The sequence below is a fragment of the Trifolium pratense genome, linkage group LG6 (assembly GCF_020283565.1).
Source record: "Trifolium pratense cultivar HEN17-A07 linkage group LG6, ARS_RC_1.1, whole genome shotgun sequence".
NCBI classification, from domain to species: domain Eukaryota; kingdom Viridiplantae; phylum Streptophyta; class Magnoliopsida; order Fabales; family Fabaceae; genus Trifolium; species Trifolium pratense.
Window position 1 is genome coordinate 45,840,650 of NC_060064.1, and position 61,353 is coordinate 45,902,002.

At 32.2% G+C, this 61,353-nt stretch overlaps 7 protein-coding genes, 2 non-coding genes and 2 pseudogenes across 18 annotated transcripts; 3 read left to right on the forward strand and 8 right to left on the reverse strand.

Annotated features, from left to right (window-relative positions):
- Positions 1-1,166: 1,166 nt before the first annotated feature.
- LOC123892395 lies at positions 1,167-2,648 on the reverse strand. Its single transcript, XM_045942179.1, has 3 exons — positions 1,880-2,648; positions 1,266-1,686; positions 1,167-1,171 (listed from the first exon to the last, which is right to left on the reverse strand). Exons 1-3 carry the CDS (start codon positions 2,519-2,521, stop codon positions 1,167-1,169), a joined length of 1,068 nt encoding a protein of 355 aa, XP_045798135.1. The 5' UTR covers positions 2,522-2,648.
- An 8,428-nt stretch (positions 2,649-11,076) lies between these two features.
- On the reverse strand, positions 11,077-13,079 carry LOC123888735. Its single transcript, XM_045937892.1, has 3 exons — positions 12,375-13,079; positions 11,471-12,199; positions 11,077-11,357 (listed from the first exon to the last, which is right to left on the reverse strand). The coding sequence occupies exons 1-3, from the start codon at positions 12,993-12,995 to the stop codon at positions 11,268-11,270; spliced, it is 1,440 nt and encodes a 479-aa protein (XP_045793848.1). The 5' UTR covers positions 12,996-13,079; the 3' UTR covers positions 11,077-11,267.
- A 3,036-nt stretch (positions 13,080-16,115) lies between these two features.
- On the reverse strand, positions 16,116-17,790 carry LOC123892396. Its single transcript, XM_045942180.1, has 3 exons — positions 17,170-17,790; positions 16,328-17,050; positions 16,116-16,220 (listed from the first exon to the last, which is right to left on the reverse strand). Exons 1-3 carry the CDS (start codon positions 17,788-17,790, stop codon positions 16,116-16,118), a joined length of 1,449 nt encoding a protein of 482 aa, XP_045798136.1.
- Positions 17,791-22,286: 4,496 nt separating this feature from the next.
- On the reverse strand, positions 22,287-23,054 carry LOC123892397. The gene is made up of 2 exons (XM_045942182.1): positions 22,410-23,054; positions 22,287-22,340 (listed from the first exon to the last, which is right to left on the reverse strand). The coding sequence occupies exons 1-2, from the start codon at positions 23,052-23,054 to the stop codon at positions 22,287-22,289; spliced, it is 699 nt and encodes a 232-aa protein (XP_045798138.1).
- A 7,375-nt stretch (positions 23,055-30,429) lies between these two features.
- On the forward strand, positions 30,430-32,646 carry LOC123888739 (annotated as a pseudogene).
- A 2,385-nt stretch (positions 32,647-35,031) lies between these two features.
- LOC123893406 lies at positions 35,032-35,184 on the reverse strand. Its single transcript, XR_006803501.1, has one exon. It is a non-coding gene; the product is annotated as a U4 spliceosomal RNA (small nuclear RNA).
- Positions 35,185-35,996: 812 nt separating this feature from the next.
- LOC123893366 lies at positions 35,997-36,157 on the reverse strand. Its single transcript, XR_006803468.1, has one exon. It is a non-coding gene; the product is annotated as a U1 spliceosomal RNA (small nuclear RNA).
- A 489-nt stretch (positions 36,158-36,646) lies between these two features.
- Positions 36,647-37,357, reverse strand: LOC123888741 (annotated as a pseudogene).
- A 2,872-nt stretch (positions 37,358-40,229) lies between these two features.
- LOC123888738 lies at positions 40,230-42,233 on the forward strand. Its single transcript, XM_045937894.1, has 2 exons — positions 40,230-41,229; positions 41,340-42,233. The coding sequence occupies exons 1-2, from the start codon at positions 40,552-40,554 to the stop codon at positions 41,652-41,654; spliced, it is 993 nt and encodes a 330-aa protein (XP_045793850.1). The 5' UTR covers positions 40,230-40,551; the 3' UTR covers positions 41,655-42,233.
- Positions 42,234-42,399: 166 nt separating this feature from the next.
- Positions 42,400-49,461, reverse strand: LOC123888740 (putative 12-oxophytodienoate reductase 4). Of its 10 annotated transcripts, none has more exons than XR_006802276.1 (7): positions 49,121-49,461; positions 48,478-48,567; positions 47,837-47,900; positions 47,661-47,708; positions 46,984-47,128; positions 43,260-43,409; positions 42,400-42,613 (listed from the first exon to the last, which is right to left on the reverse strand). XR_006802276.1 is itself a non-coding variant. In XM_045937896.1 (6 exons), the coding sequence occupies exons 2-6, from the start codon at positions 48,525-48,527 to the stop codon at positions 42,563-42,565; spliced, it is 408 nt and encodes a 135-aa protein (XP_045793852.1). In that variant the 5' UTR covers positions 48,528-48,567; positions 49,121-49,461; the 3' UTR covers positions 42,400-42,562. The 10 variants fall into 10 exon arrangements, 2 of the variants coding, with proteins under 2 accessions (XP_045793852.1, XP_045793853.1); XR_006802272.1 differs by having other exon boundaries at positions 43,260-43,400; positions 47,611-47,708; XR_006802270.1 differs by having other exon boundaries at positions 47,611-47,708.
- A 9,963-nt stretch (positions 49,462-59,424) lies between these two features.
- LOC123888742 lies at positions 59,425-60,477 on the forward strand. The gene is made up of 2 exons (XM_045937898.1): positions 59,425-60,052; positions 60,154-60,477. Exons 1-2 carry the CDS (start codon positions 59,642-59,644, stop codon positions 60,244-60,246), a joined length of 504 nt encoding a protein of 167 aa, XP_045793854.1. The 5' UTR covers positions 59,425-59,641; the 3' UTR covers positions 60,247-60,477.
- Positions 60,478-61,353: the final 876 nt, after the last annotated feature.

Sequence of the window (61,353 nt, forward strand, 5' to 3'; positions counted from 1 at the left end):
CTTATAATTTGGGACGGAGATAGTATGGGCGATTGTTAAACATATAAGTTGCTTGGAGTTTACTTGCTCAACAAGCTAATGGTGTATGGTAGCTATAGTAAGGACACTGTAGGTTAGTAGTGACACTTGCTTAGCTGGCAAGTTTGTTACAAGTTTGTTAGAGTTAGTTTTATGTATATAAGCAAACTTCATGTATCATTAACATTTATTCAATTCAATAATCAAGAAGCTTTTCCTTCTTTTCTCTCTATTCAGTTTCCATCATGAGTTTGTTACTCATCTTCTTCAAGAACTTCACGAGCGATCATTTAATTAATTGAACACTTAACTTAAACTTCGACTTACCTTAACATCAAAAACAACAACCAACTGTTAAAATCTGGTATCAGGCAGGGTAGATATGAATTATGATGTGTGACAGGTTTTGTGAATCTGGAATTAGTTTTGTTGTATTCTGATCATCCACTTTGGTTTGGCATAGCTTGTGCAAAACTTAATACTATTGTATAATGATGAAATTGAAAATTGTTGTTAACCAATTAATATAAACACAAGCAACAATTAAGAATATGAAAAACTAAAAATATTGGAAAAATAAATTACTAACTTGGAAAGGAAATGAAAGGAAGCCATTTAAAACTAAATAAAACTTAAAAGATCACAAAGCAATAATGCTAGAAGTGAAATAACAACATCCAAAATAGTAAAATCTAGTTTTGTTGTCCATTACATAATTTTCTCTAGGAACCTTAAAACACCACAAAATGTAAGTTCTTCTCACTTCTCCTCCTTAACTTCTGTTAAAAGGTGAGCTAGACCATTTGTAAGTGCAGATGTTGAACTTAAACCAGCTTTCAATATGTTGAGAACCTGTAAAACATCAAAGTAAATATAAGTGGTTTCGAATTAATCTCTATATAAACAATTCTACAAGCTTTAAAAAGGAATATTAAGAAATATATACTAGATACTTTTTCTCTTTCTTACCTCCTTGATGCCGATTGTGACAACCTTTTCCTTCAAATCAATAAGAGGAGTTTTCAATCTGTTAAGTAAACCCAATGCAGAAATTGGAGACAAGGGTGTTATGACCAAATCATCTGTAGCAACATACAAAGCTGGATTCTTGAGATAAGTTTCATGAATTGACTCATATTTAGATAACTTCATTCTACAATTTCCCACAGAACTCTTATCTTCACCAGATTTGAAACATTGAACATGATAAACATTACCACAATAATAATAACTGTAATCAAGAACACCTGGCTCAAGAATTGGTAATATCTGATTGCTTAATTTTATCTGTGGGGCAATGCAAGGATCAACAAGCCTGTTCTTAGCTTCTTTTGATATCAAATATTTGTTTACATTTAATTTAGCAATGCTCTTGTACAATCCACCAATGCTTCCCAAAGCAAAATTCTCATCAAATATACGATTAATTCCTCCCAAAGGAAAAGTAAGAAAACTCAACAGTAAATCTGCAAAATCTTGTTCTCCTTGAGCACACAAAACCTTACCATCTGATTTTCTTATAACAAGTTTCAGAATGATTTGGATATTGCTACTAAAATTAACATCAAACGTGAAAAACCTTGAAACATCGATGGATGGTTTCTTTCCTAAGAAGAAATCAGTCAAGGGAGACTTGGAGAACAAAGAAAGTTTTAGCAAATCAAGTACCTACGAAATTGTAATAATAAATTAGTAAAAATAATTTTTAAAAAATAAATTATTAAAATCTTAAGAGAGGTGATTATAGAGAGTTAATAAAGGAGTGATAGAAAGGTTCTATGTACCCAAAAAAAACAGGTTAAGGTTCTATATTCAAGAAAACAAATCTAAGCAATGATTTAGGAAATTGAAATAAAAAAACCTTTTCTTTCGAGATATTCAGAACTATTTCCTTCACAGAACTTGTGTTTTTTATTCCGAATTCTTGGAGAAGCCCAAAGCTAGCATAGTCAACGCTATTTGGCATGACCTTTAGATCATCAGTTATGATAAAAGTTGCAATGCAGTTAACAAATCCTTGGTGGAAACATTTAGGCAAAACGGGGAAGGAAAAGGAACCACCACAGTGGCATTTATATTTATCTTTATTGGTTGATATGACAAAATCATGACTGCGGTGGGAGCTAAAATTACCACATGCAAAGTACTTGGTGGGATGACCGTCATCAATGTTGAGTTTAAGAGTGTTACAATAATCTTCCGCAAAGTTAATCGGTTGCAGCAGCATTTGTTTGATTGTATCAGCACAGAAACAACTTTGATCAAGATCTGCAACACTTTTATAGAGGGAGTTAAGACAACCAACAGAAACTGGACCAATGCTAGTTTCCTTCTCCACAAGTCTTGCAATAGTTCCTAAAGGCATTGTTAAGAAGCTACACAAAATGTCTACAAAGTCTTTCCCTGCTTCAGCAAACAAGACTTTGTTACTCTCTTCATTCAACAGAAGTTTCAAGGACACAGAAGTTTCTGTTTGAGTAGTGTTAGTAGCAGCAGCGGCCATGTTAATTGGTAGAAACTGAAAAGTTTGGGGGTTTGGTTAAAGGGTGACTTTGCACGGCGTATTAAGCATCCATTTGATTCATATATAAGGATTGCAATTCTGCTTTTTTATAACAGAAACTCTTCATTTTCTTAAGTATTTTTTTTTTTTTAATAAAATTTTCAAAATTTATTTTCATTTAAATGTAAGTCTTGAAATTCGAACTATTTGAATTCTTGTAAACTTAAGATAGGAGTAACTTAATGAATGTACGGTGGTATTAACGAGTACTCGTATTTTCAAACCAACAATATGTCAAAAAGGATATGCGAAGTGTTCTATGCATTTAGGAATAATTAACAACAGTGATAGTGGCAATATTTTTTATAATAGTGATAGTGGCAATATTTTTTATTTTTTTTTAATTAATCAAACTTTAATGCATTTCATTCACTCAAGAATTTGATAAGCTATGCAAAGGATATGTGAAGGGTTCACTTCTATGCAAAGGATATGAGAATTTGATAAGCTACCTCGTAAAAGTTTACTCAAGAATTACAATAGTGATAGTGGCAATATTTTTTATTTTATTTTAATTAATCAAACTTTAATGCATTTCATTCACTAGAAACTAGGGGAATAATCTCATATTGATAGAAATTATTTCAAGAATTTGTCTTCCGAGCAAAAGTATAAGCAACCGTATTCTCATGTCTTCAAACAAACTTTACTTTAGAGTTCACGCACAACATAATATAATTTGGGTAATGTCAATGTCACACTACAAAAAAATGTTCATTTACAAAAATAATTTAAAATCATTTATTGACAAAAAAATTCTGCCACAGAGTTATCGGCAAAAAATTCCACCAAAAAATAATGCAATTCCGCCAATAAATATATCAGGAAAAATTTAAAAAAATAAAAATTGTTATGAATATTTAGTGGATGTCCATATAGGTTCTAGGCCCATGTTATTGGCCCATTACGTTTACTTATAAATAGAACTCATGTATCATGTAAAGGACACACTTAAGTATAATACACACTCTATTATTCTCCTCTCTTCTCCCTTTCTCTTTATTCTTCCCTATTATTCCTATTATTTATACATAGTTTTATAACACGTTATCAGCACGAAACTCTACCGATATATTTACTATTCTTTGCGGCTTCAACAACGTCCGCAAGGATTTATTTATCCAGCAATCGTGGTATACTTTCATATTTATCCAGCAATCGTGATTTATGTGTATAGTGTCGGCACGAAGAGGTATGTGTGTACATGAAGCTTCTTTTTCATTTTATCTTGTTGTGTTAGCCACTGTTCCTCCTTTTATAATTGTTAATTCAAAATTGTATGTAAAAGATATGATTAGCTTATTGTTTCTTTCAAAACTAGAAATACAAACTAATAGTATCAACTATCAAACCATCCAATTTAGTAATAGAGGATGATTTTTTTTATTTCCTTTAAAAGGAATGTTGTGGAAAAACATGTAGTTTTAATCATGTTTTTGTTTTCGTAATTTATTTATTCTATATATATTCTTGAAGAAATATATTCATGCATCCTTGAAGGATTGCAAAAGAAAAAGATATTGTTATTATAATATAACAGGTTCCCGAAGAACTTATAAATTTAATCCTCGAAGAATTCAATAATTAGTTCTTGAAGAACTTAAAATTCAATCTATGAATTCTCGAAGAATTCAATACTCTTGGTTCCTGGAGAACTTAGAAAACTAAGAAAACTAAACTTTTATCCATTCTGAATTCTAGAAGAATTCAATGATCTAGTTCCTGAAGAACTTGGAAAATATCAATTTTTATGAATTTCAGCCAGGTCTTTTATAAATTATGTAAGAATTCACTAAACTAAAGTTCCTGAAGAACTTAGAATAACTCAATATTTATACTTTATGAATTCCTGAAGAATTCAATAGTGATACATCCTTGAAGGATCTACAAATAATTTATATATATATATATATATATATATATATATATATATATATATATATATATATATATATATATATATATATATATATATATCCTAAAGATTTTCTTATCAATTTTATTTCTCAATCAATTTTTTATTATCAAATATTGTTTCTATAACCTATATGTCATCGATATACCAATTTTTTTATTGACCGTAAATACATTATAAAATTCAATGGTAGTTATTATAAAATGAGGATCATACGATATGTAATTATTATAAAATTTTGACAATTAAGGCAATTGAATGGAATTTGTATTAAGAAAGAAAAATACAAGGGACATGATACTCGTATCAGTTATTTCTTTTAATGGTAGTTCATTCTTTCTTTTATTTTATCTATTCATTTCTTATATCAGTTAAGAATATGTATATATTATGACCAATTAATTCCATTAATTTTGTCACCTTTGATTTCTTATGACAACTAATTCCTTGATGAACGTTATTATCATTATTTTCTAAAAGTTAATAAAGGAATTTACTATTATTATTTTTTTTTATCCTCTATTTCATGCTAATATTCTTTATCACAGTTTTTTCATTTAGATGTGTTAATAATATTTAATCCTGATAAATTTTAGAAGAATTCAATGTTAAAGCACTCTTGAAGGATTGCTCAAATATTGATCTTTGGTTTTGTTTATGAAGATCAACTATGGTATAGTTCCCGAAGGACTATAGAAAAAAAAACCTTAATATTGAAGCAAATGACTTCTCAAATAATGAATATTATATAATTGTGTTGGACATTTGGACATAGTTCTTGGATAACTAGAAAGTTAATATTGCGCATCCTTGAAGGATCGCACAAAGAATGAATTCTTCTTCAACACTATGAAAGTGTGAGTTGTTTGTTTATCATTAATTATTAAGATAATTTGTAATATAGTTCATAAGAAAAAAATTAAAGCATTCTTAAAAGATTGCTCAAAGAAAGAAATTTTCAATTATTATTTAAAAGATTTGGACATAGTTCTTGAGGAACTAGAAACTTAATATCACGCATCCCTGAAGGATTGCGCAAAGAATGAATTGCTCTTGAATACTATGAAGATCATTTGTGATATAAAATTTAATAGAGCATTCATGAAGGATTGTGCAAAGAGTGAATTGTTTTTGATCATTACGAAAGTCTTGTAAGATAGTTTTGAAGAACTAAAAGTTCATAGCATCCTTGAAGGATTGCTCAAATGATCATTGCTTATAAAGTTCATTTGTATATAAAATGTTATGTCTCTTGAATATGTTCTTGAAGTAGCAAAATTGAGAAAATAACCAAACGGAACAATTCCTTTCTTATATTTTAATACACTTGGTGTTGATAAATAAATTTATATCGAGCATTAATCCCACGGCAATTTGTTCGGTACGTGTTGTTCACTATCCTTTTATTTACTGTTGGATTCTATGTTTTTCAAACTCATGTTAGATTATTAATTTTTTCTTCTAATGATCTGATTTTGAATCACCTATTTTTCTATGTATATAATTTTTATTTTTTGTACTCAATGTAATCATAAATCTCAGAGCTATGATTTATACATATCAGTTATATTTATGACTTTACTCCACGTTACTGCTTATAAGTTGCCATGATTTTATTTCTCAACAATTAACTTAATTATTTGTTATGGTTAAGCAACATATAATTATTTTATTGCCAATTTATCAGTTAGCATGTTTAGTTTCTTTGACTTGGTATTTAATCAATGATTTGCATCAGTTACGTATGGTTTAATTATTTTGTGGCCTAATTTTGAATATTAGTTTTAATTGAAATCAATATATCAAGAAATAGGTGTACTGAAGTTGGATATATTTTTTTTATTATGAGACATATTTTGGATAAAATAAGTGTAATGGAAAAGTTTTAAACCAGAAGTTTATACTACACTTATAAATATATAAATATATTAGTGCAATTGAATAACAAATTATTGTAAACCAGAAGTTTACAAATTATATTAAATTTATTGTTGGCAGACCGGTTGGGTTATCCCGGATTTATTATGATGCGAAAAAAAATTCTATAAATATGTATCGAAGGGCCCGAAGTTCCTTCATTCTAATAATTTTTACATGTTACTAGTTCCCAAAGGAAGTTGAAAAATTAAGCAAATGAGTATCTTTTATTTTTGAAATATACGAAAGGTGATATTTGTAAATCAATACACCGATCATGATCATATGGACCAATTAAGTATTTATAATTTTAATTGATGCATCAACTAAATGGTCACATATATATCTGTTGTCAACTCACAACCAGAACTTTGTGAGATTATTTTACTAATTTGATCAAGAGCTCATTTTATAGAAAGCATTTGATAAGTATCGTATGTCAGTTGAAATTGATATCGAATATAATATGATCATACCAGAAAAAATGGACTTGAAGATCCATTCTTTAGACGTCTAAAGTTAATTACATGACTGATACTTATGAGATCATGACTTCTAAATTTATATTTTGGGAACATTCAAACATATATATTGAGATATTGATTCGCATCAAGCCAAAAAGTTATTATATGCAAGTTCTCCCCTTAATTTGCAATCAAGTTTAGGTTTATAACCTCGTATTTTTTATATAAGCATTTTTGGATGTGTTGTTTATATTCCAATACACTAAGATGAATTCTTAAAGAATATTGAGAAAATGTATTTAATATGAATCTCCATCTATTATAAAGTATTTTGAGTTAAAAACTGGAGACTTATCTACAACCCGGTAGGCTGGTTATCAAGTGATGAATTAATTTTCTCAATATTAGGGGGAGAGAATAAGCAGCTGAAAAATACGAACCAGAAGTTCAAATGAATCACTTGAAATAAATTAATGTTATTATCTGACATTGATCCTCATATAAAATAGTTTGAATCAGATGTTCAAAAGATAAATCATTTGCAAAGTTTATGAAATCAACTATTAGCTGCTAATGCTCCAATCAAAATGGATGTCCTTGTTGGACAATCTTATATTGCAAATGAATTTTAACCACCCTGAAGCGTGGTAGGTTAATCGGTTCCAAAGATAAAAATCCTCAAATAAGAAAAGGAGCTAAAAAGAAAGATGACCCAAGTGAGGATATGAAAATCTCAAAAGAGAATTTGACATAATTGATTTTTCAGTTCCAGAAGAACTTATTAGGTACCTAAAATTTATGAAAATAAAGAGATCTCAATAAATTATGTCATGAATGGAATACGATGAAACCGAGATGAAGTTAACGTTGACAATATTTTTGCACATAATAAAGCGCTATATATGTGATAAATGACAATGAAGATCATAGATTAAAGTCTATTAAAGATTATAGACAATGAAATTATTGACTAGATAGGTAGACGCGATTGATACTATTAAACTAGCTTTGCAAAGCAAAAGGTTGTTGGACCAACAGTCCATACACTTGAAGATGAAAATAATTAGTACAAATTAGTTTTTCGCGCGAAAAGAAAAACGTCTACCATTAATTTTCAAGAGGTGCATTCACCTGAAGTGAGTTCATAACTTCTTTATAATTGATTAAGTTTAGTAGCACATATGTGTTACAATGTGTTTGAATGACTCACTTGATAATGATGATTAAATGAAAATCCCAGAAGGATTTAATTTTTTTGTGAGACACATATATTAAACTATTGGAGAGATGACTTAATAAACATGAATAAGTCTCCTTATATACTCCAGCAATATATATGCATTTTTGTATAATATTCTTGTTGAATATTTCAAAGTGGGAAATATGAAAATGACAATTTGTTTATTTTAAGAAAATTTTGGCAATGAAATTTTTATATTTATGTTGATGATAACAATATCATCAAGAAACTCCCGAAGAGCTTGAGATATTGTCATTTTTTACAAAATAAGTATTTGAATAATATTTTAGAGCTCGAGTAAATGATGAAGAACTAATTGGTCCCGAAGTACCACATTTTAGTTCAATTGGGGCCAAATACATTATGGACCTATTACTTGTTGCCAATATATCATAAAGTATACATTTCGTTATTTTAGATATTTGCAGGTTATTTCTCTTATCCTCGTAATGGTATATATCACAAACAAACTATATGTTTACATGAAGAAATAAAATCACTCATAGAGATCTGTGAAACAAATCACAACAACAACCTCATGAAATGATAAAGAAACTTTAGCGCTACGAGAGATGGGTCAAGAATGTGTTTTGATTGAAGTTCGTGATTGAAGACTCCTAATTCGCGGTAACATAAAAGGAAGATAAAGCAAATTTTCTACAAGTCATCGCCAAGTAAACTTTTGAGCAACTACTACAGAAGATTATTTGATTTTCTTCATCTCATATATAATTGTCTTTATGAGGGGGAGACATAAATATGTTCTGCACTTTTTTCACTTCACCGTTGTTTTGTCCCATTGAGTTTTCTTAGTAAGGTTTTTAACAAGGCAGTTCAGTTCAAACATAAAGGATGTTGTACTCTTTTTCCTTCACTAGAATTTTTTCCCACTGGGTTTTGTCTAGTAAGGTTTTAATGAGGCATATCCTCGATGGACATCCAAGGGGGAGTGTTATGAATATTTAGTGGATGTCCATATAGGTTCTAGGCCCATGTTATTGGCCCATTACGTTTACTTATAAATAGAACTCATGTATCATGTAAAGGACACACTTAAGTATAATACACACTCTATTATTCTCCTCTCTTCTCCCTTTCTCTTTATTCTTCCCTATTATTCCTATTATTTATACATAGTTTTATAACAAAAATAACAATATATATATTGGAGGAATATTCCGCTAGAATGTGTTAAATAAAAAATGCCAAAATGTTTGGGCCGAAATTTCCAGCAATAACTAGTTATGGAAATTCCCAACATTTGATGGCTTCATTTTTTAAGGAATAATCCGCCTGTAAGTCAGTTCTAACACAGAATGGTTGTGGTAGAAATTTTCGCCAATAAGTTTGGTGAGTCATCCAACAGTCAAAAATATTTTGATGGTATTATTCCTTCCCACTATTAGAGGTGGGAATAGGCTAGGTCAAGCAAAGCTTTGTCAAGCTTGAGTCTGGCCTGTAAAAAAATCGAAGGCCTGAGTCTATTATGTGGCTTATCATAGACTTATTTTTTAGGCCTGAGTCTGACCTTTTGAAAGTCTAATGTGGCCTGTTAGCCTATTTAACATAATACTATTTCACATTAACATATTTAAATAGATAATAATTATATTTATTTATAAATAAACTTATGAACTAATAAACCAACGTCCTTTTGATATTTTTTTTTGGTACATACGTCCTTTTGATATTTAACATGATACTTTAGAAAATTTGACTATAAATGTCATCATATTTAATTCTGGTTTATAATAATACATTTATATATGTAAACAACTAATGTAGATTAATAAAATTAAACTACTGAAAAAGTTGATGATGAATTTATAATTTAATCAAAGTACCAATTTAATATATAAATAATAATAGTAGTAAAAATATTATTCATATTAACATAAATAGGCTGACCTAGTTGGCTAAAAGGTTTTTTTAATGGCCTGCAACCTATCATATTTATCTAAATAGAAGAAAATAATTCCCACCCCAACAATTATACCTCTACCACAACAAATCAATTTTATTCTTCCAATTTTACCCTTTACTTTGTTTGTTAAAATAATTTTACTCTTTATTATTTGAGTTTAAAATAAATTTGATTTATAGTGACTGAAAATTTGTCACTAAAAGTAAAAATTCTGTAAATAGATCTCTTTTTCACCTCTACCAGAACACTTTTTCAAAGTAATCCGGTTCTTTATTTCATACGAGAAAACGGTACGGTGCAAATTGGTGTTAAATGGGTATACAAACTCAAATTGAAATCTAATGGGACAGTGGCAAAACCAAGGTTTTAAATTGCGATCCGCATCCGCAATTGCGGCCGCAGTATTGCTGATGCAGTAGCTACCGCAACCGCATCGCACCGCAATTGCGGTGTGATCTTAATTCACGTGTACGGCCGCATCAGAAGCCTCATCACAACCGCATCGGAAGCCGCATCAGTTGTTTTCGGCGATGTTCCTTCAAATTTTCTCACCAAAAAGTAAAATTTATGAACTTCAAATCTTAATTTGTGTCAAATTAATGAAAAATCTCACTTTTAACAATCTCTCAACTGTGTATTTTAAATACATTTAAATTATTGTTTATTGAATAAACTAAGACTATGCAATGGTGGATAAATAGTGTAGTTACATATTAATTTGATTTTATATAGCTTGTGAAATTTCAAAATGATTTCACGCCGCAACAACCGTATTGCGCGTGCAGGAACCGCAATGACCGCATTCGCAACAACCAGCAACCGCAACCGCATCCGCAACCGCAATTTAAAACCTTGGGCAAAACACAAAGTAACATTTGTTGCTAACAAATTTCTACAAAGAACCCAGAGTTGACTATTTTGAGAAGTGAAAAGATCAAATCGGTTGTTGTAATTTCAAGTGGAACATTCTCAAATGGTGTACTGTCCTACTGTACTGATATGCAAAAGTATGTTATAAAGATAGCTATAAAGATATTATCACCTGAACTGAACACACACATAGATCTCAAAACGATAATGCAACAAATAACCAACACAAAATAGTAAATTTAGTTATGCCCGTTCAAAAAATTAAATCTAGTGATGTTCTATTACAAGTTTTGCAGCATATACCTTAATCCTTAAAACATACTGTAAGTTACATAACAAAACCTTAACAATTGTTACTACTCCTCCTTAACTTCGGTTAACAAGTGACTGAGACCATTTGTTAGAGCAGATGTTGAGGTCAAAGCAGATTTCAATATTCTCACACACTACATCAAGAAAAAGAAAAGCATGTTCAACTAGTCTAGTCTAGTTGCATAATACTTCAAAAACCAAAATACTAGCGTAGATAATAAATAAAAAGATTTATTTTATTACTTACCTCCTTCATACCAATGTTGACAACCTTTTTCTCCAGGTCTTCAAGAGGAATTTGCAAACGTTGGATTAATAAGAGAACTGAAATCGGAGATGAAGGTCCAATAACCAACTCATCTGTAGCTAGGTAAGTTGTCGGTCCCTTGATATATCCTTCATTACTTCCAGCATTTTCATTGTCCTTAGCTAGATGCATTGATTCATATTTTCCTTTATCTTTCCGGTATTCAGTACTTATGAAATATTTATGCTGAAAAATACTTTGCCGGGGACTTTCACCTTGATAATAACAATAAAACTTCGCAGGTGACTGGTTTATCGGTAATATGTGTTTGCTAGATTTGTACTCATGAGCCAAATGAGGATCAACAAGTCTATTCTTTGTTTCTTTTGACAGCAAAATTTTGGTTTCGTCGAATTCAACAATACTTTTGTATAATCCATCTATGCTGCCAATAGAACTATATCCTCCTAACTTACGAACAACACCTCCTAGAGGAAATGCCAGAAAGCTTAATAATAAATCTGCAAAATCTTGCTCCCCATGAGCAAACAGTATTTTTCCATGTGATTTTCTTATAACTAGCTCCACATTGATTTGAAAATTAGTATCCAAATTATTTTCAGTATCGCAGGAAAAAATCCAAATCCTCTCTATCGAAAGTTTATTTCTTAGGAATACATCGGTCAAAGGTGACTTAGAAACCAAAGCACACTTTAAAAGATCCAGTACCTAAATAGTCATATATAGCCATAAGAATCAACCAAAAAAGATTTGGTCAGTTATTCAATAAATCTGAAAAGTAAGTATTTAGTCATAATAGTCTAAGGGAGTATGTGTATAGCATATAACAAACTACAAGCAATTAATCATATGAAGAATCAAACAGGAAAAGTTTTACTTTTACCTTTTCCTTAGTAACATTTAAAGTCATTTCCTTTGTAGAAGTTGTGACTATTCCTGAATTCTTGAGCAGAGAAATGCTTGTATAAACCAAGGAGTTTGACATGATAATCAAATCATCAGTAATAAGAAAAGTAGCATCACTATTAACAAATCCTTCGCGAAAATGTTTCAGAACAACAGAACGCATAGCACTCCCAGTCCCACACTTACAACGCTGATCCAAATAAAGAGAGGAGTTGAACTTGCAATTGCTGCTTTTCAAACACCTGATGAAGTAATTTGTGGGTTGAGTGTCATCGATATTAACTTTAATACTGCTGCAATAATCTTCCGACGAATTTTTTGGCTGCAACAGCAATTCTTTGATTGAATCTGTCCAGTAACACTGTTCTTTGAGATTTGCCACACTTTGATAGAGTGAGTTAAGACAACCAACTGTGACAGGTCCCATGTTCGAATCTTTCTGAGAAAGTCTAGCAATGGTACCTAATGGTAATGTTAAAAAGCTACAGAGAATATCCACAAAGTCCTTCCCTGCTTCAGCAAACACAACTTTATTACTCTCTTCGTTAATTAGAAGTTTCAGCTGCACATTCTCTTCTGTTTCAGTAGTATCAGCCATGGCAGAAGAACAAGAAGTTTGAAATCTATGCTGAAAGGTTAAATGAAAGGATTGCAAATTGCAAAGGATTACAAACCCACACTTTACTATAACCTTTAGTGTTCTTTTTAAATTGAACCTTTGGTATTCTTTATTGACAAATGCTAACGAGTGCGCTGGGGCACTCTTTAATACCTTTAATAGTAAGTATTTTTTATAGAATTTTATGAGAATGCGTAAAGTCAACATATTGGAAATTGTATCGTTTAATTTGTTAATAAAGAAATGGAATGCTTAAAAGGTGCCCCGGAGACACTCGTTAGCAAGACCCTTCTTTATTTTTTATTGGCTGTAACATCTTAATTATTGAAATTGAAATTAGTAGTAGTATTTGAATTCTTGGGAGAAAAAACGTTGGTGGCGGATTTTTCATGGGAATGCATAAAAAAAATTAAATAAGACCTTAATACGACCTTTGTACTTGCCCGTAATATGGCTGATTAATAAATAAGGATCACTTGTTTCACTGGTCATAAAGTGTTTACTTGCTGAAGAAATTATAGGAGGAAGTTTAAGGAATGAAAGTTTATAGGGAACATTTTCTAGTTGACAAAATTAGTAGCGGATGGAAGTTAGACTTGGTAGGGATGACCACAGTTTGATCTCTCGCAACTTCGATGAGGAGCGGATGGAACCACACTTGATGCCAGAACGACCGTCGAACAAGATTAAGCGGTCTAATGAGCTAGATACTGTTGTTGAAAAAAAATCTATGAATAAAATTATAGCAAAATTTAATTTTTAGGCTCAAAAATGCAATTTTATCCCCTATTTTTATTGAATCTAAATTTTACATCCAATTTTACAATTCTATGGATTTTATCCTCCTATAATATTTGACTCATATAAACGGCTACAATAAACACGTAGTCAATACTTGGTCTCATTCAAGAAGTTTAAGGCATATATACCATACAAGTATTCGGAAGTTATACATCATAAATACATTGATTACTTAATCTCAACATAAATTTTGATGATTTTATCAAATAGAAGCATTAATTTCACTTGTTAAGTAGACTGAAAATTAAAAAGTATACTATATGATTATGCCACTTGCAAACTTTACTTGTAACACTATGTTAAACGTGTATTTGTAACCAGAGTCCCACATCATTGGTTACATATAATAAAATATGAGTTAAGTATTGTTGGGGGCGGCCGGGGGATCAAAAGAATTATAAATTATGAGGGTTAAATTCCGAATTTTAAAATAGAGAGCGTAAAATTTCGATAGGGGTAAAACTGCATTTAGCTTAATTTTTATTATTCATAATAGTGAATATTATATATTTTGATGGAACGGTTTTCTCTAAATGCAATATTCGATAAATAATTTTTATATTACGAGGTCTTTTAAATTTTAAATTTTTATTTTGACAGTAAATATTCTATTTTTAACAGATATATAAACCTTTTAAATTTTTTAGGTTACAAATGAATATTTTATGATTTTATCTTATTCCTTTGTTACTTTTCCAACTAACCTCGGTTAAAAATGCTAACGTGGCTGTTAATTTAGTGAGGTATCACTGACCAATAAGTGTTCACCATGATGCTAAGTGTTCGTTTGGCCTAGCTTTTTTTAGGTGTAGAAGTTCTTTTAATCATAAAGGTAGAAATAATAGTTTTTCGACTAAAGTTAAAATTATTTGGTAAATCTTTTTTTTTTTATAAAAAAAAGGTTAAAAGTTGTTTTTTGTTATAATAGGGTTAAAACATATATTTGATAATATATTATAGTTTTTCCTAAAATATAGAAACTGTTTTTTTTTTACTATAGCTTTTAGAAATTGTTGTTTGACCTAGCTTCTTACTTGCTACCACGATTTCAGGTTCTGGAAAGTGAAGATGCAAGCATCTTTGGTTCAAGAAAAGTTTAGTGATATGCAATCACATGGTTGTATTTTATAGGAAGATTTAAAACTAATACTACTACTCCGTGACAATATATAAGCAAAAATTAATTTTTTAGGTACATTGCATATTTAATGTATCTGTCTTATAATATGGACCAAATATATTAAATATACAATGAACCTAGAAAGATGACTTTTGCTTATATATTGTCATGAAGGGTGCACGGAGATTAGTTTTATTTTTAATTTCTTAATTATTTTTAGGGTTTAAAATAAAGCAAAAAATTTAAACATGGACCATAGTTACCCGGGGGAACGGGTGTCCCATAAGTTATTTTCAATTTTTAATTTTTTTTAAGTCGAATAGAACCCCTTCGACGTATAATTGAGTGGATGCCTATTAATATTGACTCATTTCAATAATGAACCCCTTCTACCAGAAAATTGGCGTGCGAGAAACTCGTAGATAGCGAACGAGTAAAAATAGTTCAATTTGTGGAAAAATTATTTATCCTATATATGTGTGTGTAGTATAAATGTATGTTTTTTTGCCGAGATGTTGAATATCTCTATTCGAAAAATTATTTATTTTTAATTTCTTAATTATTTAGGGTTTAAAACAAAAAACAAAAAAATTAAACATGGACCATAGTTCCCCGGGGGAACCGGTGTCCGATAAGTTATTTTCAATTTTCAATTTTCAATTTTTTTAAGGTGCATAGAAATTAATAGTAAACAAGATGTTCTTGATTACAAATAGATACTCCCTCCGTCCCAAAACTTTAATTTTTTTGGAGTTTTGCAATGAGATTAAGAAATGATAAGTAAAGTCATTTTTACGCTTACTTTATTAACAAAGATAAAATATATTTAATTAATGCTTTAACTTTATTAAGAATATAAATGATAAAGTATCACTAAATATACATTGATTTCTTAAAAGGACTAAAGTCTCGGGACAAAATTAAAAAAGTAAAAACAGTGAAGATTTGGTACAGAGAGAGTAATATTGAATAAGATATCAAAAGTTGCTAATGCTAGAACTGAAATAAGCTTAAAACAGTCATTATAGAAATGCTGTTCATATTGATTCAAAAAAAAAAATGCTGTTCATAACAAACTTTGCTTAATATAATTCTTCAATACATAAGAAAATGAAAGCCGGTTTCGATAATCTCCTTGTTAACTTGGGTTTTTTTAATTCTCTTCCTCAACCTTGCTTTCAATTTGTTTCGACAATCTCTTCTTTAACTTCAGTTAACAAGTGACAAAGACCATTTGTTAGAGCAGATGTTGAAATCAGCGACGCCTTGAATATGGTCAAGCACTGCAAAGAAAATTAATTAATAAAATTACTTACATATATATCACTTCAAACAACTTAGCACAAAATATTTCGATGTTGAAAAATATATATAGATGTCTTGTTCTTACCTCTTTGATGCCAATAGTGACAAATTTATCCTTAATATCATGAAGAGGAATTTTCAAATTGTGGATTAAATGTAAAGCTGAAAATGGAGACCATGGTGTCAAAACCAAGTCATCTGTAGCCATATATGCTCTTGGTCCCATTACATAACCTTCATAACTTCCTCTTGGTGATTCAACTTCCAACATTTCATACTTACCACCAAATTCACTTCTATATTCATCAGTTATGAAATAATCACCAGTACTATACTTAATACTTTGTTCATAATTATGACGTTGATAAAAGCAATAATAACGCATGACTGGATTCTCAATGGGTAATATCTGTTTGCTATTTTTAAAAAGTGAAGCCAAGTGAGGATCAAGAAGCCTATTCTTTGCTTCTTCTGACACAAAATAATTGGATTCAACGAAATCAACTATACTCTTATACAAAAAATCAATATTTTCAATAGAAGAAATACCTCCTAATGCACGAACCACCCCTCCCAAAGGGTACGAAAGAAAACTCAAAAGTAAGTCAGCAAAATCTTGTTCCCCTTGAGCATACAATACCTTCCCATCTGATTTTCTCATAAATATTCTCACCATGATTTGGATATTATATTTGTTTTCCAGATCAAACGGGACAAACTTGTAACTTTCCAAAAATGGTTGCTTTCTTAAGAACAAATCTGTTAAAGTAGTCTTGGAAAGCAAAGAACACTTTAGCATATCTAGGACCTGCAGCATAGCATAAACTATTTAAATTAAACATGAAATGAAGATGAATTTTTTTGTAAAGTAAAATCAAAGACCAATATACCAAATCTCATTCATGAAACAGACAGCAAATGCATTACCGTGTCCTTAGTAACATTCACAATCAATTCCTTTACTGAAGTTGCACCGTTTACTCCTAAATTCTGGAGCAAACCAAGGCTATTAAGTCGAACGGAGTTTGAGATGACTAATAAATTATCCATAATAAGATAACTAGTACCATCTTTAACAAATCCTTTGCAGCAATGTTTCAGAGAAACTGAGCGAGTATATACACTCTCACACCCACACTTCTTATTTCGGGAAATGTTCATCAAACGAGAGTAGGAGCACCCATTAAACTTGGTACACAAGAAGTACTTTGCAGGCTCGGTATCATCAATATTCAGTTTAAGAGAGCTGCAATAATTTTGTGATGAGTTTGTGGGTTGCAATAGCATTCCTTTGTTTTCATCTGATCTCAGACACTCTTTGTCGAGATCTCTCACACTTTGATAGAGTTTGTTTAAACATCCAACTGTAACTGGCTCCATGTTAGACTTCTTTTCTACAAGTCTTGCAATGGTTCCTAATGGAAATGTTAAGAAGCTAAAAAGAACATCAACAAAGTCTTTTCCTGCTTCAGCAAATATGACTTTGTTTCTCTTTTCATCCACCAGAAGTTTCAATGATACATAGTCCTCTGTTTGAGTAGCAGCCATGGCAGCAAGTGCAACTAAAACAAGAAGTTGTAAATTTGTTAAAAACTTGAAACAGAGTGTTTCTAATTTTATACTCCTATTCACATTTCATTTCCGTTTTTATGCAGGTAAAATCACTTATTGGGTATTAAATGAGTAATTCTCGAGATTAGTAGTAGTAATTTGGATTCTTGGAAAAAGATAGGAGTAAAATAGTTTTACATGATGCATGTACAGCTTTAATTAATTAGCTCTTTTTCCACAGAAAATGCATAAAAAGGAAGTAACATGAACGGGAATTTATGAACTTAATTAGCATTAATTAGTAATTACGATTTAGGGAATCAAAGAGATGTTGTGCTTTGGGATTTGTTACCGATCCTCTGTACTGGTGTAATTTGGGATTTGGATCCCTCCAAATTTTTTCTCTCTAATCTAATGGTTGGTAAATCATTAAGAGAAAAAAAAATATTAAGAAAAGAAGAGAAGAAAAGTGAATAAATGGTCAAGATTACAATAAATTAGGACATGAGAGAAATAATTGGAGCAGATCTTAATGCTTATACGCAGATTAGTACCTTTCCTGCATACTCCCTCCGGCCTTAATTAATAAGTCAATGTCACTTTTTAAATACATTCAATAACTAATGTATCTCTCAATAATAGCCGATCTGACATGGAAGAAGATTTGGCAGCTTAATGTACCGGAAAGAATTAGGTACTTTGCATCAAGGTTTTAAATTGCGGTCCGCATCCGCAATTGCGGCCGCAGTATTGCTGATGCAGTAGCCTCGGCATCCGCATCGCACCGCAATTACGGTGTGATCTTAATTCACGTCTACGGTCGCATCGTAACCGCATTACAACCGCATCAGAAGCCGCATCAGCCTTTTTTGCGATGTTCGTTCAAATTTTCTCACCAAGAAATAAAATTTATGAACTTCAAATCCTAATTTGTGTCAAATCTAATGAAAAATCGTACTTTTAACAATATCTTGTGTATTTTATTAACATTCAAATTAGTGTTTATGGAATAAACTAAGACTATGCAATGGTAGATAAATAGTGTAGTTACATAGTAGTTTCATTTTATATAGCTTGTGAAATTTCAAAATGATTTCACGCCGCAATGACCGCATTGCGCGTTGCAGCAACCGCAATGACCGCATTCGCAACAACTGCAACTGTTACCGAATCGGTAACCGCAACTGCAATTTAAACCTTGCTTTGCATGGCAGGTTGCTCATGGTAGGCTTCCAACTAACAAGATGATTAGTAGCTGGGCGAATAACGTGCCGTATTGTTCACACTGTACAAATGTAGAAGAATCAATCTTGCATGTATTGAGAGATTATCCACTAGCTACTTTTGTGTGGAATCATTTACTGCCTCTAGATAAAAACATTTATTTTATGTAGGAGAATTCAAAGAATGGGTGCTCTTTAACATTAACTCAACAGGATGGAAAAATGAAGATATAGAATGGAAGAATATGTGGGCCACTACATGCTATTATCTTTGGCAATGGAGGAATAAGGCTACACATATACTAATTTTCATAGACCTTTTCATCCAGCACGTGAGATACTGCAATACGTGCATGATGATCATGATTGTGTGAATTGTGGTGTTCATAGAGAAGTTGACTCGTGTGTTGAAATGCAGATATGTTGGCCGTTTCCCACACAAGATTACTTTTGTTTGAACACCTGATGGAGCAGTGAGGATTGGTTATCAACAAACTAGATGCAGAGGAGTCATTAGGGACGAGCGAGAACAATGGGTTTGCGGATTTGCTAAAGCTCTGGGACCTTCAAATACTTTTGTTGCAGAATTATGGGGAGTTCTCAATGGTGGTTATACAATGTCTAACGATCTGGAAGGAATGCAATATAAGAGGTAGAAGGTTAGTTCAAAGAATTAGAGGTTTAATTGTGGAACAACGTTGCGGATTATCTAGTAAATTTTGGATGTAATTTAGTTAGGGGAGCTTCTATGATGCAGTCCTGTTTTGGACTATTTTATTGCATTCTTTTTAATTGATCAATAAAATTCCAACTTATTCCACATCAGCACAAGTTCATCGTGAATTCTATGAAACATTTATTTATTGCACATCTCCTTCATTAATTTTTTTTTTGTTACATGTCCCTCATTAAGATAATATTAAGTATGTATTATATTATTATAATTAAGGAGAATGTTAACATGTGCATATATGGCACATGTTAAGGTAGTAAAAATAGAAATTATGTTTTAGAATTTATGCATTTTAACTTTTCAAACATTAAATGTCTTGTATCATTAAAAGTTAAATTTCTATATTAAGATACCTTATCATGTGCCCTATATGCACATGTTAGCATGACCCTATAATTATAACCTAATAAATCAAAACCAAAACAACGCTATGTTATCTCATATTTTAGTCGAGCTAAAATATGCATTAAATCTTTTGTTTAAAGTAATGTTGACTCCATTCAAAGATGCATTTACTTTGACTTTCATAAGATGAGAAGTAAATATCTTCAAGAACAAGAAAACTTTCATTTAAATTTTCTTAATTATGAAGGTTAAGGGTAAAGGGTTTAAGAATAAGAGAGTTCAATGGAAAATATTTATAAGTATAGAGCTTATAGTATATTCTGAGTTAAAAGCCAAAATTGCCTTTCGATCGTCGTTTCTTTCGATTATGGCAATCAAAAGATCGAAACAATATTTGTTGTGGACTTAGAATATTTTCTTTATTGCAGTTTCAAATTCAGTTCGATTTCGACGGATGCAACGTTCCAAGTGAAGGTGTATTTCAAATGCAAAAAGATACGTGGCAGAAAACTAGTATAAGAACCTTAGGTAGCAGTTATCATCTTTGTAACTACAAATACTAGTTTCTTCTCTCTCCTGTTTTTTATTTTATTTTATTAAAATGTTAATATATATTTTATTTGTAAATTATTATTAACTAAATGACGGAATAATGTGGAATAAATTAAAATTCCATAAGACTCATCATGGACTTGCGCTGATGTGGAATTAGTTGATATTATATTGGTCAATTAAAGGGACTGCACTAAAAAAGTCCAAAACAATATGAGTCTAACCACTAGGCTACTTGGTAAAAAATAAAATAAAATGCACAAAAAGTGATTTAATAAGCTGTAAAATTGGGAGAAATTTGTTTCTGTAAAATTGCCATTCTAGACTCAGAAAAGAATAAATCATATACTAGATCTTAAAGGTAACGCCAGAATTGAAATAACCACACCAAAATAGTAGAATCAGTAATGATATATGGTTACAAGTTTTCTTGTAAATTGTAATTAAGACATATCTTAAAATGCATATGTAAAGAAAAACATAACCTAAAACGAAACATAACAATAACAGTTGCTATTTCTTCTCCTTAACTTTGGATAATATGAAGAAGACCATTTGTTAGTGCTGATGTTGAGATCAAAGCAGCATTTAATATGCTCAGACACTGCATCAAGAAAAATCATTGTCTATTAGTCTAGTTGCATGAATGCTTCAAACAAAAAAGATGAAGTTGATAAATCTGTATGTAAAAATTAAAATTCACTTATTCCTTACCTCGTTCATACCAATGATGACAACCTTTTCCTTCAAGTCCTCAAGAGGAATTTGCAAACGATTGATTAATAATTGAGCTGAAATTGGAGATGAAGGACTAATAACCAAGTCATCTGTAACTAGATATGTTCTTGGTCCCTTCACATAACCCTCATCAGTTGCCGAGTTTTTTAGGGCCTTAACAAGGTTCATTGTTACACATTTTTTATCATCACTCCGGTATTCATCAGTTATGAAAAATTGATCATTTATGATACTTTGATCGTAATTTTCACCTTGATAATAACAATAAAAATGATCTCGCGGATTTTTTATTGGTAAAATATTCTTGCTTGATTTGAACTCTGAGTCCAAGCAAGGATCAACAAGCCTCTCCTTTGCTTCTTTTGAGACCAGATATTTGTTCACATCTAATTCATATATGCTCTTGTACAATCGACCAATGCTGCTCACAGAACTATATCCCCGACCAATCCAGCCCCGAAAACTGTATCTTCCTAACTTATGTATAACACCTCCCAAGGGAAATGTGAGAAAACTTAATAGTAAATCTGCAAAGTCTTTTTCTCCATGAGCAAACAATATATTTCCATCTGATTTTCTTATAACTAACTGCAGCGTGAATTGAATATCGCTACTGTTATCAAAATTACAAGGGAAAAACAAATGTCTCGCTATGGACGGTTTCTTTCCTAGAAACACATCAGTCATAGGTGACTTAGAAACCAAAGCACATTTTAAAATATCCAGCACCTGAATAGTAATAATTATAGTTATAGTTATAATAGTCAATTAAAAATGAATTATACTCCCTCCCTCCCAAAATGACCGAGTCATTTTCAGAATATCATATTTTTATAACTTTTTACTACTATACAATTAAAAATATTAATCGTCAATGTTTTGCATTGATATGCGTGACACAGTCAACTGACACACTCATTATGGGACGGAGGGAGTATTGAAGAAATGTTGAAAAGCTGTGTATGCAGAGAAAGCAATAAACAATAAAAAGTCATATAAAAAACAGAACAAGGAAATAAAAAAACCTTTTCTTGAGTGACATTGACAGTAATTTCTTTTGCAGAACTTGTGCTTATTCCAGAATTCTGGAGCAGAGAAAAGCTTGTATGAACCATGGAGTTCGGCATGATAGTTAAATCCTCAGTAATGACAAAAGTAGCAACACTGTTAACAAATCCTTTGCAGTAAGGTTTCAGGAAAATCGAACGGTTGCAATGACTCTTACAGCGCGGACATTCATGATATGCAGATGTGCTCAGAATATAACCATGTCCGGCATAATAATGACGATTTTCCCGACCACAGTATTTGTTACCACACATGAAGTATTCCGTGGACTCAAGATCATCAATGTTAAACTTAAGTGTACTGCAATATTCTTCGGATGAGTTCCTCGGATACAACAACAATTCTTTGTTTGTATTTGTCCACAGACACTCGTCAAGATTTGACACACTTTGATAAAGTGAGTTAAGACAACCAACTGTGACAGGTCCCATGTTTGAATCCTTCTGCGAAAGTCTAGCAATGGTTCCTAATGGTATTGTTAAGAAGCTACAGAGAATGTCGACAAAGTCCTTCCCTGCTTCAGCCAATACAACTTTATTACTCTCTTCATTAACAAGAAGTTTCAACTGCACATGCTCCTCTGTTTGAGTAGCAGAAGCCATGGTTGCTTTGCTGATATCAAACACGAACTAAATAGAAATTAAAAGAGGAGAATGTGTAACATTGCTTACATTTGTATTGACCGTTGCTTAAAGATTCAATGGTTGTAAAATGGAATAGTAATTAAATGTCACAACAATGCATAGGAAAGGTAATAATACTAGTATGACCTTACACTTACCACTAATTTGGCTGATTAATTACTACTACTCGAAAATTGCAGATACTTAATGAAGAAATTAAACTGGGAAGCCTGAGGGATAGTTAGTTTGCTACTATCAAAGTTTTAAATTGCGGTTGCGGTCGCGGTCGCGGATGCAGTTGCGACTGCAGATGTTGCGATTGCGGTCATTGTGGTCGCTGCGATATGAATGCGGCCATTGCGGCGTGAAATAATTTTTTATCCACACAAATACGAGAAAAAAAATATAATTATTATTAAAAAACTCTAAACCTAATTTGTTTTCCCTCCACTTTTATCTTGCAATTTTTATTAAAAAATAATATAATTTTGTCTTAATTAGAATTCAAACCCGCGACCTTTCAGGTCAAGACAATATTTTCAATCACTGTGGCAAATATACCAATTGTGATTAAAATTATGTGCAATAATTTATAAGCACCATCGATTTTCACAGGAAAGATTTTATACAACAATTAAACACCATCAAATTACATTGCACAATTTAAACAATTAAAAACCGATAATTATAAATTTAGCAAATCATCAAATCATACATTTTAGATGATAAAGAAGCAGTGTGGACTGATTTGTTGCATTTTAGATACGATCACCTACCCACGAGAATGTTGGGTGTGGGGTAACGATTTTCGAATGGGTCTAAGGATTTTATATGGTGGGAGGATGTGTTAGATATTGGAAGTGGGGGCGAGGATGATTGGTTAAAGCAAATGTGTGAGCTTTTTTGTTGGCTCTGGATATAATATAACATTGGTTTTTAGAAGTTTAAATCGTTCGGAAATCAAAGTTTTAGTGATTTATTCCCTAATCTTTTTATTAAAGAAGCAAATCAAGATGCAATGTTATGATCGGATAGGTTGATGTCGAATGGGGAGACTCATTTATGGTCAAGGAAATGGGGTGAGATTTTGACTGATAGTGAAAATCTTCAACTTCTTGAGCTTCAGAATTTATTACACGTTTTTTCTCTTCATCCGGAAAGCGAAGATAGGTGGAGGTGGAAGCCGGTATCAGTTGGTCTTTATTCTGTAAAATCATGTTATAATGTATTGCTTCATTCCCGGAACTATGAGATCTTAGATTATAATGTTTTGGGGGCAATCCCGAAGCTTTGGAAGAATGATGTCCCTTCTAATTATTACAAAAATTACCAACGAGGGCATCGCTTTGTCGTAGATGTATTTTGTCCAATTCTCATTATATTCCTTGTATTTTCTGCTTTCTGAATAGCGAAGATTGTTCCCATCTCTTTTTCCCGTGCTCTTTTACTAAAGGTGTGTGGGAAGATGTTTTTAGATGGGTAGGCCAAAGTATGCCGCCAGGATTGGAAGATTGGAACCATTTCTTATGTTTTGGGAACATAGTTAAATGAAAAAAAGGAAATCATGTTCGTCATTTGATTTGGCTAACTACTATTTAGTGTATTTGAAACTTTGTTCAAAAAAAGTGTATTTGAAAACTTAGAAATAATGTGATTTCTAACAAAGAGATTCCTAATACCTCCTCCTTATTGGAAAACATTAAAGTTGTTTCTTCAATTTCCTTTAGAGGTCGCTCAGGTCGCCATACTCCATTGTCTTTTCCAAATTGGTGTATTGATCCTATTGTATGTTTTCAAAGCATTTAAATCTTTGGTTTTGTTTGGTAAGAGATTGAGTACACCTTATACTTTGAGCACTGCTAGGAACACACCCTCACACACACTCCCATTAACACACTCTCATTCCATCTGATCAACTTTTTTAAGCCTCTAACTTGGTACTAGTTATGAATCTGTGAGTAATTTTAATTAATTTATTTATTAAAATTAATCTTCTTGGATTGTGCAACACTTCCACAAACATCTCCACTCTCCATCGTATGAATCTCACAACCAATTTCACCATGATTCTTTTGCAAATGCCAATTTTCACCTTTCATCTCCACTCTCCACCATGTTTTTTTATTTCCAGAACCTAGTTCCCCTTTTAAAAAATTCATTACTCCAAAAATACAAACCAATTCAAAGAATGAATGAAATAAGAAGAAGCAATTCAATAACAAATTTAGAGATTGAAAAAGGAGAATGCTTTAAAAAAAAATCAGAAAAGACAGTGTTGTTGCCAGTGCCGTTTGTGGCCACAGCCACCCTCTCTCTGTCGCCACCGCAAATGACAAATGAGTATTGTCGTTCCCGACGGCCGCACCTTGTAACCCATCCATCGCCGGTCGCATCATGTAACCCCTCCACCGCTGGTCGCACCACATAACCCCTCCACTGTCGGTCACACCACAGTACCCTTCACCGCCAGTTTTATGTTCTTCTCTTCCAACAAAACCAAGTATAAATGGGTTGGGGTTTGGGTTATGCCTCTCAAAAAATTGAAACAACTCCTTTAATTGTACAAGTTTCCATGGTTCTCTGCGTTGGCAATGGTTATTGATTGGGTATTGACGGTGGTAGTGGAGAAGACAGTGGTCAATAATCAATTAGAAAAAAGAAAGAGAAAAATAAAATAAGGAAAAGCTAACTTGTTTAGCCGGTTAACAGGTAAGACATTTGAAAAAATAGATGAGGTGGACCAATCAATGAGAGTGTGTTAGTGGGAGTGTGTGTGAGAGTGTGTCCCTAGCATAACTCCTCTTATAATAATGTTTTGCCTATAAAAAAAACACAAATAACAATTCAATTTCACAATTTAAAATAAAATATATCGACTTCATAGAGCCTTACATTTGTCCACTTTATTCATAATAATTTGAAATAAAAGCAAAGCATTACAACTCCATTTAAACATTAAAATGCTCCAATAAACTTCAACGAACAACCTAGCATATGTGAGAAAATAATTCTCCAAAATTCACCTTAAAGGCGAATAAGTGGAGTGTACGGAGTTCGAATCCCGACTTCTTTACATATAGTGCAATGTCCCTATCAGCTAAGCTAAGCTCACGAGAAGAATAATTATCCCCTTTATTCTTATTAACAAACACCTCGATACTACTACCCAGTCTCGTCCTAGCTAGGATAGACCCTGCGTATAATTCATTAAAGAAAAATAAGTAAAAAACATGGGGTGAGATAAGTTCTAATTCATTCAAGTTGTATAAACAAACACACAAAAAGTACATTTGAAAAACTAAATCATCTAAGGTGTACATATGTAGTTGTACAACATAGGTATATCAAATGCAATGTCCATGCAATTCTACTCCTTTTGCATGTTGTACCGATAATTCAGACTCAAGAAAGTATACTAGGATGATATGATAACTAAAAGAAGAACAACACACTTTTAGGTTAATTAAGTACATCACACATTTTTTTGCCATTCAAAAAATAAAAAAGTACATCACACGTTCACTACTATGCTATTGTTAGGATTCCTAGCTTTATAATTATGCCCTAACAAAAATTGATCGGCATGAGTAATTAAGTTTTGAGTTTAATTATTGTGCACCGTCGGTGTAAATTATTTTTAGACATACATTCAATGACGCGTTGCCACATCATTTAATAAATGTGACACATCATGTATTTTTAATTACCATACATGATGTGTCGGTTTATTATTAGACGCATATGCAAAATAATTTTACACCGACGGTGCATATACATTAAATTCTTAAGTTTTCCATACCAAAGCATGAGTAGTTAACAAGGCACGCGGGTCCTTCATAATCATTTCAAACAATCTATGAGTATGTTTCAGAAAAAGTAATACAAACAAATATCAATTTATGAGTATGTAAAATACCATCCTCACCTTTCACAAGCTAGGTACGTCATAAAGAAAGTGTTACCAGAACAACATCATTGACTCTCCTGAATATGGTGACTCGTCTCAATATTGTTCGTGATAAAATTATACACAACACATATATAAGAATCTATTCTATTTATTTTTCTCTCTCATTACTATTAATCATTTAATTATTGAATCTTTTATTACAAAGGAAGGTTGAGTTACTCATAATTAAGCATTGTGATGATGTGGCACTTTATAAGAAAAGTTTACAATCACTATTAAAAAATCTTTTCATCATCTCTTTTAATTAAATCATTTTAATTTTAATTATCAATATATCAAATTATCACTATATAACTTCTTACAATGGACCAACTAATATTATAATTTCCATGATTGTTGGAATTCTAAAATGAAAAATTAAATTAAAAGGGACCAACTAATATATAAGATTTATATAACCACAAAATATTCATGACTATTGGAATTCTTACTAATAAAAAAAAATGTGTGTCTAATACTATTGGAACACTAGCAGAAAAATGACTTTTGGTTTAGAGATACCACTACTGGTATGTGAATACCAGTAGTGAAATACATTTGACCAAAGGATTCCACTACTGATACTTTAATATCGGTAGTGAAAAGTTCAGAGACAAGGGATTTCACTACTGGCTTTCTTAAATCCGTAGTGAAAAGTAGACACGGTGGCAATGTTGTAATTACATTAAAATTTGTTTTAATTGTGTTTCACTACGATCTAGGATTCACCCGTAGTGGAATCCCTATTAGTGTTATTAATTTTTTCATATTCTCATTCATTCCCAATTATCCCTAATTTGTTCATACGCGTTCCAAGTTCCTCAAACCTCCAATCGTCCCACTGCAAACTCTAAACGGCCGACCCTGCAGAACGCTTGAATCGTCTCCAAATTTCTTCGTTTTCATTCGGTAAAGGTATGAATAAATCAAACTTCCTCCAAATTTCATTCGTTTTCATTTTCATTCTTGTTCATTCGTTTTCATTCGCTTGGGTTTTCATTCGTTTTCATTCGCTAGCTCTTGTTGTTTTCTGTATCGTTTTTTCTTTTGTTTATTATTTGAGTTAGAATTAGCTGGTTTTTGAACTGTTTTTGCTATCTTTGTGATGTTTTTGGTTGGTTCTGCTGATATATGTATATGTAACTGTGGCTTGATGAGTTTTCAGGATTTTAGTATATGGTTTTTGAGTTAGTGGATTCATTTGTATATGATTGATATATTAATGAGTTATGAGGGTATGCGCTGAATCTATGTTACTGATTATGAATTTAAATTTACTAGATTTGCTGCTGAGGATTTGTACTCTATGTTTATGTTTTACTCTCATGGTAGAATTTCAGGAAACTGTTATAATCTTCGATCTAATTGTATGTCTTATTGTTTTATTTGTGTTTTGTTTTCTGATGTGAGTATCATGCAGGCTAATTGATTTTCTTTCTCTGCATAAACCTTGGTGTGTTTTTTTTAAATTCATTTTTTCCAATACTATACTTATATTTTTGTGAAGTATCATAATCATAAATCTCAGATTTAAAACAATGCGTGAATTTGTTTTGTACACAATTTGAGCCCAGGTGGGTTGATTATGAAGTTATCCTGATTCAATAGTTGAAGTCTTCTTGAATGTAGTGTAGCATAGTGTGTGTGTGTGTGCGCGAGCGCGCGCACGCACCCACGCTGGTAATTATGCTCCAGACAAGAGCTGTTATCTAATTTTTACTTCCTTGCTTAAGTCTTGAAGTGGTTGTTATGTTTAAATTTCATGCAGGAACATCTTTAGGATTCTTTTCTATATTTGAAAAGCTGGTTCTATTGGAAATTTTGCAAATAAATTTATATACTGAAAGTACTTTATGACAACGGAGCTTAATACAAAGAAAATGGGAATGGATTCTGCCCTTTCAGATTGGCGAAGGTCAGAGAACGTCTCACATTTTCTTTTTCTTTTTTCAGTTTCCTTTTGATCACTGTCTTTGTTGAACCTTGGATTTTTTCCCCTCTTGGTTCTGTTTTAAGTCAAAGATATATCACTCTTCTAAAACAACTTGACGTTCTTTCCTAATGAAGCAAATAAATTGTCCTTCATGATTTGATCGTTTGATGGTTTTTTCCCTTTTAAATCATTCATACGGCTTGGTGTTTTCATATCAACTTGCTTATTTGTTATTTTAATACAATGTTATATTTTTGGGCTGAGACTGCTGATTACAACTTAAAATTCCATAGTCATGTCTCTTAATGAATGCCACCTTGTGGCTAATAATGAAATTCAATCAAGATGTCTTTCATAATACTAACGTTTGGTGCTTAGATTTTCTCAAGGATGCAAGATTTTCTCCCTTCACAGTTTTCATTTTTAATTTGTTAAATAAAACCTTTCACAATCAATCTAACGTTTGGTGCTTAGATACCTTTTACTGTGTTTATGTAGGTGTCATGGTCGAAATACTTTGTAAACAACCTTTGGATCTTGTTTTTAATGCATATGTGATGTGATTCACATATTTTGCTCAGCTTCCTGAAATGATAGCTACATCTTAGTACTCTACTATTTTTTGTTAAGTTTTTTCATTGGAAAAACATTTTCCCCTCATGATTAAACTATTATATAAAACATAGCGTATTGTTATATGGTGTAAGGTTTATAATAGATCTGTACTGGAGTATGAAACAAGAGAGTAATCTTTCATTGCAAACAAATATAATGAATCTCTGCACTAGTATCAATGTGATATAGATCAGAGATCAATAACGGAGCCAGTATACAGTAGGTATTGGAGAGACTTGGCCTGCCCTTTCTCTATCTCTCTCAAAAGCCCAAAGTCCAAACAATCAATAACTACTCTCTCACTAACACCCAGGACCAACCTCCTCTTTTACTTCTAATTACACTGTTGACACTAAAAGTGGGTAACCATTTGTTTTTTAGATGATTGGAACAGTTGTACTAATTTTTAACATGAATATAGATCCAAAGGTGATTAATTTTCAATTATGCCAAGGATTATGCACGCCATTCAAGCTGCAAGTATGAAATAGTTGTTTAAAGAAATCCAAACAGTTATGTTTAGCTGTCTCTTCCCATTTCCTCTATATATAAGACGTCTTTGTTCTGTCATGCTTTATAGACCAATCTTTCTAAAAGATTCAGGGAATAGTTTTAATGTCCAGAGACAGCACAAAAGTAGGCCTAAAACTTGTTTTTGGTGTTACAATGATGAAGATCTGTAAACTACAATACTTAATCTGCATGTGTAATTATCTTCAAAATCTTGGATTGTTCAGACAAATTACCGCGTCATTATGATACTTGTCATTTGTAATTCCATGCCAATATGTTTAGAACTTTCCCTGTGCTTTCGCTCATGAGAATATATTTGTACCTTTGTAACCCTTTGTAACCCTTCTGATGATGGCTGTAGATTGGTTCTGGGATTGGGTCCAACCCCGAAGACATATGGCGATGACTACAATGACATGGGATTTAATAAGAAGAAAAATTCGGCCAGCCTTTTTTCCCAGAGCATGCCATCTGAATGTGAATCAATTCTTCAACTTGGCCTTTCGGGTGCAGCAAATGAGGCATCAAGTATAATGGAGTACTCAGGTTCAACAGAGACTGATGTGAATATTTCATGCTTCTCAAGCCAGACATCAGGAGAATATAATTATGCAATGATACCTGTCGTTGATGAGGGTTCTACCTCAGCTAAGAAATAAGGTGGTTATATGCCATCACTTCTTTTAGCTCCAAGAATGGATAATGCTGAAATTTCGGTGCAGACACAAGAACTGATTCTTGGGACTAAATCTCAGGTGTTCCCTGAACCATCCAGTGGTACGAATCACTCACTTGGCACCGCATCTGCCCCCCAGGAAACCGGGATAACTTCACAGAACCGAACAAGCAATCCTAAGAGATGCAGATTTTTTGGCTGTTCAAAGGGAGCTCGAGGTGCTTCAGGCCTTTGTATTGGACATGGGGGTGGACAGAGATGTCAGAAACTGGGATGCAACAAGGGTGCTGAGAGCCGTACTGCTTATTGTAAGGCCCATGGTGGAGGCAAGAGGTGCCAACACTTAGGGTGTACTAAAAGTGCTGAGGGGAAGACAGATTATTGCATAGCACACGGTGGTGGTAGGCGATGTGGGTATCCAGGTGGGTGCGCAAAAGCTGCACGAGGTAAGTCAGGACTTTGTATTAGACATGGAGGAGGTAAGAGATGTACGATAGAAGGTTGCACCAGAAGTGCTGAAGGACAAGCTGGGCTGTGCATCTCTCACGGGGGTGGACGCCGTTGTCAGTACCATGAATGTTCAAAGGGTGCACAAGGGAGCACCATGTATTGCAAGGCACATGGTGGTGGAAAATGGCGAATGGCAATAGAAAGAACAATACCGTATGGCTTTATCCCAAAGTAAGTGTGGTATTCTAACTTTATATATATTTACTTTTTTGGCTTTTTGATAAGTGTGGTATTTTTTGATCAAATGTTACTATATATAATTATGTCATCCATTTGTAGGGGAGGAAACAATATAATACAAATGACTGTGGATACTATGTAATGAAAAATATGTTGGACATTGTCACTGCTAAGATAACTGAGTCTTGGATGGAGGTAATAATTTTTATTTTTTATACATCAATAATTTTTTATAACCGAGTCAAGAATAGTTTTATATTATTATTTACTTATTGTAGGTATTTAATGACCCAAGTGAGTTAACAGCTGACGAGATGTATGAATTGCGACTACGTTGGTCAACATATTTTTTGGAGTTATTGGAGGGTTAAGATTTATCTGGTGAGTTATAGAATAGTTAATTATTTAATTTTAATGCATCTGATTTTTCGGAGAGGTTTTCGTCACAGCACGGACACACGGATTAATTTGATTTATAGTGTTTTTTCTAAAATTAGAATCCAATAAATCCATTATATTTGATTTGATTAAGTTCGGTTGATCAGTTCACGTGAATATGAGATATACTTAAAATATTCCTTACATTATTTGTTTGTGTTTTCTGCAAATTTTATATGCAGTTTTCAATGCTCAGTTGCATATATAATATAATTCCATCACATTCTTCAAAATGAAGCTGTGTTACATTTTCTGGTTACTGTGTTTGGCATCACATTCACACAGTCACACTTCAAAATGAAGCTGTGTTGCATTTTCTGGTTATTGTCTACATCTTGGTTCATTGCTCCGGTGGTTCCTGCTGGTTTATGGGACTATAATTCTGAAGTCTGCATTGGTTTCTATCTTGCAGGGCATTGAAACATGTTCAGTTTAATCGAGCTGCTCATATACTAAATTCAGTTACGAATTTCATTGGAAAGAGGAATGCAGTCTGGAAAATTGGGAATAGGATATTCAATGTATTGTAGTAGGAAGGGAATGGGGTGTGGCTTATTTGGTGGCCAGCCTTATGGCTGGTTCTTTACAAGGTTACATTAGAGTTATAATGCCTAGTTTTACAACTAAGGTTATATGTTATACGGATAGTTTTTTCAACTGCGATGATTGAAAAAATTGCTTAAATTATTCAAAAGTCATGTATCATGGATATATTACTTCTTTAATTTGTTCTTTGTGTTTTTTGGATTTACCCCTACTTCTAAGTTGTTGTGGTTATTGGTTGCTACTGCAACTGATTTTTAACATATAGCTTTAGCACTAGCAGCAGTGGCTCATTCTTTGGGGTCTGTGATGAAATTTGGTCTTAAACATGTTACAAAACATGCAGGCACAGGAAGCTACAAAAAAACGAAAAAAAAAAAAAAAAAAACTAACATACCACTACTGATATTAATAACAATCAGTAGTGAAAACTACACATACCACTACGGGTAAGAGTAATAACCCGTAGTGGAATCCTCAATTCTAAAAAAAAAAAAAGGAAACCATACATACCACTACGGGTATGCGTAAATACCCGTAGTGGAATCCCCAATTCTTAAAAAAAAAAAACTGGAAACCATACATACCACTACGGATATGTGTAAATACCCGTAGTGGAATCTCATACATACCACTACGGGTATTTATAAATACCCGTAGTGGAATCCCCAATTTTTTTAAAAAAAAAACAGGAAACCATACATACCACTACGGATATTGTAAATACCCGTAGTGGAATCTCATACATACCACTACGGGTATTTGTAAAAACCGACATGGAATCCCCATAATATTAAATAATAATTACAGAAGAAACTACACATACCACGACGGGTATAAAAATACCCGACGTGGAAAGTTGTACTTACAACGTCGACTGCATTTACTACTAGCCGCGGCCAGTAGTAGAAAGTCTGTTTGGCCAGTAGTTGTATCTCCTTTCTGCACTAGTGGAATTCCCTTTATTGCATAGTTAATTGGTTCCTAAATGAAAAATGAAAAATTTAATTAAAAGATAATCAAGCATTGTGATGATGTGGGTAAAAGGAAGGTTGAGTTGCTCGTAGGCAAGCATTTTGATGATGTGTCACTCTAAGAAAATGTTTATAATCTCTATTAAAATCTTTTACTTATTTCTTTTAATTGGATATATGTGTAAAATAACTTTACATCGAAGGTGTACAATAATTAAACTCGCATTATTGGATGATGCATGTGTAAAATAACTTTACACCGACGGTGTAAAATAATTAATTAAACTCACATTATTGGATGCATGTGTAAAATAACATTACACCGACGGTGTAAAATAATTAATTAAACTCACATAATAACTTTACACCGACGGTGTAAAATAATTAATGCATGTGTAAAATAACTTTACACAAACGGTGTAAAATATTAAACTCACATTATTGGATGATGCATGTGTAAAATAACTTTACACCGACGGTCTAAAATAATTAATGCATGTGTAAAATAACTTTACACCGACATTGTAAAATAATTAATGCATGTGTAAAATAACTTTACACCGACGGTCTAAAATAATTAATGCATGTGTAAAATAATTTTACACCGACGGTGTAAAATAATTAATGCATGTGTAAAATAACTTTACACCGACGGTGTAAAATAATTAATTAAACTCACATTATTGGATGATGCATGTGTAAAATAACTTTACACCGACGGTGTAAAATAATTAATTAAACTCACATAATAACTTTACACCGACGGTGTAAAATAATTAATGCGTGTGTAAAATAACTTTACACCGACGATGTAAAATATTAAACTCACATTATTGGATGATGCATGTGTAAAATAACTTTACACCGACGGTGTAAAATAATTAATGCATGTGTAAAATAACTTTACACCGCCGGTGTAAAATAATTAATGCATGTGTAAAATAACTTTACACCGACGGTGTAAAATTTTAAACTCACAATATTAGATGATGCATGTGTAAAATAACTTTACACCGACGGTGTAAAATAATTAATGCATGTGTAAAATAACTTTACACCGACAGTGTAAAATAATTAATGCATGTGTAAAATAACTTTACACCGACGGTGTAAAATAATTAATTAAACTCACATTATTGGATGATGCATGTGTAAAATAACTTTACACCGACGGTGTAAAATAATTAATGCATGTGTAAATAACTTTACACCGACGGTGTAAAATAATTGATGAATGTGTAAAATAACTTTACACCGACGGTGTAAAATAATTAATTAAACTCACATTATTGGATGATGCATGTGTAAAATAACTTTACACCGACGGTATAAAATAATTAATTAAACTCACATATTATTGGATGCATGTGTAAAATAATTAATTAAATTCACATTATTAGATGCATGTAAAATAACTTTACAATAATTAAACTCGTAACCAAATAATTTTTGTATATACACTAAAGTTATTTAATTAATAAATAGATTTACTTCGAGATATCATCAGTGTTGAGTACCAGTTAGGCATCTTGACTGTATTCCGGTCTCTTCTGATAGCCCATTACATTAATACACTGCTTGTAAAGGTTAAAGTTCAATACAGGGATTAAAAGTTAACAATATTTATTTTTCAGAATAAAAAAAAAAGATTGAACTAAAATTGTAGGACTTAACCCCGAAGGGAGTCCTTCCAGAGGGTTTGGAAATAGTTTTCAACCAGCAATAGACGCGCCTCGATTAGTACCTCATTAGTGTGTCATTGCCCCAAGCGCAAAGATGTTTATTCTCATAGCCTAAGTTTCAATTTATATAACATCATGTCATAAGACCGGATACCAAGTTTTAAAAAAAATTATATAACATCATATTCATCTTATTTCTCTTATAAGCAATGTGGGACTTTGAATCTTCTCATCACTCTTTGGCTTAAACAAGTGTGGGATTATGAAGTTATGGAGGAACTAAGACAAGCAAATAAGATTTCTCTAATTCCTTATGTAAACATAAGATTATTATAGACCTTATGTTAGTAGAATAGATTTTTTAAGACTTTTAAGAGTATGTTACACTGAATAAACATAAGAGGGAGAAAATAATTTTGGAATTTAGAGTCCAGAAGCAACAAAGTTATCATAAGATGGAATCAAAAGACACTTGTAAATTGTAAGACTTATACGTCATACTTTGAATTGGCAGCATTTAAATTGGTAGTGCTAAGACATTGTTTGGTGCATCAATCATATCCTGAACAATTCTAAGTGGAAACTTTAAAGATAGAATGCACTGGATCTTATGCACTAGACATCAATTTTTGTTTGATTCTCGGATCAATTTTTCTACCAAGTTAATATTTTCATAAACTATCACAGCTTTTTCCCATGTACAATCTGTTCAATTTTTCTTCTAGAGGCATTTATAACTGTAAGTGTAATGTGATAATAAGTCCCTAGCCAATCCTTGAATTATGCAAAAAATGTATTACCTTTTTTATACACATTACAACAAATTAGAAATAGGAAACTTAGATCCTCTTGTCTAAGTTGCAGAAAAATACAAAGTATTTAATCCTAAGAGTTTTAAAACTAAATTGGGAGGGGCCGCGCGAACGCAGGCTCCCACAACAACAAATTATGATGTAGGCTCCACCACTTGGGTAGACCTTAGGCTAGCACCCCTCCAAAGTGCAATGGAGGTCACTTGCCTAGGCCATGGGCCTACATGATCACCCATTGACCCCATCCAGGTAAGTATGTTGCAATGTATCACACACTTCTATTTTATAACACATGCTTAAAACCAATGACTATTAAACTTCCAATGTGGGACTTAGATAAGATGTAATTATTAGTTCAAACAAAACAATTAGGAAATCCAGAAACATGATTTCACAAAATAAAAAACCAGAAACATGCACACAACAGAGTAGCATACAACCAAAAAGTGTCGGTATGGGCCAATCCGGGCTGTGCGCTTAATCTATTAGCATCATGTGGTGATTTGAAACCTGACATTGCGGAAACTAGCCGTTGAGTCTCTTGATTTTGCATTTTTATGGCTTTGAACAGAATATGTCAAAGATATGGAGCATAAATTTTTCGTTGTATTTGATAGAATGACTATTGAATTGTATACTATATATGTATATATAAGAGTTATTGAGACAAAATTATCCAATCCTAAACAAATCCTTAAAATTTGGATTCTGTATAAGATTTGGGCATAAAATTATGACTCAACATACTATTGAGTCATGATGTTCAAAAGACAGACTCTAGTTTTAATCAAACGCCTAAATACACTCTCTAAACCATTTTCAATCATTTCAATTTAGCTTCTTCAAAAAAAAAATCATTTCAATTGCATTCTCCATAGCCTCAAATTTCATCTTGGCAACACTAGAACCTTCTCTTAAAAGGGTTCTCAGAGATGCATCCACACACTTCAATTCATTGAAATTCTCCAACTTCTCTTCACATGATGATGCTACCATATTATGCATCAACTTTGTCACTTTGAACCATTTGGTTGCCTTTGACTTTGATGCAGAACCAACCAAGAAAGACAAAATGGATTGAAAGATAGACATGTTCATTACTATGACCTCTCTAAGAACTCTTATCACAGAAACAACTTCTTGATCTTGATTCAAAATCAAGGAAGCTCCAAACTTACTTGTTTTAAAGATTTGATCAACTTTGTGACATTCTGTTTCATTTTCTTGGTGAACAAGTTATATTCGACTACACTTGTTTCTATGTATGAAAATCGCTTTCTCCTTCTAAGAGAAGAGTGAAGTGTTTGAACATTTTCTTTCATTTGTAACATGGTGTCCCTTGTGATGCCACATACATCCAAAATTTTCACCGAACCATCCATCAACTCTTCTACGAATTTCTCACGTCTATTGTGAGAAATAGCCTTTTGTGTTGATGTCATATTGATAAGATCTTCCAATGAAATATACAAATCTTCAAGATAGGAAAGGCCAGTGATATATGTATCTGTTAAATATGTTTGAATCTCAACCCCAAAAGCTAGCTCAAAGGGTGAGGTTGCCCTCACATATTTATACACTTCACATCTCGGGAACCTAAGCAATGTGAGACTTCAAACAAATTCCAACAACACAAACTACATATTCAACACCCACCCTCACGCCTAGCGTGGTTGATTCTAACAGTATCATCAAGATATTTAATCGAAGGTTTACCCCCTAGTAGTGTATAAAACTAAGAATCAATCAAATATCTCTCTTAAAGGGAAGCTTTAGTTTCAAATTAGAAATTAGAAACCCATATTGGCATTGTGATTAATTTAGGGACTCCATTAAATATATGGAAAATGCTAAACAGTGCCCCCAAGGCAATATTTAAGCATATTAAAAAAAATTATGTCTTGAAATTTGTGCATTTAATACCTTAAAAGTGTAAAAAGTTGTCTTACCAACACCAACTACTCCCTTCTTCCCAAAATATAAGAGCATCCATAATGGAGATACCTTACTTTTTTTAGAGTTTAATGTGATTTTTTGCTTATAATAGCGATCGGAGGGAGTATAAAATAGAAGCGAAAAAATGCAAGAGAAAATTCAGTAAATCAATGAGGTACAAAAAGTACACTTCATGAGAACACGACAATCTCTAAAATAAGTCAAGAAAAACCTGAAGTTAATAAGTGTTTGTTTGATAACATAAATAAATTCACTTATAACTTATCGGATTAGTCTATCGGTAGAGAATCTCAAGTTCGTAGTACGGCCCCTATATGCAAGGTTCTTTGGGATTGATTAAAACTTACTATTTTGCGAAGGAATAGCGTAGGACCTTAGTGGTCGTTCTTGTGGGGCTTCAGCCATAACTAAATCGGAAAGAGGAATCTCTAATTGATTTTCTAAATTTCTACGTCTTAAAAGACGTTCGGGTTCGCTAACTAGTTGCACCAATCTTTCGCCTCTAGAGCGAGTGCTTGGCATGCAACAAACGAACTAATCGGGGTAAAATAAAAATAAAATTGTCTTAGTCTCTACGGTGTAACACTGGAGTTACGATATCGACTAAATTGGTCCCCGGCAACGGCGCCAAAAACTTGATCGGGACGACAACGTGACTGCAAGTATACAATCGTGTCGTGTAGTTTTAAAAAGATATCGAACCCAAATGACCAATAATCGACCTACCGTTATCTAATGTTACTTTGTAAATCTAAGGCTAATGATTTAAAGGATTTTGATTAATTGAATAATTAAAATAAGAAAAATAAATATTTTTTAGATTTTTTATATGTAAATAAAATATTGCTAGGACGTGCTATTAGTTGCTTCAGAAGGTTCAATGTTTAATTCGTGCTAGACAAACTGTTAAATTTTCGAAACTATATTGATTTAAAAATACCAATCTCAGCTCTCGCAAATCTTGACTAGTATTATAAATTATAAAGGTGGTGCTTAACTCTCGTCCTCACACCCGCTAATAAAATACTCTTTGAAAAGCAATATAATTTAATTAACTTTAATCCCAACTCTCGTTGCGAATTAGAGTTAATGTTCAGTTTTTACTATCTAGTAGAAATCTCACGCTCTCGCTCTATTGATTTTTACTTTAATTAATTCTCACTCTCGTGACGAATTATAATCAACGTTTAATTAAAAACTGCTTAAGAAAATAAAACAGTCGCCAGTTTTCAAGAATTATATTTGATTTAAAAACACTAATCTCAGCTCTCGCAAATCTTGACTAGCGTTATACTTAGATAAAATAAATGCTCAGCTCTCACGCGCTCACTCACCTATATAAGTACCTTTGAAACAATGTTGAGAGTTTATTGCCTTTAAAACAATCCTCACTCTCGTGACGAATTATTTGAAAACGTAATTATTTAAAACTGGTGGTTGAAAACTATTAAGCACGAATTAACTACCGAACCCCTATTAGCTACTAACTACACATCCTAGCAACGCTAAATTTAGCTAGACATAACTAAAACTAAAGACATAAAAATAAAATAAGCAAATAAATAAAAAGACATAATAAAAATAAAAGCGAAAATTAAAAGCATAAAATAAAAGCAATAAAAAAAACTTATTAAATTCTCAACGAAGAATAAAATAATACTAAACTCTCAACTTTAGAGAAGAGAATCTTGTGGTACTAAGCCTAGTTCTCAATTTTCCAAGTCAAGTGTTATTAGTTGGTGTCCATGAATGAATGGAAAAAGGACCTATTTATACTATTACAACTGAGACAAAACAAAATACTTGAGCGATGTGGGACTTTTGCTCGGGTGCAATCTGCACCGTTTGATCATTGATGGCCATTAGGATGATTTTGCTTTTCTCCAAGACATGTGCAACAGCTATTGGGCGAGGCCCATTTCTTTTCTTTTTTTCTTAACAATTAAGCTTGTGCTGGGCAGCACAAGTATTTTGAGGGGGTGGTGCACACGTGTAACTTGTATGTTGGGCCATGCAGGTGTGGTCCTTATGGGCTGCACTTGTGTGGCCTTTTTCGTCAGTTTTTGCTCTTTTTTAGTCTATTTTTACTCCTTTTTTTAATTCGTACACTTTTTATTTGTTTATTTAAAATACGAGAAATAAGTAACTATTTATATAATAAAACTTCGAAATCGAAATAAAAACATATAAAATATAATAGCAAATTAACTAAATAAATAGCATCTTTTTAGGTGTATCAACAGCCACATAATTTGTCGTCACCGTCGGCAACTCATATTTTGGGGTGCATAATTGTAATTTCACCTATTTAATGTTACACTTTTACATTGATATTTTCAAAACTATATAATAATGCAATAAATGAAAATAATTGGAAATAGAAATGATATCAGCTCATAAAAGAGTATTGGGAAGAGATTTTTTCCATGTAAGTATTTACTTTACCGATGTCTCTAGTCACTTCCCATGTCTATCTCATCATGTCTCCCCACCTATCTATCTAGTGGCTAGTGGGCAGTGGCTACTCTCTAGTGCCTTGAAACGGATTGGTGTTCGGTGCGGTAAAAAAAAGTTTCAACTTTCAAGACACCATCTTCACTCTTCTCTCATGCATTGTTGAAGAACAGATCTGACCAAAGTTACAGACTTACAGTACACTCCATTTCATATTTTCATCTGAATCTGCAATTCCATTATGTTTCTTTCTTTTCTTTCTCGTTTGATTTCTTATGTGATAGCTCTTTTCAGGGCACGTTTTCAATCTAAAACTCAGAAGCAAGAAGTGTCTTTGAAACTTCTTGTAAACACAGAGACTAACAAAGTTTTATTTGCTGAAGCAGATAAAGATTTTGTTGATATTCTCTGTAGCTTCTTAACATTGCCATTAGGAACCATTGCTAGACTTCTTCAAAAAGAGTCCAATATCGGACCCATTGCAATTGGTTGTTTGAGTTCTCTGAATCAAAGTGTGGAAAATCTTGGTTTGTTGACAAATTATAATTCATCAGAAGTTTTTTGCCGTAATCTCATAATTAACATTGATGACACTCAGCCTACAAAGTACTTCGTATGTTCCAAGTTTCATGAATTAGTTAATTATGGTCTTGGTGACGGATGCTCTTATTTGAGCATAGATTCTAACAAAAATTATTGTATGTTAAGGCATCCTATGTCCCATTCAGTTTCTTTCTGTGATATGCTGCCACTGTTTCGTTTGGGATTTGTGAAGTATAAGACAAGTTTTATTATTAGTGATGATTTAATAATCTTACCGCACTCCATGAACCACACAATCTATGATCTGAGCAAGAACTGTGGAATACAAAGCACAAGTTCTATTAAAGAAATGACTGTGAATGTCACTAAGGAAAAGGTTTTGTATTAGCAATTTTATTTGCTAAATCGCTATTCTTTGTTTATTAGTAATTGCTCTAATTCGATTAACTTTTGAGTCATTGATTGATTAGTAATAATATTATGCAGGTATTGGATCTGTTAAAGCGTTCAATATTTTCGAAGACCCCTCTGACTGATATTTTTTTGGGAATGAAGCCTATTATCGAGAGATCAATGGTTTTCTCTTTTGATGATGTTAAACACATTTTTTGTGGTGATATTAATATCACCGTGAAGCTGGTTGTAAGAAAATCAGATGAGAATATATTGTATGCTCAAGGGGGACAAGATTTGGCGGAACTAATTATACGATTTCTAACATTTCCATTGGGCGGAGTTTTACGCAATTTAGAAGGCATTTCTGTTGGCAGTATAGTATTGATGGATTGTGCAAGAGCATAGCTGATTTAAATGAAGACAAGTATTTCATAGGCAAAGAAGCAAAGAACAGGCTTCTCCGGCTAAGTGTTTTGCATTATTATTATCTTCACTCTGATAATCTTCTTTTCAACAAAGGGTTAGTTTTGCAAGAGGAAGATTTGAGTGCTGGGAGAAATTTTAAAAAAATGAAACTGGTTAATACCATTACCACACCGCCGTCTACGGAAAATCCTTTTGATTATAAAAAGAGTCCAGAAATGTATGTTGTTACGGATGATCTGATCGTAGAACCGTTGTTGTCTCCAATTTCATCCGTATATTTACTTCAGCGTTTCAAAATTCCTCTTAATGATTTAGAGGAAAAAGTGGTCACCACTAGTACAGAAAACACTTTTTACATCTGGCCAAAACCCCATTTTACATCCGACCCCGGTAAGTTTACGCTTTTTACATCTGACATTCGCCAGATGTAAAAGTGTCCCCTTTTACCTCTGTTCTCGTGTTTCAGCTGACCAATTTTTTTTTAAATTAAATTGGACCTTTTACATCTGACCAAGTCACCAGATGTGAAATAGTAACTTTATTTAATTTTTTTTTTTTTCAAAATCCTGCATTTTTTTTTATATTTTAAATCTTATTTTGTAATTAAAAAAAACCAAAATAGCATTACAATTCAACATTCAACCAAAATACCCTTACATAATATAATCAAATGTCATTAAAATTCAACATTCATCCAAAATACCAAATGTCATACAATTCAACATTCAAGCAAAATATCAAATGTCATTACAATTCAAAACATCATAATTAATATGAATCCATTGTAACATCACACAAATTAACCTAGCTAGCTCCTAAGCCTCATCGGCAACATCATAATCTACCTAAGGATTATATAGGTCAAGAAAACAAGTTGCCCAACTGTTTCACAATTCATACAGCTCCTCCTCTGTTAATGACGTCGGATCATCGAACACCTACAATATGTAAATATATATTTACTTATATATACATGACTAAAATTCATTACGTATACATGATCAACTAATTCGTATATATAAATTAACATACATTCAGGTAGTATCATACCACATAATCTAAAATCGAACAAAATGCCACACAAAGTGAGCTAAAGGCTGCTGCCTCGAGCGCCCCACGAAGGGTGTGGCGCGCCCGCACAATTGGCAGCATGCAACCTGCATAATTCTGCAGAAAAGAAACAAAGAAAATAGTTCCCTTTATGCAAAAAAATGCAGCAAACCAGCCCTTCTTTTTATGCAGAAAATTATAGCAAAACAGTCCCGTTGTTATGCAGAAAAATACATCAAACCAGTTCCAATTTTCATGCAGAAATTTACAGCAAAATAGTCTCATTTTTATGCAGATGAATATAGTAAAACAGTCCCCATTTTTATGCATTTTCACTCAGATTAAAAACTAATGCATATGCCCAATTTCGACTTATTAGTTCAACATCATTACAAGGGAAAAAGAGGATTATAACTACCATAACATTTGAGTAATTAATGTGATATATGCATAAGGATCAAAATCACTGATCTAGCTTGACAATGCAAGTAAGAATGGAAAAAGGACACTAGTAGAAAAAGTAAGAATGCATACATCAAGTGACTTGAACAACAACGTTTTCGGATGAAATAACAATCTTCAAATCTTCATATTTAACAATTCCATGTTTGTCCGCTCTTTTGATTCTACGTTCCTCTACGATCTCCAAATCTTGAATCTTCATATTTAACATGCCTTCAAGATCTACAAGTGCAGAATTAGTTTATACTATGAAAAGAATGAACAAAAAGTGCACATTTTAGATGCAAACAAGACTAGTGTTATGCTAAAAAGACCTTATGCTAAAAAGATCTGGCTTCAAGATCATCACTTTGAATCATTTATACTTTGAACCACTTAAATTCTACATTCAGGCATCATCACTTTAAATCACTTAAATTCTACATTCATATAATATTAAAAATATAAATCTCATTATATCTTCGGTTGAAGATCTCATAATTTCATTAATGGTCAGAGACCAAGCTTGTCCATTATCTTACCTGATTAGCAATGAAATTTTTAATATCTTCCTCAGTTAGTGAACTATTGGGTGATCGTACAACATAGGTGATGACGTTAGTCATTACATGGAAATAAAGACCATTTTCAAGTGATTTTAGAGGTTTTTGACCTAAATCATGAAGAATAAGACATTGATTTGAAGCTACATGCGAAGGAAGAGAGCAAATGAAAATTGTTGGATTTTATAGCATTTTTACGCCTGGGGCGGAATTCTTTACGCCTGGGGCGGAAATTTCACTGAAGAACCAAGATTGCTCACTGTTTTGCCGTTTCAGGCGGAAAAAGCTGTGCCTGAAACGTAAATTTTTACGCCTGGGGCGGAAATTCTGTGCCTCAGGCGGAAAACGTTATTTTTGATCAGTTTTATAAAAGGGAAACTTCAGATCTGGATCATTATCGAATTTTTGAGACTGAGAACAACATTTGGAGCTATTTTGGAGGATCAAGAGCGACCAAGCAAGGATTCAAGTGTGGAAACACATCAAGATTCTTCTTGTAATTATGCTTTCTTTCATTTTATTTGATGTAATTTCTGAATTTGCAATGTCTAGCTAAATTCTCATGATTGGTCCTTAGGTGATTCTAATTACTTTTGATCTTGAACTATGTGATTGTCATATGATATGATTAATGAATTACGAAGTTAGTTTCTATTGATTGTTCTTTGTGCTTAATGCTTTGTATGAATTCGCGACTTATATGATGATTGCAATGATTTGTTTTACTATGACGATAGGAATAACTCATCGATCTAGGAACGATTGATCAATTAATTTTCACTTAAGAAATTTTGGATTGTTAATTGAGATTAAAAGATTAAAGGTTGTAAACCTCAATTGATCATAGATTACCTAAGACATTAGGAATCGATGATCAAGGGAGAGGATTATGTTACCAAGACATTGGGCATAATCATTTTTGATTTAATCTAATCATGAAACTAATTTGAATAATTCGTTATCATACATGGCGTTACCAAGAGAAATAGTAATTAGATGACCCAAAAAGGACCAATCGCTTTTCTTACATCAATCTAAACACCAAAGAAATTCTAAAGTTTTAAAATTTAAACTTGAAACCAAACAAGAACCCCCTTTTTACAATTTATGTCAATTTACATGAGTATGTCTTCAATTTACAATTGATTTACAACAATCCCTGCGGAGAGAACGATTTTATTATACTACTTGACGGCTATTTAGTACACTTGCTAAATTTCTATCAAGTTTGGGGTGGATATACTATACTAGAGAACTAAAAAAATTATGAAAGAAAAATTCCAAATTATGAAAGAAAAATTCAAAAGTTCACCAAGAAAAGAAGTATCGAAAAAAAAAAAAATAAAAAAAAAAAAAAGAAGAAACAAAAAAAAAAAAAAAAATATAATCATGGTGATCTTCTTGAAAACAAAAAGGAATTTTGTGAATTGTTCTCTAAGTATAAATTCTTACAAAGTAGGGTGGGGTGTTGTATCTATTCGACTCAGTGGTATCTAATTTCAAGTTTTTTTTACTCACTTACCAGAAAAGCCACCATCCACCTTTTAACCAGGCCACGTTATAACCTTTAAAAGTCCTCTAATGTGTGTGCTCATGACATGGTGATTGATTTTTGAGAATGTCTGCAAATTTATAGTAGTCTAGTTATGATGTGTTGATTGAGTGATTATATTACCCTTAAACAGGAGAGTCGGTGAGGGTGTGAAGAAATTAAGTATGGTCAATCTTTGTTTGATGCTCTTTGTTTTGCCTAAATTTGAAACTGTGTGTACTTGAATCATGACGAAATTGATCATTGAAATATCATGCAAATTACGTCTAACTTGATTGGGTTTGAGTTTGTTTAGCCAGATGAATCGAGGTAGTGTTTTGTTTTCCTAGAGATTGAGATATTCCTTGAGGACAAGGAAAAGTTCAAGTTTGGGGTTGTGATGACGTTAGTCATTACATGGAAATAAAGACCATTTTCAAGTGATTTTAGAGGTTTTTGACCTAAATCATGAAGAATAAGACATTGATTTGAAGCTACATGCGAAGGAAGAGAGCAAATGAAAATTGTTGGATTTTATAGCATTTTTACGCCTGGGGCGGAATTCTTTACGCCTGGGGCGGAAATTTCACTGAAGAACCAAGATTGCTCACTGTTTTGCCGTTTCAGGCGGAAAAAGCTGTGCCTGAAACGTAAATTTTTACGCCTGGGGCGGAAATTCTGTGCCTCAGGCGGAAAACGTTATTTTTGATCAGTTTTATAAAAGGGAAACTTCAGATCTGGATCATTATCGAATTTTTGAGACTGAGAACAACATTTGGAGCTATTTTGGAGGATCAAGAGCGACCAAGCAAGGATTCAAGTGTGGAAACACATCAAGATTCTTCTTGTAATTATGCTTTCTTTCATTTTATTTGATGTAATTTCTGAATTTGCAATGTCTAGCTAAATTCTCATGATTGGTCCTTAGGTGATTCTAATTACTTTTGATCTTGAACTATGTGATTGTCATATGATATGATTAATGAATTACGAAGTTAGTTTCTATTGATTGTTCTTTGTGCTTAATGCTTTGTATGAATTCGCGACTTATATGATGATTGCAATGATTTGTTTTACTATGACGATAGGAATAACTCATCGATCTAGGAACGATTGATCAATTAATTTTCACTTAAGAAATTTTGGATTGTTAATTGAGATTAAAAGATTAAAGGTTGTAAACCTCAATTGATCATAGATTACCTAAGACATTAGGAATCGATGATCAAGGGAGAGGATTATGTTACCAAGACATTGGGCATAATCATTTTTGATTTAATCTAATCATGAAACTAATTTGAATAATTCGTTATCATACATGGCGTTACCAAGAGAAATAGTAATTAGATGACCCAAAAAGGACCAATCGCTTTTCTTACATCAATCTAAACACCAAAGAAATTCTAAAGTTTTAAAATTTAAACTTGAAACCAAACAAGAACCCCCTTTTTACAATTTATGTCAATTTACATGAGTATGTCTTCAATTTACAATTGATTTACAACAATCCCTGCGGAGAGAACGATTTTATTATACTACTTGACGGCTATTTAGTACACTTGCTAAATTTCTATCAATAGGCAATAGGAACCTCGTGTAATTCTAAATTGACTAAGTATGAGAAAGAACATTTGGTTGAGATTTATTGCTATGAGTGAGTTGTACCCACTTATGAGAAAACTGGGTGATACTACAATACTACCAAATAGTATTATTTACTCACCCTTGCAGTATCAGAGACACCGGTAGCTTCAGTTATGAGAAGACCGCCATTAGAACAAGCTGCTCTCTGAGAGTAATAGAGGATAGCATGAGATTGAGGAACTTTGCCGTAGGATCTATTTCTTGTCAAGGGTGCTAAAACAACTCTGCAATGAAGCAACTGAGTAAATTAAGCAAAAAAACATGGTGAGTGAGTTCAAATGATGAATGAATAAATAAGAGATACGTATGAGCTAGTTTGATTTCAATGTGTCATTCCTTTACGCGACATGGGCATGGTATCAAGATTCTTTGTAGTTGAATTCAATTGCATTCCGTGCATTTATTATAATTTCGTGTAAGAGAGAGTAGATGGATTTTGATTCTCTATATTCAAAATTCCTACATGTAACTCTATTATACTCATATTTGCAACTATGCATAAAGGGAAATGCAGTAACCAGTTTTCTAATTTAATTTACTAGTTCTACATATACATAATTTGGCCAATTATTAAAGTAACAAGAGAGTACATTCAAAGGGCAACCATTACCCACATGCCATAGTAACTTTCACAATCATTCCAGGCAAAACAAAAGAAAAACAAGAAAAAGACAACTGAGATTAAGAGGATAGATAGCAAAACCACATCAGTCTATCACATGCATCATGAAGCGTCTTAGTCTTTGTAGCTACCACCTGATGTTGCAACTGAAGTTCGTTGAATAAGTCGAGGGTGTCATCAACCTGCACGAGACCCACAAATCCACATGATCATCATATCATTCAGGGTTTAGAAATTCAAATTAACATTGTAACATTATAATAAAAAAAAAAAGAATGAATTGGGAGTAAAATGAAAATTTAAAACTTACTTGTTTCTTCAGCTTTTCTTGAAGCCATAGTAAAATCATGAACACCACCACTTCTTGAATAATTCTCCATGATGATCATCAACAATCAAAATAAACAATAGTCAATAGAAGAAAAACAAGAAATCCAAAAGGCCAATCTTTGTTCTGCAAAATTGATCACAGAGTGAAAAACAATGAAACCCAAAATTGCATTATTCTTCGAAGCTAAAGAATGAAAAGAGAAAATAGCCTGCATATAGTGTATTGAAGAACAAACCACCCAACACAAGATCGATAATAAGATTACTCTAGCAAACTGCATAACTTCAACTACATGCAGACATGGATAATATTATGCCTTGACACAGATGGAATGAACATCATCTTCACTTACTATAATGCTATATGATAAAACAAAACAATAATTCAAACATAAATTGATCAAAACAACTTATGCATTGAATAAACAAGCTAAGTATGCAAAGTACTCATAGGCCTGATGGCAAACTTTAAATGGTACATAATAGAAAATCACAAACTTTAAATGAAATAAAAATTAAAAACATAACGAGGAGGAAAGCACAATATACTAAACAATGTATAATATGCCTGACTATGATCAACAGGTAGCAATTGATAGATGGACAGGGGTATTTACTTACAGCTTTCTCAACCATTCCAACCTGGTGAATGGTGCTGAGAAGGTCCCCATTTTCGAATGGTAACAAAGCTTCCACCCATACCATGGAGTCCTGTTATAGAATAATAAAATTTTAACAAGTAAATGTAAATAGTTGTAACAAATGGACAACATGATAATGGAAGATAAAAATCACAAACTTAAAATTGACATTTGAACAAGTAAATTGGTACATTATAAACATGAACCTGAAAAAAATCACAAACTTTAAATGAAATAAAAATTAAAAACATAAACAAGTTGTTGAGTGTAATTTGTGAAAATTTCATAATAGAATCCATCATCAATTTCATCTGAATAAGAATGAAAGGATTATAAAACCTAAAACTCATTAATCCAAAATCAAATTAACTCAAACACTAAGCATGCTAAAACAACACAACCACAATTTCAACTCAAAAATCAAAACAACTAAGAAAATAGAAAAATATCAACAAGTCCATTAAATAACCTAAAACAACAAAATCCTAATTAGGTCAAACTACAAAATCAAAATCCTAATTAGCTCAAACTACAAAATAACTTCTCATTCAAATTTTAATCCAAAATCAAATTAACTCAAACACTAATCATGTCAAAAAACACAAGTTTAGTGAATGTTGAACCTGAAGCTTGAACGAATCTTGAGAACCTGAAGAAGACGATGAAGTTTGGGCGAATCTGAGATGAGGAGTTCGAGAGAACGAGTGTGAGAGAGAGAGAGGCCAGGTTCGAGTGAGAGATTGTTCAATTTTGCCTGAGAATCTTAGGGTTTCATCGTGAGAGATGGTTCAATTTCGAGTGAGAGAGAGAGAGGACGAGTTCAATTGTGAGAGATGAGAGGGAATTTGAGATCGTGATGAACGATTGAATCGAGTGAGAGAGAAGTTGAATTTAGCGTTAGATAGTTTAGGGTTCATCGTGAGAGCAGCGGGTTCACTCTGAGTTGAACGAATATGTCTTTTTTTTATTTACTTTTTTTTACTCTTAATTGACTTATATATTGTTTCCATAGTTACAAGATTGCCACCGCGTTTAGTTATGCTTCTGGTACATTGAAGCCAGATGTAAAAAGTCTTGTCTATTTATTTTTCACATCTGTGGACATTAAAGCCAGATGAAAAGACTACTTCATATAGCATTTTACATCTGACATATGCTCGTCAGATGTAAACATGATTTGTACTAGTGCACCATTGGCAACAAAGAGGTAATTATTTTTTGATAAAAAAAGGTGAAAACAATATAGATTTATCACCATTGAAAGTATAGTTCGTAGTCATTTACAAGTTAGAAATTATTAGCTAGCTATTAGTTTCTAACTTATGAATGACTACCGACTATATCTTGAATCAGACTAATTATATGTAGCGATCTATCGCTAATCTCATATTGTTGTGTTGGTGCAGAGTTTAAGCATATTCAAGGCTGCTTTAACCTCAACATCTGCTCTCACCAATGGTCTTCGTCACTTGTTAACCAAAGTTAAGAAGGAGAAATGACACAGTTAGTATTGTGTTGTTGATTAAGTTAGGTCTTAAAAAAATTTGTAATGGCCACATTGTTTTGTTTACTCTGTTGTTGTGGTTATTTCATTTTAAGCGCTATCCTCTTAGTATCTTTAAGTTTTGTAGTACTTAATGACACATTTGTATGATCACCTTATTTTATTTCTCACCCCCCCCCCCCCCCCCCGATTAGCTGTATCTTTTCTTGGTATTTTCAGCATGCAATTCACCCTTCTTTTTTTTTTTATTGTGGCTATATAATTTTCAATTCTTAGAATTTTTCTTTTAGTCATGTAATGTAATGTGTTTGTTTGATAAACCATTCGAAATTCACACCATAGTTAATCAAACCTAATGAAAAATAAATCTTGACGAGCACAGCACCTCAGCAGTTCAATTCGTAGAATTTTGCCACTATATTTGAAAAGCCTTTGAACTTAGTGTAAGCTTTGCAAGTATATAGTGATGTTACTTTTTCAAAGCATTATACAAGTAACATGATCACAGACAAGTTTACTTTACTTTACTTTACTCAATAAAGGGTTTACTTTACTGAATAAGTTTCCTCACAAAGGGTTTGCTTTACTTAACTCAATAATCACAATAGGAAAAGAAGTGTCCCACTTTACAAAGATGATGTAAACATTCACAAACTAGAAAATACTAAAACCAACGAAGAAGTTACTCCCTCCGGAATTCAACTAGTGAACTAATTGATTGTTATACACATGTCAATGTATAATTTTGATAAGTGGATAGTGCACATGATTAAAATAAATTAAACATTTTATATGTTAATATTTTGTAAAACAATATTATCAGTAAAAAAATATGATTAAAACAAAATAAAGGAATAATATATATAATCAAATTGGATCATAGAAATCCAACCCAACGGTTGGTGATGATTTAGTGCAATAGTAGAAATACTTGTGTAAGTTCCAGAGGATAAAATGTTTTATGACAACTCAGCTTTTTTGTATATGACTTTTATTAATATTAGCGGGCACTTTCGCACCTATCCGTGTGATCCATATTTTTTATTATATAAACTTACTTATGTCAAAAAGAAAAAAGTACATGATTTATCTTATGGTGAGTTTGTTAATAAAATATTTTTGCTGCTCAAATAAAAAAGTCAACGGTATTGTTGATATTATGAAAATATTAATAATAATGCATATAAAAATATGGGTAAATGATCGTTTACCCCCTGCAAAATAAGAGAATTTTCATTTACCCCCTGTTCAGATTTTTTTCCTGTTTATGCCGTTCCAAAAAATAGATTCCGTCATTTACTCCCTAAGTGTACAACAGGACATCTGACTGTGCAAATCTGCTGACGTGACTCGTACACATGAAAAAATTCATTTTATATTTATTTTTAAAATTCCATGCAATTTTTTTTGTACATGTCATGTATTAATTATTGGTGAATTCTTCGGTACACATCTTATGTGGATGTGTATCGGTACATTGCTGATGTGTTAAAAAGTGGCAAACATTTAATGCATATTTGTTTCTTTATTAAGTTTTCTATACTAAACACTACTTTATAATATTTGCAAATATATACTTCATACAAATATAATCATCAATCATTTCCACAATAAATCAAGCCTCCATCATATCTTTCAACTTATAATAATAATTACGATTTTACCTTTTTTTTAAACAAACGTGTTTTTCAAAGAAGATTCAAATATTTTAATATTATTATAATATTTTATAAAATAATATGGTTCTACTATTATAACAACATATCACATTTTTTCATAAAAAAAGCGTATTGCATGTTTTAATAGCTTATAATAATTATTATTATTTTAATATTATTAATTTATAATTTAATGCAATATTTATTTATTTACTTTTATAATAAAAAGTATTTACTTATTTACCATTTAACCATTAATACATATATTTATCAAATTACATTCATTCTATTTCTAAAAAAAACTTATAAATTTTAACATGTGTATACATTTTAGTGTAATATTGTTAATTTTTAAAGAAGAAAACTTACACACAGTTCCTTACCTCCTGTTTTTGCTGTTCTCAAATCATAACATGACACCTGTTTTTTCTTTATTTTATTAAATAATAAATTACACCTCCTCTAAATGCGTTAACTCTTCTGTTGCTATGTTTGACACTGCCTCTTGCAAATTAACACGACACACCATGAGACTGGACAATGGCTACAACGTGGAGAACAATCTCCTTCTTCTAAGGCAAAACAAATTCACGGATTGAAAAAAACATGAAACGATCCATAACTAAAAATCCAAACTTGTTTTGAAATGTTATAGAATGAAACAAAATTGTTATCCTTGAAACTTCTATTTCTTAGCCTCCCCTATTTATATATATGTTTGTTATCGTTTCGTTCACACACCCAGAAAAAGCCACAACACATGCTTTCTTCCTGCGTGATACATCCCCACAATAATTTTGTCAAATGCAATGAATGGGTGAGTACCTGCGCATGACCATTGGAAAGATGTAGTAAGCACCAACCGGAGATGGGGTTTGCAAACGTAATTTGGTACACTTGAATTTTGATAGATCGGAAAGGCTACAAAACGTGTGTGATGGCTACCATGTGGTGCTGATTGGAAAACGGATAGTGCGATATAACAGGGGAAACGGAAAAAATTTCATGCCGTTCAGTTTCTTATAAGATGATGTGGATAAAATGATACACGTGTCATGTTATGATTTGAGAACAGTAAAAACAGGAGGTAAGGAACTGTGTGTAAGTTTTTTCCATTTTTAAAAATTCATAATATTTTATAGGGTTAAATAAATTTTTCGTTTATGAAAAATTACTAAATTTATTTATTCGTTTTCATAAAATAAATGTCATGTTTTCGTCACTACAAAATCTTTATGAATGCTTGAACAAAAAAAAACTTTATGAATCCAATTTTGCTCGTTTGTTAATTACTCATTTGGTAGCTAGGGAGGACCACGGTTCGATTAGACAGTTCAGTGAGCAGAATACTGGTGGTGAAAACAAAACAAAACAAAAAAGATTTTTAGGTCAAAATATTTGTTAGTTTTCTCTCTTGATATTTTGAATTTAGAAAAATTAATATTTAATTCATCTCATTTTAAAAAATACTAAAGTTTTATAAAGGAATTTTTTATATTATTCTAGACATGCCTGAAAAGAGTTATTCAAAAATTTAAAAGTTTGAGGAAAATTAAATAATGTTTTTTAAAAAATCAACAAGGATTGCAAGTAATAATATTTTTATGAGATTGAAAAAGAGAATTTGAATTAATTACTTATACATAGTCGGTAAAAGTAGTTGGATATTTTCATTTAAACTAGGTTTCTTAATCACAATTAGTCTATCCAGGTGATATTGAAATGTTTGATTGTCGAAATTTAAATTCATAACTATATATTGTTACTATAATTAGGTGATATTGAACCACTTGATTTAGAAAAATTGAATTCCTTAATTAAAGTAGGCATAATTAGTTAGGTTTGCATATGAACTATATTTCAAGTTGAAGGGTTTAATCTATAAATTTTGATTTCTCAGTCACAACCAACATAATTAGTTGAGACTTAATAGCTAGGTTTCATAGTCACAATCTAACTGGTCGATGTTGAACTTTTTTATTGTCGAAATAAAAATTCTTAAGTGTTTCCCATTTCAGTTTGGTCAAGTTCAACAGACTAGTTGAGAATATATGATCTCCTTAGTCTATTTCAATCTAGTTGGTTGAGACTTCACAATCCTTAGTCTCATTTCATTTTAATTACGTTTATTGAGTCATAATTAATCTAATACAATACACAATAAACAAAATAAATGTTAAGTCTCAACTAATTTTCCTAACTATGATTAAGGGAATCAATTCATCTTAGTCAATTTGTTCAACTTGACCTAATTGAAATGATAAACACTTAAGAAGTTGAATTTTCACAATCTAATGGTTAAATATCATATTGTTGGACTAACAATTACTCAGGAAACCTAATTATTAAGAAAAAAATTGTTAAGTTACAACCAACTATACTGAAAGGGACTATAAGAAGATCAAACGTTTCAATTTAGTTGTTCAATTTGACCAAATTGAAATGAGAAACACTTAAAAATTCAAACTTTCACAATCAAACAGTTAAATCTCAACTAGTTGGATTAACTATGACTTAAAAAAATCTAATCCATATGAAATTACTATTAAGTCTCAACTAATAATGTCGAATGTGACTAATAAATCAAAATTTCTAGATCAAACCCTACAACTTGAAACATATATAGTTCATATCCAAACATAATTAATTATACTTACTTTCATTAAGGAATACAGTTTTTCTCTATCAAGTCGTTCAATATCACCCAATTGAACTAAGAATAACTTATGAATTTAAATTTCGACGATCTAACACGTCTAGAACAATATAAAAAGTTCATTTACAAAACTTCAGTATTTTTTAAAATGAGATGAATTAATTATTAATTTTCTAAATCAAAATATCAAAAGAGAAAACTATTGAATATTTTGACATAAAATTCAAATTTTGAGATTCTTATTTTTGGACAAATTTTTTATATTGCTCTATACATACGGATACTTGCAAAATCATCGTAAATACACATCGACTTAACAACATGACTAAAATTGCACGCATACAAATTTTGTAGGGATGAATAAATGACATTTTTTATGAAGACAAAAAATTAAATTTAATAATTTTGAAGAGACAAACAACTTATTTAACCCTATTAAATGTTACGAATCACTAAAAATTAACAATATTACAATAAAATATATATAAATATTAAGAATTATAAGTTTTTTTTTTTTACAAAAAAATAAATGTAAAAGCATAGTTAGATACAATAATAATAAAAACGTTAAAATCATGCGTTTTTTTTTAAGAATATATCATATATGTTGTTAAAATACTACTAAAATAATATTATTTTATAGAATATTGTAATAATATTAAAATATTTGTTTTTTTTTTTTTGCTTTCACCACCAGTTTAATCTGATTCGGGGGTCAGTTCTGACATAAGTGGTTTCAGTCCACTCCCGATCGCAGTTGCGGGGATCAAACTGTGGTCCTCCCTACCAAGTTCGGCGTCAATCACCACTGAACCAACTAACAATTGGTAAAAAATATAAGTTGAAAATTGTTAAAACAAATAAAATTATAAGTTAAAAGATTTGATGCTGATTTGATTTTTATTGTGGAACATGATTGAAGATTATATATTATTTTTGAAGGAAAAAATAATAGTGAAAGATACTTTTGCAAAATATTTAAATATAGTGTTTAATTTGTAAAAATAAAAAGTAGTGTTTAATATAGAAAACTAAATAAAGAAACAAAATTTGCTTTAAATGCTTGACACTTGGTGACCACCTCAACAATGTACCGGTACACATTCACATAATATGTGTATTGAAGTGTTCACTTTAATTATTTTTATAAAATAATTAAAGCTAAATTATATATTTGGTCTTAATTTATTTATTGATTTCATTTTAGTCCATTAACTATTTATTTTTACACTTATGTCCCTTAACTTATCCCCGTCTGTCAAATAAATCATTTTCCATTAAATTTTGACAAAACCATTAATCTTCATCACTACATTCATCGCATTCAACACCAAACCCATAAACTTATATAAATTCATCACATTTACAAAAAAAAAAAAAAAACCCAAAAATATTAAAACTTCAAACTTCAATGTTTATTCTTTCACCTGATTCAAATATTTATACTAAATTTATCAACCATAAGAATACTACATAGTATATTTTAAAAAGTGATAGAATAAGTTATTCTAATAATTATTAGAGAAGTGTTATTTAGACACAATTTTTGAGACAAAAATATAATATCTAGGGGTAATTAATCCCACTTGGGTTGGTGCATTGATATTGGCTTGGGACCTGGAAGTGTGCTCCTCTTAAGGTCTGAGGTTCGATTCTCTCTGCCGCCAATTTGGGTGGGCTATTTTAGCTTCTCCAAAAAAAAAAGGCCTAATTAGTTTTTTGGTCCCTTAAAGATATTTTAGGTTTAACAATGGTCCTTAAAGAAAAAAATTTACGGATTGGTCCCTTAAAGACACATCCGTTTCTCAATTGATCATTTCCGTCAATTTTTTACAAAAAAAGTTAGTTTTAAAATTTTAATCATTGAAATTTTTTGTTATATTTAAAGTTAAAATTTAACGGAAACGACCAATATAACAAAAATATATGTCTTTAAGGACCAATCCTGACTTTTTTTTCTTTAAGGGACCAATCCATACATTTTTTCTTTAAGGGATCAATAGATTAATAAAAATATCTAGGGGTAGAGAAGAAATAATGATAGTGGAAAAGAGGATATAAAATGACATGTTAATAGTTATTTCACGAATCATGATGGGGAGCACCTAGATAGGATTTGCTACTCCCGGATAACAAGCGAAATAAAGGCCTATTGATGGAAAATGCATCCACATATTGGACTAGGCCGATTTGAGATATTGAACATAGACTCATTTTCCCTAATTTTATCTTTGTCATGTTAAACAGAGGCAACCGTGGGGGAGGTTTTTTAGAATTGAATTTTAAGCCTAACTCATCCTTACAAAACTAGGTTGTAATCACTGCCTCTTACATATAAACCTTTGTCCAGACCAACTCACATCCGATGAGAAACTCTGATACTATCTTAGAATTGAGTTTTTGGTCTAACTCATCCTTACAAAACAGACTTGTAAGGTGGGAACTGTAACGCCCGGGTCTGACGAGGGCGAGGAGTGGTTGTCGGTGCATGAGGCATGACAATTAGCGGCTCCTGACAGCTTCTATGCAAAAACAAATCACATCGGAATGAGAGGGATCCTGAGGCTGTGCAGGTTTGAGACTGCGTGGTGGAAGGAAGGCTTATAAGGATTGATGGGTACTACCTATACTAACAAGATGCATCTTCTTTTCGGTAGCTCATTCGATAAGAACTCCACAGTTAAGCGTGTTTGACTTGGAGTAGTCTTTGGATGGGTGACCTTCTGGGAAGTTTCCCGGAAAGCGTGCGAGTGAGGACAAAGCACGCTGAAAAGACTCGTGTTGGTTTGTGGGGTCAGTCGGTCATCCTAAAAGCAGTTTGGGATGTTACAAATAAAGCATCCACAAATTCCTTCCCGGCTTCGGCAAACAAGACTTTGTTGGTGTCTTTGTTTACCAGAAGTTTCAAAGTCACTTCTTCCTCTGTTTTAGTTTTAGCAGCCATAGCAGTAGCAAGCAAACTTGAAAGAAAAAACAAATTTGGTATTCTGAGAAGTAGGGAATTTTAGTTTTGAAAACTGGAAAGAATGTGTTTATGGACTGTAAAGTTTTTGAGCATTCATATATAATGGTGCATAACTGTTGGGTCATCACGAGGGGACAGCCGGGGATCATCCACATTGGGCTTAAGAACAACTCTACAAGTGAGTTGGACACCACACTCTTACCCAAAACCTTAAGGTGTTAGGTTTATGGGTCATCTCACTTATAAAGTGTTCAACCTCCACTTTTCTAAGCAATGTGGGACTTAACCACTCACACTTGCCACAACAATCTCCCCCTCAAGTGTGAGTCCATTCACTCTTGGATATGCTCCCCCTCAAGCGGAAGTTTTCTTCATCCTACACTTGTACCGCCGTAAGCCACACTGCTCCACGGGACTCGCCGCCTGACCACCTTTGTCAGGAAGACTTTCGATACAAGGAGCCAGTTCAACCCTTCGTCGAACCATCGGCTCTGATACCACTGTTGGGTCATCACGAGGGGACAGCCGGGGATCATCCACATTGGGCTTAAGAACAACTCTACAAGTGAGTTGGACACCACACTCTTACCCAAAACCTTAAGGTGTTAGGTTTATGGGTCATCTCACTTATAAAGTGTTCAACCTCCACTTTTCTAAGCAATGTGAGACTTAACCACTCACACTTGCCACAACAATAACGTGATTGCAAATTTAGTGTAATCAAATTTCTAAGTACAGAGAACTTAGCAAATCAATGTAATTACTACTACTATTGTTGACTGTCAATTCTTGAAACTAGTATTTTGAACTATTGTTGGAAATCGAAAAATATAGAAATGGATCAGTAGTTTAAGAATCCATGTATCATTGTATTGGCCGAATTAATTAGCTCTATTTTCACAGCAAAGCATAAGAAAGTTTACAACTGTTCTCCGAGTTCGACCAATAGAGTATAGGAGTAGTTAAAATAAAGAGGAGGGATCCAATGACTTACTCTGCTTAATAATTCGATATCACCATTATATTTCTTCAATCCAACCGTTGAATTCAAATATCTTATTAGAATAGATCAACTCAACAAATTTTTATAAAAATTCAAAATATGTAGTTATGTATTCAGACCATTGAAATTCAACGATTTTTTTAAAAGTTTATTGTACCTTCAATTGAATTTGTCAGAAAAAGTATCAAACGGTTTTGAATTTTTATAAAAATTTGTGGAGTTCATCTACTCAATGAGATCTTTGAATTCAATGGTTGGATTGAAAGAATATAATGCCGATATCGAGTTATTATGCGGAGTAAGTCAATGGAGACTTACTCATGGAGTCAACGGATTCCTCCTCTAAAATAAATGTGATTTTCAATGAAATAGTTAATCATGTATTAGAGGTGTAATCAAATTAAAAAAAAAAAGTATTAGAGGTATATTACTTCTCTTTTTATTTGATTTTTTGTTAAATTAAGAGCATGCAATGCATAAAAAAAAATGAATATGAGTCGTCTCAACTTGTTGACCTATCTGAAAACATCAAAATGAATATTCTTATTTAAACCAATTCAAATTGGGCCATGTTAAAAAATAACTTCTCCAAGTTGTTTTATTATTTTTTTCTTCTTCCGTGATGATTTTGTAGAAGTTGTTGAATAAGTGAGACTACGAGAGTAACCTGTGGAGACAGAAATTGAGAAGAGAAACAATGTCAGCAAGATAACCCAAGCGAAACGTTGAATAAAACAAGTGTGTTGCTACGAAGTATGAGCACTCTAAAATTGGTGAAGTACCCGTATCAGGTACGAGTACCAGGTATGTGTATGGTACGCATTGATCCATATCCATTTTTATTTGGTTGATTTGAGATCATAGAAATTTACAATGGTATGCACGAGTTGAATGAAAAGTAAGGACAAAAAATATTGACTGAAAAAACTTCAAGGACTAAAAAGTGTAGAGATACTTGATGAGAACATGGAGGTTGTAGAGGATGCGAGTGTAGAGATCCAAAACGTGTTTGGAGTTGTATAGGTTTCTTATTGGTTGCTCCCTGGTGTGGGAGTTTGCTATCTGAGGCCGGTCATACGCATGCATAAAGTGTGCTATATAGTCGGGTTTATAATTTTTTAATTTGTCTTCGTTAAATCGGGGGGGTTTCCAGGTTTTTCTTATGTGATGTTGAAATTAGTGGTAACATCCAAATCATTCTGAAACTAGTTATAAGAAAATCAGATGGCAAGGTTTTGTGTGCTCAAGGGGAACAAGATTTTGCAAACTTACTATTGAGTTTTCTTACTTTTCCTTTTGGAGGAATCACACGCATATTTGGAGAGAATTGTTCGTTGGGTAGCATTAGTCGATTGTACATGAGCATATCTCATTTAAATGAAAATAAAAATATGATATCAAAAGAAGCTAAGAACAGGCTTGTTGATCCCTGCATTGCCCCGCAGTTTAAATTGAGCAAGCAGATATTAACAATTCTTGATCCAGATGTTATCAAATATTATTTATGTCAAACTGATAACGATAATTATGTTCAATTTTTCAAAGCTGGTGAAAATATGAGATATGTGGGATATCTTCGTGACAGAATAAATTTATCTATTTATGAGGCAACTCATGAAGGTTATGTCAAAGGTCCAGTTATGTATGTTACAACTGATGATTTGCTTGTAACACGCTTGTCTCCGATTTCTGCTCTAGGTTTACTTAACCGTTTCCAAATTCCTCTTAATGATTTGCAAGAAAAGGTTATCACCATTGGCATCAAGGAGGTAAGAAATAGTAAAACTAGCTAGTATAGATTTCTTAATGTTCAATTTTTTAGTGCTTTAATTAGTAGTAGCTTATACATTTACCTTTGTGTTTGTTGCAGGCTCTCAGCATATTGTATGCTGGTTTAACTTCAACATCTGCCCTTACAAATGGCTTGGCTCACCTTTTAACCGACGTTAAGGTGGAGCAATAAGAGCTTACATCTTGTTGTGTGTTTGAATGTTCTTTGAGAAAAGTTTGTAAAGACAACCACACAAAATTTACTATTTTGATGTTGTTGTCTTAATTCTAACATTATTGTTTTGAGATCTTAAGTTTTACTCTGTTTGGAATTTGGCATTACAACCTTTAATTTCTTTTCATTTTATCTTTCCAATATTTCGTTTTTCATATTCAGGTCATTGTTTCTTGTGTTTAATGTTTATTAGTGATGTGATTGGGTACTAGAATTATTCCATTTACCTGCGGATCAGTTGTAATTTGGCATTACAACTTTTTTTTTCCTTACAGCTTTCACTATCAGTTTAATCTAGTTCAGGGATCAGTTCTAACATTAATTGGTTATAGCCCCTTCCCGATCGCAGTTGCGAGGGATCAAACCGTAGTCTTCCTACCAAGTTCAGCGTCAATCACCACTGAATCAACTAACTATTAAGATTTGGAAACTTAAGATAGAAGGAACTCTACTAGTACTATAAATTTACGTATAAATGTAAGTATAGTGGTGTTACTTTTTCAAAGCATTGCACTAAAAAAAGGTTATGCAAAGCGACCTTTGCATTTAAGAATTAAGAGTAACATGATGAACAGACAAGTTTACTTTACTTTACTCGTTAAAGTGTTTACCTTACTAAGTTTCCTCGTAATGGGTTTACTTTACTTTACTCAATAACAACAGTGGCAAAAGAAGTGTCCCACGTTACAATGAAGATATAACAATTTGCAAAAAAGAAAATAAAACCAATAAGAAGTTACGTACTGTACTTACTAGACATATACTTTCGGCTGATGCAATGGGTCATTGTACCCTAGAGTGGTTTCAATGTAATTTTTCTTCGAGTAAATTAGTCATGACAATATAACCCATGCCTGTGTGTATCTGTCCATCTCGGCTCGATTTTGATGGGAAAAATCTGAAATGATTGGGTTTTCCTCAATTTTAAAAGACGGGCCAAGCGATAATTGAGACATTGATACCAACTCTGAATCCGTCTTCGAACCCTCCACACTTATATTTAATTATATTTTATCTCTTTTAAATTATAAACTCTTAAACAGAGTCGTAAATTATATATATAGG

Coding starts and splice junctions, on each gene's coding strand:
- LOC123892395 (XM_045942179.1), bottom strand. CDS start 2,521: ATGGCCGCTGCTGCTACTAACACTACTCAAACAGAAACTTCTGTGTCC. Junction 1,687..1,879: donor TGAATATCTCGAAAGAAAAG/GTTTTTTTATTT, acceptor ACAATTTCGTAG/GTACTTGATTTGCTAAAACT.
- LOC123888735 (XM_045937892.1), bottom strand. CDS start 12,995: ATGGCTGATACTACTGAAACAGAAGAGAATGTGCAGCTGAAACTTCTA. Junction 12,200..12,374: donor TAAATGTTACTAAGGAAAAG/GTAAAAGTAAAA, acceptor ATGACTATTTAG/GTACTGGATCTTTTAAAGTG. Junction 11,358..11,470: donor TCAACATTGGTATGAAGGAG/GTAAGTAATAAA, acceptor TTCTTGATGTAG/TGTGTGAGAATATTGAAATC.
- LOC123892396 (XM_045942180.1), bottom strand. CDS start 17,790: ATGGCTGCTACTCAAACAGAGGACTATGTATCATTGAAACTTCTGGTG. Junction 17,051..17,169: donor TGAATGTTACTAAGGACACG/GTAATGCATTTG, acceptor GCTATGCTGCAG/GTCCTAGATATGCTAAAGTG. Junction 16,221..16,327: donor TCACTATTGGCATCAAAGAG/GTAAGAACAAGA, acceptor TTTTCTTTGCAG/TGCTTGACCATATTCAAGGC.
- LOC123892397 (XM_045942182.1), bottom strand. CDS start 23,054: ATGGCTTCTGCTACTCAAACAGAGGAGCATGTGCAGTTGAAACTTCTT. Junction 22,341..22,409: donor TCAATGTCACTCAAGAAAAG/GTTTTTTTATTT, acceptor CTGCATACACAG/CTTTTCAACATTTCTTCAAT.
- LOC123888738 (XM_045937894.1), top strand. CDS start 40,552: ATGTTTCTTTCTTTTCTTTCTCGTTTGATTTCTTATGTGATAGCTCTT. Junction 41,230..41,339: donor TGAATGTCACTAAGGAAAAG/GTTTTGTATTAG, acceptor AATATTATGCAG/GTATTGGATCTGTTAAAGCG.
- LOC123888740 (XM_045937896.1), bottom strand. CDS start 48,527: ATGGGGACCTTCTCAGCACCATTCACCAGGTTGGAATGGTTGAGAAAG. Junction 47,901..48,477: donor TTGGAATGGTTGAGAAAGCT/GTAAGTAAATAC, acceptor ATCATCATGGAG/AATTATTCAAGAAGTGGTGG. Junction 42,614..46,983: donor GTGTCTCTGATACTGCAAGG/GTGAGTAAATAA, acceptor TACATATTGTAG/GTGTTCGATGATCCGACGTC.
- LOC123888742 (XM_045937898.1), top strand. CDS start 59,642: ATGAGCATATCTCATTTAAATGAAAATAAAAATATGATATCAAAAGAA. Junction 60,053..60,153: donor TCACCATTGGCATCAAGGAG/GTAAGAAATAGT, acceptor TGTTTGTTGCAG/GCTCTCAGCATATTGTATGC.